The sequence below is a fragment of the Andrographis paniculata genome, unplaced genomic scaffold (assembly GCF_009805555.1).
Source record: "Andrographis paniculata isolate CXL003 unplaced genomic scaffold, ASM980555v1 Contig80END, whole genome shotgun sequence".
NCBI classification, from domain to species: domain Eukaryota; kingdom Viridiplantae; phylum Streptophyta; class Magnoliopsida; order Lamiales; family Acanthaceae; genus Andrographis; species Andrographis paniculata.
This window is the reverse complement of record NW_026137618.1, coordinates 2,112,535-2,184,623: the sequence shown is the minus strand read 5'-3', so window position 1 is coordinate 2,184,623 and position 72,089 is coordinate 2,112,535. Positions and strand designations below refer to the sequence as shown.

Sequence of the window (72,089 nt, the reverse complement as noted above, 5' to 3'; positions counted from 1 at the left end):
AATCTGTCCATCGCAGGGGCCGGCAATCCCAGAAGCACGTTGATGCTCTTCCTTTCCTTCCCATGAGAAAGAAACAGCACCACCTCCTTCTCCGGCAAGGCCACCGGCCCCGACAGCGTCGGCTCTCCCCAACCAAAATCCGTCGTGTGGAAAGACAGCCTCGACCACGTCGTGATGAGCAGCGTCGCCGTCAGAGACGGCCTCGCGCGAGTCGCCTCGAAGTAATCGATAGCCGACCTCATATATCCGTCGTCCACCATTCCCACCGCCTCCTGAACAAGTTTCACGGCGAACGACAGCTCATTCTCCGTCAACTCGCCCGCGGCGCAGAGCGAGTTGGTCAGCACAATCGCATTGCCGAAGTACTTGTCGGGGATCGGGGGATTGAATCGGGACCGTCCGTCGACGGCGAAGAGGAGTTTGGTCTGCTGATCGGGCTTCAGGTTTAATGCTTGCGTGCGAGCGCGCCACACGAATGCCGAGAGGGCTTCGAAGGTTGTGCACTTTTGGAGACGATGATCGTCTTTGAGGGCTGTTTTTCGGAGGCGGTCGAGCTTGTTGGGGTCGAAGCAGAAGGACTTGAAAAGCATGTCTTCGTCTTTGTAGAGCTGCCAAGTATTCGAAATGTCGTCAATCTCGGCGAACTCGTGGTGAGGGTATTCCAACTTTGGCGGATTTCTCGCTTTGAGGATGCTTCTGTCCATAAACGGCGGCACCTTCGGGGGAATTCCCCGCGCCGTTTGGCCCCAAGAATTGACGAATTCCATCGCGCCAATCCCGTCGAACATACAGTGATTCATGCACAATCCGAGAACAAAGCCTCCACATTTGAACTTGGTCACCTATGACAAAGAATGTATCATTAATTACATGTTATACAGGTTTGCAACTTGTTAAATAATCGTATCATCTTAAAGCTTAAACTTAAAAGGATACTCATCATTAGTTATTATATATAGTTACAACTCATTAGACGTTTCTCAATTCATCATCGTTCATGTGCAAGATTTGTATGTAGCGTAAATTTATATTGCACATAAGAGGAGTTACGTGTTTCGAGTCTCACCAAGCACCATTAGTCATCGTCCGTGAAACTATATGATAATTCACGAGGCGTATCCACTAAAGTTTAAACGTTTTAGGTAGATGAAAAAGTAATGATAGATTGAAGTGTTACTTGGGCGATGAGAGGAGGGATGTCGAGTATAGTTTGTGCGCCGGGGACGTCGTAAACGAGCTTGCCGAGAGTGACGGGGTCAGGCTTGGTGATGTCGCCGAGTTGCTGGAGCTCGCACTCGGCCTCGGCCTCGACAAACACGGCCCCTTCTCCGGTGCAGTCGACAATGAGCTTCATTTCAGGGCTGATGGTGAGGCGTCCGGCGAGGGGATAGTAGGGGACAAGAACCTTCGACAGGGCATCCTTGATCACCCCGACGGCATCTTCGTTGCCTCTCTCGTCGGACTTGAAGCAGTAAATGGTGCGAACTGTGACGGCGATGTTCTGGTCGAGGTTCGATAGGAAGTAGTGTTCTTTGGCCGTCTCCGCCGCCGGCGCCACCAGCACGGGCTGCCCTTGTTTAACGGTCAGCTGGACCTCGTTCTTGCTCTTGCTCTTGCTCTTGCTGCTGCCATTTTCCATTTCTCTTTTACAATAGATGATGATAAGATATATATATATATAGATAGATGATACGTATCCTTCAAATATCTATCTGCACTGCACGCACCACAAGAAGAAGAAGAAGAAGAAGACATGAATGAATGAATTGACGATAAAATTGGTATCATATTAAGCAATTAAGGAAGGTCAGTAAAACTGTACCTGCTGCCGCAGCTGGAGTGAGTGAATGGTGTCTGAATCTGAAGGATGATGGGATTGGGGTGGGGCAGAATATATAGGGGAAAGAAACATGATGGTGCAAGAAAGAATTGGGGAAGAAGAAGAAGGAAGAAAAAAATTGTGGAAAAAAATGATGAAAACGAAGTTGGTGAGCCTGAAGAGGAATTGGAGTAGAAGAAGAAGAAGAAGGAAGGAAGGAAAAAAAAATTGCCGAAAAAAAGAAAAAGATAGAATGTGGTTTCCCCTGAAGAAGAATTGCTCAAGAAAAAGAAAGAAGAGAAAGAAATTGGGGAAAGAAAAAAGAAAAGAATGAACCTGGTTCGCCTGAAGAATAATTGGAGAAGAAGAAGGTGAGAGTGAATGCCTCGGAGAAAAATGAAGAAGAAGATGAAAGTGGATGCCTGTGGGAGAACAAGAAAGAAAGAAGATCAGAAGAGAGAGAAATAAATTAGAAAAAATATAAATAAGGGCATAACGGTCAAATGTAATAAAATTTAATGTTTGTTAGTAGAATTTAGAGGGGAGGAGCGAATATGCAATATTTTGGAAACCACAAGTGGGTTTTTCGGAATTTTATAACTACGAGGAGTTTTTAGCGAATTCGGAAAACCATAGAGGGAATTTTTTTATTGCTAAATTCTTTTGTTACAAAATCTTATTTTTATAGAACAAGGGTTTTAACTACAAAATAATATTTTCATAACTAAAACCATTTAGCTAATAATATCATGCATATTTTGTGTTTTTTAAAAAAAAAACTATGAAATTTTATCTTTATAACAAAAGAGCTTTAGCTACGACATTATATTTTCGTAGCTATATCTTATTTCCATACTTCAATCGCAAAGAATATATCTTTCGTTACAAACGTCAAATTTGTTGCTAAAGACATTTTACCAACGCATATACGCGACAAAACTCATTTCGTTGCAAAAGTAAGCATAATCTAACCCCAAAAGTAAGCATAAACTAACAAGTTCATTAAATTCTCACTTTATTTTTTCCAAGTGACCGTTTAGATCATATGTCTATCCAAGTAAGCATAATCTAACCCCAAAAATTGTAATATTTAAAACTAATCACAAATCCTTTCCTAAAAATCATAACTAGATTAGGGCACAATTAGGGTTTCTAATCCATTTCACAAATCATTCACTTTTTTACTTAAATTACCGTAAAAAATTTACCTATAAACTCAAAATATCATTCTAATAAACTTCCTAAAGAGAAGATGGGAAAATCCAAGGTTTTAGAACAAACCCATTTAAAAGTAATTTCAAAGAAACTACCAAGAATCAACAAATAGGTTTAGCAACGATAACATGTCAATTATCTAAGATTAATTTCCCTTACCTTATGAGAAGAAACCAAAAGAAAGATTTTTGGAGAAGAAAACTTCCAAGGAAGAAGGGGAAGATGGCTGGCGGCGGCTGGAATGAGAGAACGCTATTCTCTCTTCTAAATAAAATAGACATGGGTCTATACCTAATTAATTTTTTTATTCCTTTTGGGCCCAACTTTGGCCCAAACACCTTAACACCCTTAATTTAATCAAATTATAATATTTCTCACATCAAAAGTCGAAACAACTTAAGCCCCAAATAATATTGTCCGACTCCGGCAAGCTCCGCCGAACTTCCATCAATTATTTTTACGGGTATTACATCCTCAAAATTGATATGAATGCCCGGACCTACCTCAAACAACTCTGCGAATTTAAGCTTCAAAAGATTAGCAGGAAATTCTATGTTTTCAACCATAAGATAGACACTCCTACGAAAAGACAATTACAAGGCACTAGTTCTCTTGAAGGTAGCGCAATCCCTACCAAACCCTTTGTTCAAAATCTAATTCTAGGTTCTTAGCACATCTACTCGATATGAAAGAAAGGGATGCACCAGAATTAAACAGACTAACTACATCCAAAGAATTCACCAAGAACATACAAATAAGAATGTCTCTCTGGTTCTCCACAACTTGACCTCTCATCATGACATTGATATGACGTCTCTGGCCACTCTTTTATCCCCCTCTCGCACGCTGAGGTGCCACTGGCGGCATACTACCTTGCTGCTGTGGAACTGGAGCCTTCTCAATCGCATTCAAAACTCCACTAAATTGGGACAAAACCTCTTGACATGGCCCGGCTCGTGGTAGTAATAGCAAGTGGCGGAATGGCCATCACAACGAACTCCCGGATGAGACTTTCCACATCGGCTACAAACAATCAGACCACCATGATTGCCACTAGAATTCCCAGAAGTGAATTTAGAGCGAGATGCATAAGGCGTACCCGGGAACCTCTCCGATTGATCCTCTTGCTGATGGTTCTTTAACCCATCATTCACCGTCCATTTTCCTCTATCTGCCCTGTGGATTCCATCCCTTTCGCTCATCATGCGATATCCGATTTTCCCGAGAGATGTTAGCCGCCTTCTCGTATGTCCCATGGAGTGTAGTCACACTGAAGCTGGCCAAGAACCGTTAAAGGTCTCGGTTTAGCCAGCCAACAAATCTCGTCAACTTGCATCGATCATTTACCTCCAAATCTAGAGCATAGGCAGCCAACTCGTTAAAACGCGTGAAGTACTCCTCCACCGTCATATTACCTTGCACCAAGGCTCTAAACTCATCCTCTTTTGCTCTCTGAAGGTGTGGGGGATAAAATTGTGCCTTAAAGGCCTCCTACGATAATCCAAATAAATTGCTCCTGGAATCTTTTTCATTATTCCACCACTTCTTGGGCAATCATTCCAAGTAATACGCAGCTATCACAGTCTTCTTTCCATCTGGGCATCTCACCACCTCAAATATCAACTCCAAATGATCCATCCATTCTCTCAAAAGAGTAGGATCCGACTGACCAGTGAAAGTCAGAGGACTATAACATAACACTGCATCCATAGCACTCCAGGGCTTCTGAGCGAACTGTCCCATAAACTGATGAAAGATCTTCAATATCGGGTCTGAAAGTCAAACAAGATTCTGAACTTAAGGCTCAAGGTTTTGTAATTGCCTACTATCAACCTCTTCATCGGACTCAGGTGCCACAGGAGGCTGACGAGCACGCCTAAGGGGCATTTGCTAATCAAGACTAGACCTAATAACCTCTAACTAATCAAATAGCATAACCAATGCACATAAACACACGGAATAAACATAAAATACAATGGATGCCACGAATACACCCAAACCCGACTAAACCCATTATCTAATTAGTTTTAGAATTTCCGAAATCTTTAAGTTTTATTAACCAAGCTGATACCAATTGTAACTCCCCGGTCGGCTCAAGCCGGAATGTCACCGCCACGCCACACCAGAAGACTCATTCATCAACCAACAAGCTCTACGTTGTGGCACTAAGGCTAAAATAACCATTATAAGCAACTAATTAGAGATTTAAAATTAAAGCACATTGGCTTATCATTTAAATAAATAAAGCTCGATTCAAAAGCATAAGTCGGAAATTAGTCCAAAAGACATTAGTTCTTAAACATTAATCATAGATTTCAAAAGTATTCTAGAATATAAAGTAATTATAATTTCCCCCGATGGATCATATGACGTGGATGCATCATTTAGATATAACTGAAGCACCATCACCTATAAAACGTTTGTAGAAAGAGGGTCGACACAATGATTGAGTAAGCGTAATTAACCAAATATATATTAAAGTGGTATAAATCATGATTCACGTGTCAATGCCACAAAATCATTTGAATAAAATGTCACATATCACATAAGGATAACTCACACACACAAGTCTTTTAGCGCATCCCTTATATCTTTGTTTTATTCTCAAATAAATATGATGAACACATCACGAAGAAAACTCTACTAGGCTTTAATTAGGGCCGGCTCAACCCGGTTTTCCAACCTTATTACTTCATATGATACGTCACATAATTACACATAACAAACATAAGCTCACAACCGTTAAGAAAAACTCCATAATATGTACCTAAGGGTTCGAAGACCGAAGTACACGTAGGTCAATTTATTTATTAGTTTGTGAGGAGCGTCAAACGGCCCAGAACCCTCTAGTCTCCAATATAACATACCAAGAGGAGATTGTACGCAATTCATCCCTCCATCATGGATGATGGTCCAAAGGCCTTTTTTATCGTGAATGACGGGCACCTCGGAATCACCCAAAAAGGGAACCAGCCATCTCGATCCTCGATCTAGCCCATTCGGGTTCTAGTTCAAGGTTAGCTAGTTATCCTAAAATACCGGTATACCCTCATGTGTTTGCAAGGCATAGAGGTGGAAGGCTATGCCTTACCATCCAAACAATCGACGAGGTGATTGGACTCGACGGGTAGTTTCCATTACCAATTTGACCCAACTCATCATGTTATTAGGCAACTTTTTTTAAAAAAAAAAAAACATTAAACTCCAAATATTCCAATTGCCAACATTTTGCCAAATAAACATTTGGACAATATGTTCATTCAAACAAGCATAATCTAACCCCAAGAATAGCAATATTTAAAATAATCGCAAATCCTTTCCTAAAAATCATAACTAGGTTAGAGCAAAATTAGGGTTTCTAACCTGTTTCACAACTCATTCACTTTCCTACTAAAATTACCGTAAATATTCCCTTATAAACCCTAACCATCATTCTAATAAACTTCCTAAAGGGAAGATGGGAAAATCCAAGGTTTTGGAAGAAACTCATTCAAAAATAATTTCAAAGAAACCGCCAAGAATCAACAAAAGGTTTAAAAATGATAATATATCAATTATCTAATATTAATCGCACTTACCTTCTGAGAAGAGACCAAAAGAAATAGTTTTAGAGAAGAAAACCTCCAAGGAAGAAGAGGAAGATGGCTAGCGGCGGCTGGTAGGAGAGAACGTTGTTCTCTCAATCTCTATATTCTCTCTTCTAAATAAAATAGATATAGGTCTGTACCTAATTAATTTTTTATTCCTTTTTTAGACCCAACTTTTTTCCAAACACCAAAACACCCTTAATTTTAATCAAATTATAATATTTCTCACACCAAAAGTCCAAACAACTTAAGCCCCAAATAATATTGTCCGAATCCGGCATCAGACCCCGACAAGCTCCGGCGAACTATCGGCGATTATTTTTATGGGGTATTTTAGCGAGGCAGTTTTCAACAGTTGAAACACCACTTGGAGCATGCTCAACATCGCATGTTGCAGACAGCCAACACTCATCGCCATAAGCTCACCTTGCAGGTTGGTGATTTGGTATTCTTGAAGGTCAGACCCTATCGCCAAGGCAGCTTGCACCAGGGTGCCCATCACAAGCTCATGCCCAAATCTTATAGACCATTCCGCGTCCTTCACCGTGTGGGAAACGTCGCATATAAGCTGGATTTGCCAGCTACTACCCGTATCCATCTTGTGTTTCATGTATCTCAACTTCGTTGAGTGTGGGGCGATCACCCAGTCGAGCCTCATTTACCCGACAACCTAGAGGTCAAGCAGCTGCCTATTTACGATCCTGAAGTTGTTTTGGACAGACGACTGATCAAACGTGTCGGAAGTATGGTTCCTCAAGTCTTTGTTCAGTGGCGCAGTCTTCATTTAGATGATGCGACTAGGATCGACGAGGAACAATTTTGTGCTCAGTTCCCAACCTCCTGCCTTGAGGACAAGGTAGTTCTTAAGGGAGATGCAGTTGATATACGGTGGGCATAGCCAAAAGTTTATTCAAGAAGAGGGAGGAAAGAGCAAGTGCGCTTTGTATTAAGTGTGGCAATGGCCTAAAGCCATAAGTTTATTATTAAGTACCTTAGTTCTTTATTTTCTTATTTGATTATTTTAAATAAATTGTTAGGTTAGTCGGGCCTAAGCCCATAGTAGGTTTGCCATAGTATTTAAGTATTATTTTGAGACATTATTAGCATTCTGATTTTCTTTATTCACATCTTCGGATTGGTTGGGGAAAATAGTTCTTCCTTGGTTATCAATAAAGTTTAGTCTTTTGGTTCTCTTAAGTTTTCGTGTTATCACACAACTTTAAACAATATTTTCTTAAGTTTTTAGGCATGTCTCAAGGAAATTATGGCACGCAACGGTGGTAACAACTACAAAATTCCCCACATTGGTTAAGGCTGCTATGTTAAGAAATAATAACCTACCCACTAATTTGGAGATTGATCGAGAGTTGATCAAATCAAGAAATGACACATGAATGAAAGCAAACGAGGCAGGAGGTATGGAAGATCTTATTACTTCCATTGAGGAGATGAATTGAGGCCAAAAAAGTTTATTATAATTGTACATGTTGTACCTTTTTGTAAATAGCAGTGACCCTTTTGAAAGTTAGTTTACTTATGTAGAAAAATGCAAGTGAGTTTTATTACAACTAAGTAAGTTTAGACATTTAGTTTGATTCAGCTCTTGATAGAATCGGATCATTCACTCTCAGAGTTTAATCTCATCAGAGAATGCAGGCATAGGGACATTTGTGATACTCCTGGAGTTGGGCCATTGCTTGGTCAACTCTCCTGTATGGATGAGTCGGTATTAGGCTATCCAAGAGTGAATAGAGACTAAGTGGATTAAATAGACTACTAATGTCAACAATGTGTACATTTCTTTTCAAAAGCCCTACTGAAAAAACTATAGATTTAAGTCTTACCCTAGAGTAATTTAAGGATGGGTAACCCTTTGTGAAGTCTCCTAGGGTGCGCAGAGTGAGGACAGAAGCGCGCTGGAGGACTCGTGTAAACCTGGGGCCAGTCTACTATCCCCACATGCTCGGTTTTGCGTGGCTTGCAGGCCGGGGTGTCACAGTTGCTATCAGAGCCGACCTTCAATAGCCCACAGTCGTTGACTTGACTGTTGAGGAGCCTTGTTGTTGATGATCCTTAGGGTGCACCGTGAACGTTGCATTCTAAAGTGAGGGAGGATGTGATACCCTCCGGAGTTGGGCCATTGCTTGGCCAACTTTTGTGTGTGGATAAGCCGGTATTAGGTCATCCAAATTTGATTATAGGTTAAATGGATTGAATAGATTACTCATGTCAACAATGAGCATATTCTTTTCGGAGACCTACTGAAAAAACTCTAGAGTTAAGTGTGCTTCCTCTAGACTAATTTGAGGATGGGTGACTGCTTCAGAAGTTTCCCAGGTGCGCGTGACTAAGGATAGAAGGGCCTTGTGTTTACCTATTGGCCTAGTCTACAATCCTGATACGCTTGGGTTTGTGTGGCTTGCGGGCCGAGGTGAGATCCTTGGGGTGTAACATGAACTTTGCATTCTAAAGTGGGGGTGGATGTGATACCCCCCGGAGTTGGGCCATTGTTTGGCCAACTACGGGGTGTGGATGAGATGGTATTAGGCCATCCAAGAGTGAATAGATATTAAATGGATTGAATAGACTACGCATGTCAACAATGTACACATTTCTTTTCGGAAGTCGTACTGAAAGAACTCTAGAGTTAAGTGTGCTTACCATAGAGTAATTTGAAGATGGGTGTGCTCCTAGGAAGTCTCCCAGGGTGCACGTGAGTGAGGACGGAAGCGCGCTGGAAGGACTCTTGTTGACCTATAGGGCCAGTCTACAAATCCGACAAGCCCGGCTTTGCGTGGCTTGCGGGCCAAGGTGTCACAACAATGCACACATAATGCAAGCTAATGACATTATACGGTGTATAAGTCTAAAAAAGTCACATTCATGTAACACATAATGAGGAATTGAATCATCATCACAGACTACTCAATCCAACTATCAAGATTGTTTGCCGCAAAAACATTTCCACACCTTTGAAATCATGTTCAATCAATTCAGCCCACACAAAGAATCAAAAATATACCTCAAAAAATTTTGTTCAATCAACAAAGCATACTTGCGAGTTCCAAAAATAAAGGAAACTTGAGTAGTGAAATACGTAATGAAATCTGAATGAATAAATGTGACACCCCGGCCCGCAAGAGACACAAAGTCGCGCATGTCGGGATTGTAGACTGGCCTCACAGGTTAACAGAAGTCCTTCCAACGCCACTTCTGTCCTTACTCATGCGCACCCTAAGAGACTTCACAAGAGGTCACCCACCCTCAAATTACTCTAAAGCAAACACACTTAACTCTAGAGTTCTTTCAATAGGGCTCCCTAAAAGGAATTTGCACATTGCTAACATAAGTAGTCTATTCAATCCATTTAATCTCTATTTACTCTTGAAATTTCGAGCACCGACTCATCCACACAGGGGAGTTGGCCAAACAACGGCCCAACTCAGGGGGTATCACATCCTCCCCCAGTTTAGAATGTAACGTCCATATTGCACTCCAAGTATGGGTTGTCACAGGTCGGCTCTGATACCTACTCTAATACCCTGACCTGCAAGCCACAAAAAGCCAAGCATGTCGGGATTGTAGACTAGCCCTACAGGTCAATACGAGTCATTTCAACTTGCTTTTGTCCCTCACTCACGCGCACCCTTAGAGATTTTCCAGGAGGTCACTCATCCTCAAATTACTCTAGGGCAAGTACGCTTAATTCTAGAGTTCTTTCAGTAGGCTCCCGAAAAGGAATGTGCACATTGTTGACATGAGTAGTCTATTCAATCAATTTAACCTCTAATCGACTTTGGATTGCCTAATATCGGCTCATCCACACACGAGAGTTGGCCAAGAAATGGCCCAACTCCGTAGGGTATCACAATAAATTTAACTTAAACAACCAAATCTAAACCAAATAAGTTACCCTTAGAACACATACCTCTCTTAAAGTTTGTTGGTGGTTTAATGGCCAATGGACAATATATTCGAATGAAATCTAACACAACATCCATAGTAGAAGAGCACTTCAGACGAGCCACTTCAGTTCCACCGTGTGTTGTTGAAGATCTCACCCGGAAAAGAGAACGACAACCATGGAAAACCATCGAACATGCTCTGTCGACCAGCTCCAGATCCGGTTCTGAATCTAGAATGATCTCACAAGTAGCAACCAAAATAGACTCCGGCAAAGTAGATTTGGCCTCGTCATTGTCTGGTTTGACGGAGTTGAGCTTCGAATCAATTAATAGGTCGAGGCGACGACTGGAGGGAGTGAAATCCCGTCGTAGGGACAGATAATAACCTTCCGTCGAAGCCGGAGTCGGAGGGTCGAGGGCCATCGATTGCGTAGATGGCCGGAATCACCCCTGAAATTCACAAAGCGAATGAAGGAGACGGCAATCGAAAAGAAAAATAGGGTGTGAAAACTCTAAAGCGTGAATAAGAATGGATCGATTGGGGGTGGGATTGGGCATAATAGATTAGGTAAGTAATGGTCAGTGTGTTAATTTTGGTATTCATTGTATTTTCATTATTGATATTTCGTTAAATTAGTATGGTGGCATTTTTGTAATATTAGTAGCAGTATAGGGTTATTTATTATAATAGATAGGTAGTAGGGTTTTTTAATTGGGTAATAGATATTTTGTTATGGGACGAAAAATATAGTAAAATGGATATTTTTTAAGGGATAGAGAGAGTATTATGGAATAAATTTTATTCATATTTTGTATATTGATTATGATTGAAAAAACTGTAAAAAAAAATAAATGTCGATAAAGATAAATATCAATATAATATAATATAATATAATATAATATAAAATATATATATATGTTAATTTGTTCATAACTCTCATGTGGTTTCGAAGTTCAGCGTAAAATCTCCCTGTACTTTAAAAGTTGCATGACGCCCCCTTATACTTTAGAAAACATTGCATTAAACCCCACCACCATGAAATCTTCCTTGTGTGATGAGAAGATGATTTCCTATCTATATTTTTTGCATGGCGAGGGGTTACATACAACACTTTTTAAAGTATAAGAGAGCGCCATGCAATTTTTAAAATAATGTGGGGATTTACCCGGAGTTTCAAAACCACAAAGAAGTTTCATACAATATTTTTAAAAGTATAAAGGGATGTCACTCAATTTTTAAAGTAAATGGGAGATTTACGTTGAGTTTCGTAACCACAAGGAAGTTATGGACAATTTTGTCATATATATAAAGATAATGATGGCGGCGGATGAGGATGTTGATAATAATAATAATAATAATAATAATATATATATATGTAAAACAAAACAAACCCTTATATTTCAAACCAAAGCAGAGGAAGAACGTTGTGGGAGAAAATGAGAAGAAGAAATGAGGAAGGAAAAAAGAAAGAAAAAAATTTAGCCGTCTCATTTTAATTTTGACTTGGGTATTGTATTTCTTACTATACGTAGAGTTTAATTCTAAATTTTAAAATATTAATTTGGATATTGGGATATTAAATTATAAATTCATCGGAAAATTCATAATTGGCTATTTAATCGACGAATTTATTTAGTTAATAACCTTATTGTAATCCTAGGATCATATTATGGGAATTTCGTATTGATTCAAGCTGAATTAAAAGGGCAGTGTATTGCACCTGCATGTTTGTTCATATCTTTAAGGATTTTTATTTAATAATTGCGCGATATAAATATTAGGAGATGTAAAGATTTTCTAGCTAGAATATCGTATTCTACTAAATATAAAAATTTAAAGCTCAACAAAGATCGCGGGTGACTCAATATGACAAGAAAATGTAACACAACCAAATCAATAAGAAATTCAACATATTAAGCCAAGTCAACCTCACAGGATAAAGTGTATGCGCTCTTGCTCTCTGAAAGAAATAAGTGTATAGTTGGCTAACACTCAAATAGTGCTACAAAAGACTATCCCATAGGCTTCACTAAAATCAAATCTCTCTCGCTTAAGATATTCGAATCAAACATAAAGAATCAAAGGGGCTTTTATAAAGGTTGTAACGAAGCTGATGGTAAAATGTAGGAAAAAGGATAAACAAATGCTAAAATATATCAGAAAAGAATACGGTAAAAGTACGATGCTAGCACATGAAAAGTAGTTCGGCATAAACAATGAAACTCTTACTATATTCTCTACCCAAACTTCAATATCATAATTATATCAATAATGCTTCATTAAGATAATCATTTTTTTTTTCTTATTTTTTGGACCTTTTTTTTTACTTTTTTTTTGACCTTTTTTTTTGGTTTTTTTTTTACTTCTTTTTCTTTTTTTTTTTTGCCCTTTATTTTGGGTTTTTTTGTTTTTTTCCTATATATATATATATATATATGTATACCTTCACTATCCATTTTCATTGCAACAATCACTCCTGAAGGCATTATTTATTTATGCCCAAACTTCATTTCTAACTGATGTCGAACAAATAAAGTGTATCACAACATGAACTTAAAATAATTCTTTCTAACATAAGATTCAAATCGGAGAAGACTTAATATTTAAAAAGGGGTATGAGGCTAAAAGATAGTTTAATATAGAAGAAAATTAGGCTAAAAGAGCTTAAAGGGTTAACCAGGGGAATATATTGTGTTGAGTGATAAAGAAAAGCTTAATGGGGTTACCTAGTGCCCTTATCATTTTCAAAACGCAAGAATCGATAATTTCAAGTTCAACATGCATAATCACTCAAGTTCTATGTCATCTAATTGAGCACTACAAATCACACAATAAAGAATTTCCAAAAACTTGATAATATATAGCTTATTTTCTAATGTAAACTTTTTGGAATATAAACTCAATTTCTCACAGGGTTCAAATGTCAATTTGGCTTGACATATTTCAAATCAAATATCATCAATCATGTCAAACTCACCTATCACACAAATTACCTTTGGCTAACTTTAGATTAATCTAAAAAATATGCAAAACAACAACAAATCAAGCATAAAAGTGTAGAACTCCAATCGGAAAAAAATATGGCCCAAAATATTGCATAACTCTCTCCTCAAACCTAAATCATGCATTGTCCCTAATGTAATATGAAAATAATAAGAAAAGGATTATAAGATGCTTTCCCTGGAATCCATAGGATTTGTGCAATTGCATATTTTTGCTTTGGTTTGCCAACTTTTTTCAATTTGACTGTGCATCTCTTTTAACTGGAGCTTGAAGGTTTTTATGAAAGCTGTAAAAACAAACTAGCCAAAGCAACAGACTCTGCCAAGAAAAAATGATTTGTGATCTAAGTAGTCAAATGCCTCAATTTGCAATCAATCACCAACAAAAGTGTAGTCCCACCAAAGAACTACACAAAATTCACAACAAACATTAGAGGCCCTAAAGCGAAAAAATCCAACTTATCCACAAAAGAAACTGATAAACAAAGATATTTCAATTCACAACCCAACTATGCCTAGAGTTCCAAACCAAAACAAATATTTCTCCAAAATTGGTGCAATTGAATTATGGTTGAAACAAGCAAATGCCTAACGAAAGAGTGTCACATAACAATGATCACCTAGAACACCTCCAGTATATAGGTTCAACGAATTAAGTTCAAATCCAAGTCATTAGACGCCGAACACTTCAATATGGCTATCAAAGAAGATCGACACAAAATTCACTCAAAATTCCTACCCACCCGAGAGCAACAAATTCGAAGTCACTCTCTCTAGAATATCAATTCAATGAGCCAAGATAATTTATCCATTTCGATGATTTTAATTTGCACTACCAAAATCAATTGCAATAATTCAATGCAAACTATCCCAATATATCAATTGAAAGAATTAGGAATAAGGGATGAGAAGAATATCCAATACCAAAATCCATGGCTCACGGCAGCGGGATCAGCTGAGCAGGGAGGAAGAAGGAGAAGGCGGTTCGGCGGTTGGAGTCGTCACTGTGGAGGCGCGCAAAGGAGGAAAGAGGTTGGTCTGGGTGCAGAGCTGGAGCGGCGTGGCCATAGCGGCGGACTTCTGGGCAGAGGGCAGAGAAGAATGCGGACTAGGCATCGGCGATCAGCGGCTGGAGTAGGACTCGGCAGAGCAGCAGCGCAGGTGGACGGTGGTCGTCGGCTGGAAGAGAAGAAGAAGAAGACGAAGACGAGGGGCAGGGAAGCAGCATGGCGGCTTGGCAGTACGATGCCAATGGTCGCTGGACGGCGTCGGACCGGCGGAAGAGTGGCTGTGTCGGGCAAAAACAGCGGCGAGGCAGCGTCTGGGCAGTGGTTGAACGCGGAGGTTGGACGGTGGTGTGCTGGCGATGGGTTGCGGCTGGTAGGGGTGGGCACTGTTCGATTATTTGCAAATATGCAAGTATTTGATAGTCGTACCGAACCGAACAAATACTCGAAATCACTAACCGTATCCCAACCGAAAATTTCGGTTAATCGAAAATTCGGTTAACCGAAAATATTTGTCGTATTTGCAAATAACTCGAACCGAACTAAAATTAAGAAAAAATATAAAAAAAATAATTAAAATTCTAATTAAATAAAAAATATTTGCAAATATTTCAAATATTCGAACCGAAACCGAACCGAAACTGAACCAAATATAATTATTAATATAAATTTTAAAATATAATAATATCAATATATTAATATATTCGGTTTGGTTAACCGAACTGAAAAAAATATGAAAAATCGAAACCGAACCGAACCGAACAAATATCAAATATGCAGTATTTGCATTCGAACCGAATTTGCTCGGTCAACTGAAAATTTGATTCGGTTCAGCGGTTTTACGGTTCGATTCGATTTTTTTGCCCACCCCTACCGGTTGGGAGGAGGAAGAAGAGGCGGCGCAGAGGAGGAAAAAGAAATTGAACCGGTTTTGGGTCTAGGAATGATTTATTTTAGGGTTTAAATTAAAATTGGGTTTTAAGGAAGGAATGGGATAGTGTGATAGGGTGTCTTAGTCATGGGCATGACTAAATGACACCTTTTAATTTGGATTTTTTTTTTCTTTTTTTTCCAAAATTCTTCAAGAACTTTTCTTTAAAAAAAACAAATCACACATAAGCGATGATTAAAAGTAAAACAAAAATTTTAAAAATAAAGTTAGAAAACATGGGTTGCCTCTCAAGAAGTGTATTTGACTAGACGTAGTTTCCATGTTAGCCAGTGAGTGGCACCTCGGACCGTCTTACCCACCCCAGTTTTCATCTTTTCCTTTCATGTTTAAAATGATAATTTCTCACAAAAAAAATTTATGCTTGACTCATATCATCATTAAATTGACGAGGCTCCAACTGATTCGGAGGGGGCTTCGATTTTATGTCTAAAATAGATTTATCGTTCAATCTCAAATCTCCCATCATATTTTTGTCGATAACATTCACACTACACAAAGTCCTAGATTTTTCAAGGTATTTCATAAAATTGGAAATACTTTCTCACCATCAAATTCCATAGAATGTATATCTAGTTTCACATCAATTTTAGTTTTTGCGGTGCACATAAATGGCCTACCAAGTGAAATCGGTGCAGGGTTTGGAGAATTATCATCATGCATATCAAGTACATAAAAATCAACTGGAAAAATTAATTTGTTAACTCACACTAGGACATCTTCGATCATTCCTTCAGGATAAGCATTTTCTCTTATCGGCTAATTGTATAATAATTTCAGTTTCTTTTAAAGGTCCAATATTTAAAGACTTATAAATAGACTTAAGCATCACATTAATTAGAGCACCTAGATCTAACATTGTTCGCTTAATCTCCACTTACCTATCTTACAATGGACCGAGAACATACCTGGATCACAACATTTAGGAGGAAGCTTACGTTGTAAAACAACAGATACACTCTCTCCAACGATTATGCATTCATCTCCTCGTAATCTCTTCTTGTTCGCACAACTATCCTTAAAAAAATTCTCATACTTTGGCACTTGCTTGATCGCATCCAATAGGGGTATGTTCAATTCCACGTTTCGAAACATCTTCATCATCTCCTTATTTTTGTCATTCTTCTTTGGTTTTGCTACCCTGCAAAGAAACGGTGTAACATTAGTTTTAGTATGAGTAAGTGTATTGAAAGTTACCTTATCCGATGTTTCATTGGCGACTTTTTCTGTTTCTTTCTCAATATCATCCTCCTTCTTGTCTTTTGAAACTTCAACTTTGATGCTTCTAAATCTTCGTCACTCTGTATAACACTCAAGCTCACATTCCTCGGATTAGCATCGGGTTGTGAGGGCAATTTACCTTTTTCTCTTGACTTCATCTCGCGCATCTCATTCGCTATTTGACTTACTTGTTCTTCCAAGCTCCTTATTCTATTCCGAGTTTCCTGTTGAAATTTCAACATGTTTGATGCCATAGTTCTCATCATATTCTCTAAAGAATTACTCAAAGCCGTTTGAGAGGGCTGTGGAGGGTGGTGAGGTGATAGAAATCCTTGTGAATGATCTCCAAAGTTGGCTTGTTGATTTCCATACTTCAAGTTCGAGTGATCTCTCCATCCTGGATTGTAAGTGTTCGAGTAGGGGTTGTATGTTCTCGGAATGAATCTTGTAGCATTGATATCTACTTCCTGAGTCAAGGTAGGACAGATATTAGCCGGATGTTCTTGACTTTTGCAGATTCCACAGTCAAGATATGTCCGTTAGTTGTTTCCCTAATTAGACTAGAACCCTAGTGACGGAACAAAAAATTTAATAGCCTAACCGCACTGCAAACTAGAAGAACCTAATTCAATTTAACAATCACTACAAAAAAAATCATAAATTGCGATGGAATATTACTACGGAATACAATCTATTGTAAAAGTCCAATGGAATTTGCTAAGCAAATAGGAGATAGTCCCAATTGAGACGTATTGTGAACAAATATTGCAAGAGAATAGATTTGTCACAAAACTTATAGGAATTATACTGAATATTAAATTCCATTGCAAAATTGCTACTGAAATAACAACAGACTATTTGTGTTGCAGATATTCAAAAATTATTTATAAAATTATGACGAAAATAATAACATATTAAATCAGTTGCAGAGTTCAAAAAATTTTAAGAGGAATCTTTTAGTCTGTTGCAAAATTGGAAGAAAATAGCAAATATTAAATCGGTTGTAAATTTTTCTAAATTTAATAATATTATTAATTAATTAATCATTATTAATGTTATTATTAATTAATTACTCACCCGCACAAACACTTCAAACGCATACAGCTACTTCCAAGATCCAACCATTTCCAATTCCCCAAATGAAACTGGCGAAGCTCGTCGATCATCTCCCTGCCATCGCAGCTTCGAGACAGTACAAAAACGACCGGAAGTAGCAAACCTCACCTGCACGATTCGATTTCCACTTGAGCGCAGTAGTCCTGGAAAATAGCCACGTTCTTTTCTTGCGCGGCAGAGGTACATGGGTACAGCTACATGGGTAAGCTAATGGTATCATCACTATGGGGGTGGGGGTTATACAAGAATCATTCCTAAATTACTATAACTGATTTTTGCTATTTTTCAATGCATATGGAATGTGGAATAGTTTCGTATGGGCAACTAATAATAGGAGAATTTTTATATATTTTTATTTTGACCTAGAATGTGAACATAATTCCACAATTGAATTAGTATAAAACATGCAAAATATTTAAGACCAGACAACATTAACAAAGCTATCTTTTAACACTTGGTTTTTCATTGATGTAATTTTTGGTCACCATTTGTCTTCAATATATGTATATGTAATGCAAACAACATGATTTGTGCAAGGATTATTGAGTGAAGGTAGTGATAAATTCTCCCAAAGTTATGTGCTGAACTTATGCCCTCTCATTTTAATAGTTAATTGGCAACTATGTGATGCATTTCAGGGCTTTGAGGTCTTGAGAAGGGTAAGGTACTGCAAACACTGCCAGAAGCATGTTGCAAGCTTCAACCACCATTGCCTTGCTTTTGAGAATTGTATAGGTAATGACTTTGTTGTGTGTATTTTATTCCTTATTGAATATGGTGATGTTGCTAAACTTTTGTTGTTGTCCTGTTTTTCCAGTTAAATGTTGTGATTGGAATTTTATTCTCGGTTTAATAATTTTTTGTTTTTCTTTTTTCTACTGCATCTCATCAGTTGAGGTGTCTAAAATCTTTATTGTTGCTACCAAAGTAAGGTCAGTGCAATGACATTAATTTGAAGAAGTGTAAATATTACTTCTCACAATCAATCTTGAACAGATATTTGATGATCCGGTAGGGAGGTAAGATACTAAATGGTGACATGTGACTATCAATTAAAAATTGATTGAGTTTGTTTTGACCTTTGAGCAGTTTTAGTTTTTTTTTTTCTGTTTTTACAATCATGATTGTGATGCATGCTTACTGTGAAAACTCTCTTTTGTCTCAACATGATTACTACATGACTTTGCCTTGGTGCTAAGTATAATGTATTATGAACATAGGAGTTGAAATGGCCACATTTGATAATGACTTTTCTGGGTTTTCAATATTGCTATATAGAGTTGGATGTGCATAATATGACAAGGTTTTGCTACCCTGTTGCACTTTCAGTGATCATGTTTTTTTTTTTTTTTTTCTAAAGAGAGTAACTTTGAAATTGAGCTCTCCATATTCTGAAGCCTATAACATAATTACAGTTCTTTTTTGTTAGCTTCAAGTTTTGTTGAACTCTCTAGTATTTGTCTGGTAATTCATGGCAATTCGAAACTTTTGTTCAAATAAGTAAAACATGATACCTTCATGTTTCCATTCTTAGCTATATGCAATTGATATAGAATAATTTTGAGGTGTATATTCTTTGTACATGCAAATAATATAGTCTATATAATGTCAGAATTGAGAATCGACTGTAAGGTTCACATATATATACATATATTTGTGTGGAATTCCTTTGAACAGTTAACATATGTATCTTTCTCCCCTTAAATAAATGCATATACACATACATCTAAAGAAAATATATATTCATATTTAAATCCTAAAAATGGTATCTCACACACCACATTTTAAAAATGTATGCGTATATATATCAATACTACATACTATTAAGAAACATTCAACCCTTAAGGATACACGTCTTTTAAACTAAGCAAAATTCAGCTATGTATGTTTATGATTTCTTTTATTTATAAAGTATATTCAAGCCATTTATACATCCATATGCTCAATGTTGCTTGTTATAAATAAAAGTTACATTCTTCTAGTGTAATGAAAACTTTATAAATTAATCATTTTTTATATGTTTTATATCATATATTTTTTGAACCTTTTACAAATGTTAATTCTGAGTAAATTTTTATATTATACTCACACTATAGTCTTTCTGGATGACCTTGCAGCCTTGAAAATGCCGGTGAAGTTTCCATTTTGCCTATGCTCAAATCCAACAGATTAACTATGAAATTGTTTTATTTAAGAAGAATGAATCAAACTTCTTTTTGCACTGGAATAACTATTGAGGTATTTTTGCATACCTTATTTTACAAAATTATGTCTATATATTTTTTATGCATTAAACTTAATGTAAGTTTATTCTTTTTTCATAAAAAACAATAAATTGAAACAAAAATATGAAAAAGAATATTATAATATGACATAAATTATGAGTTTTTCCTTTATTTTTTGTTTTTTTTTTTTTGTTTTTTTTTTTTTTTAGGAGGGATTGTGCTTTTACCTTGAAATATTTCTTATATGGGACCTTGAATTAAAAATTAAGTTTCTTGTATAATATTTTGTATGCAATATTAATATATTTTTACTTTTTACTATATATATTTTTATAATGACAACTTTTAATGATGCAGCAGTGTCTTACAAATACGAAGAACCAACAACGAGGTATATACTATTTGAACTAGACAATTATTGAGCAATTACGGCATATGGGGGCACCATCCATTAGGCCTGACCCCGATTCATATGATAGTAGTGCTCCAGTATTATAGTGTTTTATTATTATATATTTTTCTAATTAAGACTTTAGTTGTTTTTGTATAATATTATGGCAACTCGAAGTAATTTATACATTTTTTTATATTTGCTACTTGTGGTACTAATAGTAAATACATTGTATTTGTGGTATATCAGACATTGTTTAGGTTTGAAAAAATTCTATATGATTTTAGTGATATTGGTTTTGGAAAATTGGATTGGTCGTGGAAGAGTGAATTAATATTTATTATATAGATTTTGGAAAAATGAAAAAAAAAAAAGCAAAAATAAAGTGAATAACTACAAAAATTGCAACAGAATTAGCAATAGTCAGATTTCCTTGCAAAAATTGCAATGGAATTAACAATATTTATATTCTCTCGCAAAAATTGCAACAGAATTAGCAATAGTCATATTTCCTCGCAAAAATTGCAACGGAATTAACAATATTTATATTCTCTCGCAAAAATTGCAAAGGAATTAACAACAATTCATTTCTCTTGCAATGCACTAGTATTACATTTCTGTAGTAAAATTCTGTAGCAAAACATTGCGACGAAAGCGACAATCACTAATTCTATTGCAATGTTCTGCGACGGAAAAATCTTAGTTGTCACTCCGGATTACTACAATAATATTTACTACAATTTTCATTTGGATGCAAATTCCGTTGCAATTAGAAGTTGTGACGGAATTTTTGTCAGTTGTGATAGAAATTTTTCCGTAGTAATTTGTAATTTTTCTTGTAGTGAATTACCTGTGTGAATTGTTTAAAATTGATTTTATGATTTTCTAGTGGTGCATGTGGTGCATGCCCCTAGTTGCTACTTGAACCAAATTAAAATGCAATTACGAATGTCTAATTAAGTTTAGTAATTAATCTTTAATCTAATTGAAATACCTGGCCACAAAACCCCTAGTTGCTACTTGAACCAAATTAAAACGCAATTACGGACACCTAATTTAGTTTAGCAATTAATCTTTAATCTAATTGAAATACCTGGCCACAAAACCCCTGGTTGCTACTTGAACCAAATTAAAACGCAATTACGGACATCTAATTTAGTTTAGCAATTAATATTTAATCTAATTGAAATACCTGACCATAATACCTAACTAAATCAAAGATTATTAAACATTAGAATTAGAAATCACATAAATACTCAGGACCAAGAACTAATATCAATAAAAACAAAGTCTAATCTCACAAATCTATACCAAAGAGGAATAACAAAGATAACAAAAATAAACATCGCCTGAGAATAATCGAATTGACTTGGAAGAACTCGAAATCTCCTTGAAAGAATCTTCTCCTTCTTTCCGTTGCACGATTTCCTCCTGTGACTGTTTTGGATTGTGCTCTCTCCTTGCCAGCATGTCAAGTGGCACCTAGCCTCCTTCTTTCTTTTTATGTTTGCTCTTATTTGGTAACAATTGGGCTTTTGGCCTTTTAATCAATTATTCAGGTCATTGTACATTTTTGTACTCTTTTCCTTCCAAATCTACCATTTTATTATATAAATAAACAATATATGCACAAACCAGATAGAATCCAATCTAAATATAGCAAATAATATTAATATTTAACGCATGTGATTTCTGACTATCAATAATCTTGGGAAAGATAGAAAACACAATTAAGAAATTATATTCATGAATAAGAGCATATTGAATTGGTGTGATTAATATGAATTTTAATTTTTGAATCTTGGTTGCCGAATTTTTTTTAATATTTCTAATTTGTACTAAATTCCTACATATGTTTTATTTTACTTTGGATAGAACGATGATTTGATCGGTTGATGTAATTCATAAATTTTAATGGTTTTATTCTCAAGTAAAATGAACTTTTATTTATGGTTTAGCTAGTACCATTTATAGGATGCGAATTTATACTGTTTGACTTAATTGCTTTCATGTCGGAAGATTGAAATGCATAAATCATATTAAATTTAAAGTTTCATGATGACATTAAAATTTGTTGAAGAAATCTGAACCATTAAAAAATTAAATTTTAGATTTCATTTTATTTGAGCAAGTTATGCAATCTTCAATTTTATTTTTATTTTTAAATTTATGTACTTTTATTAAATTTTTGTAATTTAGGAATTAGAATTGTCAAATGAACATTTATCCATTTTAACAAAAAAAAATGAATTAATCTTTAAATGACATAAAATTTTCATAATGTAAATGAATAAATTAAATTCCCTGTGGATTCGATTCGGAATACTTACCGATTTATTGCTTAATGCGATATTGTACACTTTCTATAAATTACTATAAAATATTTAAGTATCAAAACATTAGTTTACTACCTACCTTTGCTTTTTATTCTAAGTCCTTTTGGAACATTTTAACTAGATTAGGTTAGGTGATTAATATTTGCATTGTAGCCAAAGTTTACGCAAGGTACTTTTGCAAAACAATTATCTTATTCATATGCCATCCATGTGTGTTGCCGGGATGGAGAATAATGATATTTCATTTATCACCGAGAATTGAAGTTCACAATTACACTATGAAAGCGGTAAAATTATATAAGTGTAGAAAATAAATGAGATGGGTGGCGAGCACGTGACTCCTGTCATGAGTGCTATCAACCACCCACGCTAGACGTCTTAAAGCTCTTACAGGTTAAGCTCCTCTAAAGCAATCACATTTTGCAAAAAGTGGAATTGCTACAATAATACAAATCGACCCCTATTTATTGATGCTGGCAGAGCTTCTAGAAGGTTGATGGTTACAATTTGCCAGCTGGAAAAATGATTCTCAGCCGCTCATTCTAGCATATGCAAATATGGATTTTCTCTCTTCCTCAATCGCGGAATAGTGGAAATTACCTTCTACGATTTCACTATACTCAAACATGTGCTGGTTTTGAATTTTCAGACTGTTATGGATCGTCTACAATGGTGAATGATCGCATCAGGTAGAAATTTTTAAGAGAAGAAATATCAAAACTTGTCTCGGACTCTCGTACAGAAATATTCTCACGGTTATTCATGATGGGAAGAGCTTATCTTGTTTTTTGAAGTCTCAAGCTTGTTGGCCAACACACAATCCGAAGGATGAATTCTTAGCATATATTCATCCTTATCTCCAACTATGATGATTATTGTCGCTTGAGGTCTAAAAGAGTTTGGTATCTTAAAGGCTTCCCAATGCATGTATTCAAATGGTAAGGCTAAAACTTGTGATTTTGTTACCTCAGGTCCAATTTCATTGAAAGACAATGGGAAATGTACAGGTGATTCCAGAGCATGAGAAAGATTCGGGGAGAAGTAAAGAGCCAGAAGATCTTCGCCATTTTATTAATGCAAAGAAAAATACCAACCACCTTCATTATTCAAAGCCTTGGACGTCATCATCTCCTCCCTCTCTTCTCATCATCACCCTACTGTGAGGTTTCGCAGACAGAAACATCCTGTTATTTTGGAATGCTCAAATGTGGAATCGGAGAACTCAGAATCTGAGTCTTCTTCTCAGGAAAATCACTCGGACTCATATTATTTGGGATATTCAAATCTTTTTCCAATTCAATTCTTGATGAAAGTTGTCTTCCCTTTCTGATGGCTCCCTCGGTCTCAAAGCCTCTTCCTTCAACTCGGAACTGCTGTATTGCATTCAATAGATTGGATGAGGTTATTATGGTTATTATGCCTATTATGGCTCATGGTACTCCGTTCAGAAGAGTCTGGATGAGTATTTAGCTTATCTTTCGGATTCAGCCACTTCCATTGACTCGGGACATTTTATTTCTGATTCTAAAGTTATTAAGAGCACTAAATGTAAGAAAGATAAACACGTTGGCAAAGATGCCGATGAAAGCCAATTAGACCATCACTGAATTCTTGAAATATTGCAGACTTATTAATTCGCTGAAGATAGAGTTGATTTACTCCCTCAAGTAGATCTCCCATCTTGATCTTCCCAGCTTCCTCCTGGGAATCCAAACCTTAATTGAATGCGATTGGGATCGAACAACTTTGAACATCACCCCATACCTAATCCAAAATAACTTCTACCCATTTCCAATCAAAATAAATATTATATGTTCTACCCAAAGATCAACTTAATCTCTCTCTTCTGAAGCAATGTTCTGTTAATACTGTCCGGAATAAAACTCTCTTATCGTGTAGTTCCCTTTACACGCTTTCTACTCCTTGTTCTCCTAGCTCTGTTTCAACTCCTCCAAATCAAAAACCTCATTTTTCTAAAAAAAAAAAGTTAAAATTAAAATTAAATAAAATAAAAACTCATATAAAGCCTTCTTTACGCATTACACTTTCAATTATTCGGTACTTTTTATTTTTCAAAAAAATATTACATCAAATACACTTTTTCTGTCACAAAACATCAAATCAATACTAATTTTTTTTTCTTTTCCAAATTTTTAAAATTCCAAAAACCTCTATCTAAACAAAGCTCTGGGCCCGTATACTTTATCCATACTTTATCTAAACTATCTCGCCAGGTTTTATTCCAGTCTTTTTTTTATTTTATTATTTTTGGCTGTGGGTTCTGATCTTTTATTATCCTGGCTATGTTGGAGTTGTTTTGATTGGTTACGGTGTGATATTGTTAAGGGGTGATGTTTAACTTTTCTTCTCCTTCAGGTTGTGCTCTATCTTTCGGTTTTTCGAGGTGTTGGTTCTTGACAGTGGCTGTGAGTAACGGGAATTTTGTTGAATCAGGAGTTGTCTGCTATAGATATATTTGGTGAATTATAGAAGTGAGCAGAATTTTAAGCCCTTTGATGTTCTCTCTGGAGGATGCAGTCTGTTTTGGTGAGCGTAGATGGAGGATAGGTTTGAGTTATTGATTGATTTGAATTGATTCCATGGTCTATGTGATTTTCGATCGGTTAGGTGGTTGTTGTGCTTGTGTTGCAGTTTCCCTGGTTATGGCTGATCGGTGTTTTTGCTGCTCACTACGTGGATGGTGATGGTGATGGTGATGGTGATGGTGACGGTGACGGGATCAGTCCAGCCTTGTCTATGGTTTTCATGCACATATTGGATTGACTTTATTTTGGGCTGCTAGGAGCTGAAATCTTGTTTGCCTAAGGAGCACTTTTGGGCTTTTCCTTCTGGATTTGGGCCTACAACATGGGCCTCCTATCCTCTCTTGATTTTAATTTATTCGGTTGTGTTTGGTTTGTAAGGTTAAGGGTGTAATTTACATAATCTCTCTTTTATGATATATAATTAAAATTTTTATTAAAAACCAAAAAAAAAAACGATCGGAGGAAAATCCAGGTCAGTATTGTTATATTTTGTACAAACGCGGTCACAATTATCACAACTTTGACAATGCTACCCCAAAGCTCGATTTTATCAGACTTTCCCATGCAAGCTCAATTCTTCATAGCACATGATTGAATATACTTAAATATACAAAGACATAATAAATTAATCAAAAAATGAGTAAAAACATATTTACTTAGTAGTTTGGCTCAGTTAAGCATAAATGTAGTAAAAAATTATCACTTATAAAAATTATTAGGTGTATATGATCAAATTCAATATCATCATATACTTTACAATGAGAAAATATGTATTATATTTTCGTTATCACATAGATGGATTAATATTCTCACACAATCTTCTATCATTTATGTCAATAGGAATGTAGTTATAGACATTATTATCTACAAATTATCAAATCCACAAACATGTCGAAATAGAAAACTCAAACTTTCATCATCCATAAATTTCAACTTTTAAGTAGAAAAGACTAGAAAATGCATATTTATCCCAAATAATAGATCTCTCATCTATCTTTTCAATAAATAACAATTACTTCAATTAAGACCAATGACCCTCTTTATATTATCATCGATCATTCAAGCAAGTCAATAGACCAATAATTTAAACCAAACTCCAATTCCACTCCCATAGGATTACGCAATCATATTTTGCCAAATTCTGAACAAAGGACTAATAATGAATTGAATGGGAAATTAGACAATGCAAGAGATAATATTTTTACCATCGAAAATCCTTCAAGAACAAAGGAAAAAACTTAGATGGTCTAACCAAAAGAGAACAGCTTCCAAACAAGACACAAGAGAATTTCAAGAAATCAGACAATAATACTGCAACAGCCGCTCAATCACCAAAACAAATTTGCAATCGAGAAAATGAAATATGAAATCCCCACCCCCTCCCACCACAAATAAAAAGGAAAAGTAAAAAACATGTTTAGTCTATCTCGAACTATATGACCCTCATGGCTTCAAATAGATGAGAATCTTCGGTTTTTCACCAAAATTTATGCATTATTATCCACATAGAAAGGGAGCTCAACTCAATCAATATACTAAAATTTCTTCGGGTGCGTGCAGTGTTTTTTATGCTCACAGCTAGCTGGCTGGTGATTTTTCCCCGCTTTCGCTTACCAAACTTTACCCCCACATTCTCAACACAGTCTTTAGGTGCAAAAATTCCGAATAAATACCCCAACCAATCAATCACCAAAGCAAATAACACTCAATTGGAAAAAAAAAAAATGAAGTATGATAATCCCTCCCAAAAGATATAAGAGATGGATCTTGTTAATAAAACTAAAATTTTTTTGCAACGTGGAGACCAAAAGTATAAGTTTTTTCGTACTATGAATGGGTGGAAATAAGCATAAAAACTAAGAACATATAATGACTGGTTTGGAGACCAAAGGTTCTTTTATATAAAAGAAAATATAATAGAATATGATTATGTTAGATCAATACATGACCGTGTATAAACACGGCTGAAAATTAAATAAACAAATGCGGCCATGTTTACATATAAAAACACGACCGTGTCAAATAGTAACACAATCGTGTTACAAAACGAAAATTGGCCATATATTCAACAAACCACAGTCAAGTTTCAAGAAACATACCCATGTTTCGTGCAATATGGCCGTGCTTAACATAACACTCCCGTGTTTTAATATGGCCAACTATTAAACGTGTTAATTTTTTACCCATACCGCCGTGTATTTATGAGAAGACGGCCATGTGGGAACACATAATGTGTTGTAATATGAACACGGTCATGTTTTTTTTTGTAATATTTCGATTCTAACTGCTTATACACCGTTGCATCTGGTTGAACACGACCATATTTGATTCAAATCAGTTGCCATGTCACAATTTTTTATGTCCTCGGAAACATTTACCGTTAGGTTTTTAACAATGAGACAAAAAATATTGAAAATTATTCGTAGCGAAACTAAAATGAATGGATTTTGGTCTCAATTGAACCATTTCTTATTTTTTCCATAAATTCAAATATATTGTAGCAAGCATACGATGTAGTCATTGGTAACTGATGTCATAATATCGAACGTACGAAGTGACTGCATTATCTGTATTAATTCAGCTGAACAGAATGAGGTACCGCCACTGGCATTAAACACCAACATCAAGACGAGCAGTAATAGCGACCAACAAAAACAGTAAACCCACAGAAAAACAAACAAACAAAGAACAAATCACAAATATGAGAATTGGAAATAAATAGACAATAATTAATGCAAGAAAAGGCTCATTTTATTCATGGCTATATGGTGTCGACGAGCTGTTCAAATCTGTCCATCGCAGGGGCCGGCAATCCCAGAAGCACGTTGATGCTCTTCCTTTCCTTCCCATGAGAAAGAAACAGCACCACCTCCTTCTCCGGCAAGGCCACCGGCCCCGACAGCGTCGGCTCTCCCCAACCAAAATCCGTCGTGTGGAAAGACAGCCTCGACCACGTCGTGATGAGCAGCGTCGCCGTCAGAGACGGCCTCGCGCGAGTCGCCTCGAAGTAATCGATAGCCGACCTCATATATCCGTCGTCCACCATTCCCACCGCCTCCTGAACAAGTTTCACGGCGAACGACAGCTCATTCTCCGTCAACTCGCCCGCGGCGCAGAGCGAGTTGGTCAGCACAATCGCATTGCCGAAGTACTTGTCGGGGATCGGGGGATTGAATCGGGACCGTCCGTCGACGGCGAAGAGGAGTTTGGTCTGCTGATCGGGCTTCAGGTTTAATGCTTGCGTGCGAGCGCGCCACACGAATGCCGAGAGGGCTTCGAAGGTTGTGCACTTTTGGAGACGATGATCGTCTTTGAGGGCTGCTTTTCGGAGGCGGTCGAGCTTGTCGGGGTCGAAGCAGAAGGACTTGAAAAGCATGTCTTCGTCTTTGTAGAGCTGCCAAGTATTCGAAATGTCGTCAATCTCGGCGAACTCGTGGTGAGGGTATTCCAACTTTGGCGGATTTCTGGCTTTGAGGATGCTTCGGTCCATAAACGGCGGCACCTTCGGGGGAATTCCCCTCGCCGTTTGGCCCCAAGAATTGACGAATTCCATTGCTCCAATCCCGTCGAACATACAGTGATTCATGCACAATCCGAGAACAAAGCCTCCACATTTGAACTTGGTCACCTATGACAAAGAATGTATCATCAATTACATGTTATACAGGTTTGCAACTTGTTAAATAATCGATCATCTTAAAGCTTAAACTTAAAAGGATACTCATCATTAGTTATTATATATAGTTACAACTCATTAGACGTTTCTCAATTCATCATCGTTCATGTGCAAGATTTGTATATAGCGTAAATTTATATTGCACATAAGAGGAGTTACGTGTTTCGAGTCTCACCAAGCACCATTAGTCATCGTCCGTGAAACTATATGATAATTCACGAGGCGCATCCACTAAAGTTTAAACCTTTTAGGTAGATGAAAAAGTAATGATAGATTGAAGTGTTACTTGGGCGATGAGAGGAGGGATGTCGAGTATAGTTTGTGCGCCGGGGACGTCGTAAACGAGCTTGCCGAGAGTGACGGGGTCAGGCTTGGTGATGTCGCCAAGTTGCTGGAGCTCGCACTCGGCCTCGGCCTCGACAAACACGGCCCCTTCTCCGGTGCAGTCGACAATGAGCTTCATTTCAGGGCTGATGGTGAGGCGTCCGGCGAGGGGATAGTAGGGGACAAGAACCTTCGACAGGGCATCCTTGATCACCCCGACGGCATCTTCGTTGCCTCTCTCGTCGGACTTGAAGCAGTAAATGGTGCGAACTGTGACGGCGATGTTCTGGTCGAGGTTCGATAGGAAGTAGTGTTCTTTGGCCGTCTCCGCCGCCGGCGCCACCAGCACGGGCTGCCCTTGTTTAACGGTCAGCTGGACCTCGTTCTTGCTCTTGCTCTTGCTCTTGCTGCTGCCATTTTCCATTTCTCTTTTACAATAGATGATGATAAGATATATATATATAGATGATACGTATCCTTCAAATATCTATCTGCACTGCACGCACCACAAGAAGAAGAAGAAGAAGAAGAAGACATGAATGAATGAATTGACGATAAAATTGGTATCATATTAAGCAATTAAGGAAGGTCAGTAAAACTGTACCTGCTGCCGCAGCTGGAGTGAGTGAATGGTGTCTGAATCTGAAGGATGATGGGATTGGGGTGGGGCAGAATATATAGGGGAAAGAAACATGATGGTGCAAGAAACTATGAAAGATTTTATGGGTTTTGGTTAATGTTGAAAGGGACTGCTGCTGCTGCAAATAATTGATTTGAATTGATTGTGTGGATACGCAAAGCGACGCTAATGGAGGATCCGAGACAAGAAATTCAAAGGGGGATAGGGATGGAGTCTGATTTGATTTGATTTGATCGGAATTGGTGGTGGTGGTGGTGGTGGTGCTATGGCTGCTGCAGCTTTGGTTTGGTGGAAGATTCTGCAAATGTAATACGGTTGGGGTAGGCTACTTGCCACAGAACCAAAATATTACCAGTAATCGACGATGGCGTGTGAGTATTGTAATTGTAATAGAGAGAGAGAGAGAGAGAAACAAAGACTTGCTTTGGTTGTTTGGTGGGGTGGGCATCCTAATCACACTTGCTTCCATAATTAATAATATTATCATTTTCATTTTCATTTTCTTTGTATTAGCTCAGGGTGCTTGCTAATTACTTTCGATCATCATTTCATGAAAATATGAAACACACCACCTTATTTTGTATAGCTTGTTGATATGTGTAGTGTTATTATATTTGTGGGATATTAATATAGTCCCTCCCTCCATCCCATAACAAAGTATATTTTTTTATTTTACTCTGTCCCATAACAAAGTATCAATTTTCTATCTACCTAAAATTATAAATACTCTTACAACTTACAATATATTAAACAAATGTCATTACATTTCTATCATACATATTTACTTATATCATTTCTTCTTTATTTTAATCATTATTTTAAATATTTCTTCTTTATTCATACTGTATCACAATATAATATTAATATTTTTAAAACTAGCTTGAAAAAGGCAAATGAATATTTACTTATGAGACGGAGGGAGTATTTTATTTGTTGTGATTGATTATAATATGCATTTTATAGAGTGTTATTATATACACAAGTTTAATTTATATATTTTATTTGTATTATATAAACATGATCATGTACTGTGAATATTGTGCTACTTGATAATATTTTAAGTATATATGTGTATTTCCTCAATTTCAATAATTTTTTTGATTTTATTTTTATTTTTTATATAATATAATATTATTAGATTTTGTATTATTTTTCATTTAAATAAATTTTAAATGATATAAAAAAAAATTATATGTAAAATATTTGTTTTAAGAAAAAAAATCAAAGTTTCGTTTCAATTTTGTTATTATTCAATTATTGTTATTTCATATAAAAATATATACTTTCTATGAAAAATATCATAGATTTGTTTATTTAGTGCCCATTATTTCCATTATTTAAGTATTTTTATTATTAAATATAAAATTTTTTGATAGTATTAGTGTATGTTTAATTGTTGACTTTTATTATATATAGATACATGTATATTTATCGATTTTTATTTAAGAGAACATATTTGTGAGGTTATTTTTTTGGAGAACCGTGACGTTTGTTTTTTGCTTGAATGAATAGAGAGTTGTACATTAAAATTATTGTTCAAACCCAAAAACTTTAAAACAAAAAAAAAAAAGAAACTAACCAAGACTTCACAATATAAAAATAATAACAAATAGGGTATATTATATAACAATGTGTTAATAAAAATACATAAAATACTCTATATTTTATTTATTAAGTGAAATCCCTTATACTAATGTAAAGTTTGTACAAAACACTCTTTTTGTCCAAAACTAATGTTTTGATTCTAAATAAATACTTAAATTATGCAAGTTTTATACAAATAAAAAACGTAAAATGTCTTAAATAATTTTTTTGAATAAAATAAATAAATAAATAATTGATCAATCGTTTATTTTTATAGTTTTTGTAAAAATTAGATGACAAATTGTCTAAAAGACTATAATTTACATTTTGTATTTGTATAAAACTTGTGTAATTTAGGTCTTTATTTAAAATCAAACATCAATTATGGACAAGAATGGTGTTTCGTGCAAATTTACATTAACACAAAGGGATTTCATGCCAAAAAAATAAAACACAGGGTGTTTTGTGCACTTTTATTATAAGACAATGAGGTGTTATATAATTTACCCAACAAAATATTTAAAAGATATGAAATGTAATATCGTTTTATATGAAGATATTTTCATTTCACTATTAAAAATGTTTTTGTGACGGAGGGAGCATTTTAAGTAGTGTTGTCGTAAAAAATCGTCACCGACGGCTTAACTGGAAAAAGCCTCTCGGAATTGATTTGTTCAAAGAGTTCCCCGGCCTACTCAAGAAAAAATCCAGGTTATCTCGTGCATTAACGTGAAAAGAAGGTAAAATAAGACTAATATAATAAGAACGAAAGTTGAAAATCGAAGAAAGAAGCTCTGAATTAATTTAAAGAAACGCCGTAAAAAGAAAAGAAATAAAAGGACTGCTCTTGAATGAAAAAATTACATAAAAAATAATGCAGAGAAAATTAATTAGGAAGAAGACGGTTGAATGTGATGAATGTCGTTGTTTTCCTCTTAGATCTTGATTTTATTGTTAATTTTTAAAAATTTGTTTGGATAAGATCTTATCTTTATTTTTTCTTCAAAAAATTCAACCATCTTTCTAATTACTTGTTTGACCTTTCTACATCCGTTGGGCTGTTTTTTGAGTTGAGCTGGACCTCCTTGAACGATGGGCCAAACGGGTTAGCAGGTCCGTCTACTACTTTGGGCCGTATGTTGGGCCGCGAATGTCTTTTGGTTACACCTATGTTGGGTCAGCCCCAATTAATTATTTGGATGTGTACAAATGTCCCCCACAAAATTACTTGGACAAAAGTTAACATGTAGTCCCGATAATTTTGTTAAAAATCCCTTATGTTTGAATCAATTGGTGCGCGCATGTTTTGGACCTCTCATCATAGCCAACTCATCCGCGTCAGATCGTACCCCGCATCAAGGTCATTTTCACCTCTAAGATCTTCTTCTACCTGCTAAGTCCACCTTCTGGTTACTCGTTGGTAGACAACATCCAAGATCAGTGTTCGGGAAGGTCAATTTATGCTTATTCAACCTGTCCAACAGTGTTTTCGCCTTCCGTAAGGTCGTAGCCAACCACAACATGATTGTGCCTTTCTTGTAGCTTCAAAAGAGATGGATAGAACCTTTAAGATGTTTTTCATTAATAAACGTCTTCAACTTCTCCTATTCGGGCTCCATCAACCTATATACGTCATTGGATGACTTGACCGATAATATATGGTTCTTCCTATATAGGGGACCATTTCCCCAGCTTTGCATCTTTGGGACTTTCGGGAGGATAGCCTTCCAAACCATGTCACCTTCTTAGAAGGTCTGGGACCTCACGTGCTTCCGGAAGTTCAATTAGGCCTTTTTCTTTTGATGTCGAATGCGTTCAAGAGCCTACAGTCTCTCTTTGGGCAAGGCGTCAAGCTCCTGGAGTAGAGCTTCGTCCTACTCTCCTATCAGCAGTTGGTTCATCTTCAAAGTTCAGAGAGAGGGCACTGTAATCTCCAATGGAAGTACAACATCATGGCCGTAACTCAACCTGTAATGAGTGCTGCCGGTTATAGGATTTGGCGTTCTGATACGCCCATAAAGTCTCCTCCAAAGTGTCATTCCAACCTTTCGGATTGTCTTCCAATGCCTTCTTAATAATGAAAATCAAGATTTTGTTCATTTCCTCGGCTTTCCGGTTAGCCTGAGGGTAATATGGAGAGGAATGTAGCAGTTGGATTCCGTATAGGGCTACAAAGACGTTGACCTTCGCGCTCATAAATATGGTCCCTTGGTCGGTGAATATTGTCTTGGGAATGGAAAACCTGTGAATGATGTTATTCTTAATAAAACATATGACATAATTATGTTGTACCTTGGCCAATGAAACAACTTCCGCCCACTTCGTGAAGTAGTCCGTAGTTACAAGAATAAAGAAATACCCCTTAATAAATGAATGATGAATCTTGCCGATGATGTCCATTGTCCATCCATGGAAAGTCCAATGTTTGATAATCGAATGAAATCTTCCACAGGGACTCGCCGAAGTGGTCCATGGCGCTGACATACTAGGCATCCCCGACCATAATCTATGCAATCCTGCGAGATTCGTGGCCAAAAATAGCCGTATCAAAGGATCGTCCACTTCATAGATGGTCCAGCGCTATGGACACCTCCAACACCTTCGTGGACCTCGGCCATGACCTTCATAGCATCCTCGCAACCCAGACAACATGCTAAAGACCCATTGGATTTCCGTCGATACAACACTCCATCGATTTGAGTGTATTTTAGAAGTTGATGGCACACTACTTTTGAAGCGACATTCCTAGGGTCTGTTAGACCTTCCAGCAATGGGGTTCACCAATTTGGGTCCTGGTCAGCTTGTAGACATTCCTATCCTGGCCATATTTTCTTTTTTTTTTTTAAATTCGGAAGCCCATTGTGCCAAGTCATTTGCCTCTAAATTTTCCCAAGGTATGTCCTCCAACGTAACCTTCATGAGCTGATGAAAAAGGTCGTGGGTTTATTGAAGAAGGTCCTGAAGTCGTGGTTCTTTACACTTGAATTCGTTCAGGGCCTGTCAAATAACCAGCTGAGAATCCCCTCAAATAACGACCTTCTTGACATCCTTTGCGACCAAGAATCGCAGCGCCAACAGCAACGCCATGTATTCGGCTTGGTTGTTCATGACACCTTGCGGAAGTTGGTGGGTGAAGCGTCATACTTCTCCTCCTGGACTGGAGATCACCACGCCTGCTCCGGCTGCTCCCAAGGAGCTGGACCAGTCAAAAGTCACCAGCCAATGTTCCAATCCTGCGTAGTCCACAGGAACGGCCTGAATCATCTCAGGATGTTCGGCCAAGAAATTTGCAATGGCCTGTCCTTTCAAGGCCTTAAGAGGCTAGTATGTTAATTCAAATGATGCCAACTTTAACGTCCATTCAATTAATTGTTCTCGGGGGACTGACCTGTTTAATAAATAGCGTAGAAGGTCGACTTTGCATATGACTTTAGTTTCAACCGGCATCAAATAATACTCTAATTTTGTGCATGCATTATATAATGATAAACACATTTTTTTCAATACACAAATAATGAGTTTCAGCATCACTGAGAGTCTTACTAAGATAATAAATAGCTCGCTCTTGACCTTTATCGTCGTCCTGGGCAAAGAGGCAGCCTGTTGTGTCATCAGTCGCACCTATGTATAGCTTCAACTCACTTCCACTAATTGACGGCATTAACACCGAAGAAGATGATAATGTCTGCTTAATTTGGGACAGGGCTTCTTGTTGGGCTATTCCCTCTCGAATATGTCTTTATTCTCACATAGCAGCACCGAGAAGGTCTTCATTTTGCCGGCAGCGTTGGCGATGAATCTCCTCAGAAAATTGATTTTCACCATCAAGCTTTGCAAATTCTTTAACATTATGTGGGGGCCCAAAATCCTGGACAACCTTGGCATTATTTTTTTCGACTTCGATGCCCCTTTGATGAACCGAAAAATCCAAGAAATTCTCCGCTTGTACTCCGAAAGCGCACTTTGTCGGGTTTATCTTGAGGTCATCTAGCCTCATCTGAATAAAGGTCTTCCGAAGGTCCAAGAGGTGGTGATCGAATGCTCGGGACTTCACTACCACTTCATCTATGTATACCTCAATACAAGCACCTATCAGATCGTGAAATATCGCATTCATTGTCCCCTAGTAGGTCGCTCTGGCATTCTTGAGGCTGAAGGGCATAACTATCCATTCAAAAATTCCGATTGCTCCGGGGGAGCGGAAAGTTGTTTTATGGGCGTTGGTTAAGTATTTCTGATTGTATCCAGAGTAGCTGTCCATAAAATAAAGCATCTCATACCCAACCGTAGAATCCACGACCATATCGGCGATAGACATCACGTATTCGTCCTTCGGCATTGTCAAATTGAGGTTCCGGAAGTCAATGCAAATTTAGATCATTCCATTCTTCTTCCTCACTAGTATAATGTTGGAAATCCACTTCGGGTACCTGGATGTTTGAATAAAGTTATCTCTAAGTTGTTTCTCGACCTCCTCCTTCACTTTCGGCAACAATTCTAGGTTGAAACACCTAAGGGGATGTTTGCGTGACCAAAATGATGCTTTGGTGGGTAGTCGGTGTTCCACCAAGTCCCTTGACAACCTTGGCATCTCATGGTAATCTTATGCGAAGCAATCCTTGAACTCTTAGATCAAGACGATTATTTGCTCATTCTTCTCGATATCTAACAGGGCACTAATCCGCATCATTCGAGGAGTTGTTTCATCCTAAGGTTAACCTCCTCCAGTGGATCTTGCACTTTGAAATGTGGAGGAGCTCTTCGGATTAGAGAGTAGACCTCCTCTTCACCTTGATCCTAAATAGGCGGTTGGGAGGATGTCCTTGCCTTCTCGTCAAAAAGGTAAGCAGCATGATTTTTGGCATATATGAATGGGCAGCCGGATCTGCCCATTCGAGCTTCCCAATCTTGGAAGGATCATGTTGTCATTCATGATGAATTGACGAGCTGTTGGGCTGTATGTTAGGCTCAGTTTTGAGGCAAAAATCTTATCACCTGGACCTTGAAGTCATCATCGAAATATAAAGTTCGTTCAAGGTCTTGATTGGTGGAAATTATGTCCAAATTTGCTTATGATATCTCATCGAAATTTAGTGTTTCGATCATCGATCCATCTTCCAAAAATTGGATCTTGTTGGATACTGTATGAGTCTGCTAGTCAAGAGAAAATTCGCTCACCTGAAGGACACGCTTCGGCCTCCATTCCCGTTGGGCGTGAAGCTGATGGCGCAAATCTTTCGGATCCAATTTCGACCTTCTAATGGCTACTGCATCCTGATTGTCTGGCTGCCGTTTCCGACCTTCCCGGTCTAATTTCGGCCTTCTAGTGGGCACTACATCCTGATCGTATGGTTGCGCTTCCTTGCCTGACCTTCCTGGTCTAATCTCGGTCTTCTAGTGACCACTCCATCATGATAATTTGAATGTCGCTTTCTTGTCTAACCTTCCCAATTTAATTTCAAAATTCCCGCGGCAGTTCCTTCTTGGTCCTTGGCCTGTCCCCCAACCTGACCCTCCTGGTGGAGGCAAGCGGCCAAGCTTATCACTGGATTCTCCTCTTTTGGGTCCTGGTAGGAGATCGCGATCTCTACTCCTTTTGGTTCACGGTCCAGCTTCCATCGTCAGGAGCTCTTTTGGAAAGACGGGTTGGATGTGGTGTAATCACTATTTAATCTACCGAGGTCATTCGCCAGACTTCCCCACCCTTTTCGAAGCGTACTTTAGTAACTGTATTAGTGGGAGAAAGTCTATTGTACACGGAGCTCCTTCTCGGGGGTTTAATCGATCTTCCGAGTCCTTCAAACACTAATTTTTTAGTTTCTGTCTTCATGTTGATTTTTCAGATCCTGATGCCGAATTTTTAGGCCTTTTCGGACATATTCTGATGAAATTTATTGGTGGGGAGAATGGTTCGGTATCAACCTTTATTTCCGGTTTCTCGGGCAGCCCAAGGTGGCCTTCTTTGATGGCCTTCCCCTGGGACTCAGCCAAGAATATCTCATTTGGTTCATCTTCAGCATCAACATCTTCTCCTTGGGATTGAGTAGGGTGGTTTCCGCTCCGGAACTTCTTATTTCGAGTTGTTTGAGCCTCTTTCAAGGGCTATTCGGCCTTCACAGCTTTGGTCATCGGCTGCCAAAATTTGGGACACTCCTTGAGAGCCAGTCTGTCATGCAACTGGTGCGTTATGTTATTTATCGCCAGATTCACAACCTGGCCCTCTGGTATACGAACCTGGCATTTAAATTATGCCTTCCCGAATTGTTCCAAGAACTGCTCGACCGACTCCTTGCTTTGTCGATCGCCATACATCCCATGAATCGCATCTTCAATTACATGTGGATTTATGATGGAATGTGGTAGCAGCGTCATCTCTGCCTACCCCCTCAGGCTGTTCGGAAACTACCTGAACGAAAGTCGGATTATGTAACGCCGGCTACGGGAAGACTTGATGAGTAGGTTCCCATTGTGGGAAACAAACTCGGGGGCCTTCCGTAGGTTCTCTAAGGTCTGGAGCATGTTGTAATGGTGTATTTTCGGGGGCTGATTGGGCAGGATATTTGTAGGTTTGTTACAGCAAGGATCTAGCAGCAAATCGACATTCCCTACCAACTATTTGTTCCCCAGTGTATCGGGGTGGTGTTGGGACTGGTCCCCCTGGTTCCCAAGTCATTCTAGAAGGCTTTGGGACAAAGGAAGTTACTGGAATCGTTGTCGGCCTTGTCCCCATGCATTGGAAGCCTCTTGTCTGGCCGTTGGGTTTCCTCGAAGGCCCGAATAAGGGACTTGAGTGCTGAAAGTAGTTCCAGCAAATAAAGGATTATTTTTCCCATATGGTGTTGATGGGACTGACCCAAAGGTCATCCCAAATCCATCGGTTAAAGGCGGCCCAAAGAAAGCCTACCCGGCCGATGCCCGAGATTCTCCGACCTTCTAGGTAGTGATAGGAGGTCCTTCAGATTCAGCACCCTTACCGAACAGAATAACATGGCCATACTTAAGTGCCTGAGAGCTCGGATCTGTTGCAAAGCTGATTGTAGGCCTCTGGGAGGCCAAATCCCTAGCTGGCTAGAATTGACCTTTCGGGCCTTGCCTTTTCAAGTTTCTTTCTCCAGAAATAGCGCAAACTCGTTCTGAATGGCGGGTTTTAGAACGTTGGTAATGTACCGAGATAGGTCCAACGTGGATCCGTGAAGGGATGACCGAATGTCCTAACAAATTTGCTCTTTAAGTAAGCTGGCAGGAAGGTTGATAATCCGGTCCAACCTTACAGCAGATGTGGACGCCTCATCATATGGAAAAATTTCAAGTGTAGAGCGAGATGACGAATTGTTGACGATTTCTTTATTTTTGAGCATTTCTGCAGTTATTGGCGGCATCAATTCTCTTCCAAGTTGCATGCAAAAGTCACGAGACGTTGGTGTCCCATCAAACGTACCAATTCTATTGTCGTTAAAAAATCGCCACCGACGGCTTAACCAGAAAAAGCCTATCGGAATTGATTTGTTCGAAGTGTTTCCCGGCCTCCTCAAGAAATGATCTAGGCTATCTCGCGATATGCAAATATTTAACATGAAAAGAAAACAAAATAAGACTAATATATTAAGAACGAAGGCTGAAAATCGAAATAAGCTTTAAATTAATATAAAGAAAAATTGTAAAAAGAAAAGGAATAGAAGGACTGTTCTTGAATGAAAAAAGTTACAGGAAAAATATTGCATTAGGAAGAGATGATTGAATGTGAAAAATTTCTTTGTTTTATTGGTTTTGTTCTGCTTCTTGGATCTTGATTTTATTGTTAATTTTTTTTATAGTTTGTTTGGAAAAGATCTTATCCTTTTTTTTTCTTCAACAAATTCAACCACATTTTTAACCACTTCTTTGACCTTCCTAAACCTACAAGCCAAACTAGTTTAGTTTTATCGAAACATAACAACACCTAATGTGATCAATTTTTACAAGAGTAACTTTCCATTTTGTCATTTTAGTTTGTCCAAACAAAATTTCTAATTTCTTTTACTAGAAAAAAGTAATTATAAACTAAATAGGAAAATATCCTCACTTTTTATTGTTTCACATTATTTTTATTTTGATGTCAAGGAAAAAATAGATATTACACTATTTTATTATACTGCATATTTATAAAATACTAATTTACGTTAATTCAGGTATAAAAGTCAAATGATAAACTTACCAATAGACGGAGGGAGTATATATATACTCATTTTGTTAAAATTATATAAATTTAGTTCAATACTGAGGGTGAAGGGGGGACAGAACCTGGGAAGCAACATCCCACCCACCTTTAGGAACTTTGCAAACATTGCTTCCTAATAGATAACAGTCAATAGTTGGTACCCCCCTTGGTTGCTAGAACATGAGTTTATTTTGTGAAATAGTTTAAAATTTTTTTTATATAAAATATAAAAAATTGTGTTAATAATATAAATATAATAAATATATCTAATGTATTAATTTTTTGAGGAGAAACGTGCGTATTTTTTTCAAAAACGAACACACCCTTATAAATTTGTAATTAGATCAAATTCATATGTATTATATCTTAGTTATATTATTTATTTTTTATGGGTTCGGCCAAAATCAAAATTAGGCTCTTCAATATAATTATTTTTGTTTGCAAAGAAAACATAAATAATCAAATAAAATAATTTATTCTATATTTTTATATGCAAAATCACTCAAATTGTATCAATATTAATTTTTTTTATCATTTTTTTTAATAGTCAATATAGGTAATCATTTAAACGTTCGTAAGACATCCGCGATCTTAAATAAATTAATAACTTTATTTTTGAAAAATCTTTTTCTGCGATTGCTACTATTATCAATACAATTAATAAAAAAATAATCAAATAAAATAATTTATTCTATATTTTTAGATGCAAACTCACTAATAATTGTATCAATATTAATTTTTTTCATCATTTTTTTTCAATGGTCAACATAGGTAATCATTTAAATGTCCGTAAGACATCTGCCTTTGCTACTATTACCAATACAATTAATAAAAAAAAAACGATAAGCTATTCAAACGTTTGGATAACGAGCATCTATTTTAATAAATTCAAAATTTTCTATTACTAATATCAAATTATCAGGTAAAATCATTTCTAAAATTTTTTAATTCTGCAATAATCTATACTAAGTTAATATCAAATATATTATTATGAGAAAATATATATAATAGAAAAAAATAGTACAACATTATTTTAATTTTTATCATTTAAAAATTTTATTTTTTGTAAATTAACCCAAAAGAAAAAAAAAAATCCAAATACAATATTAAACATTTTAAATTGAATAAATTCTTCATTTAATGAAGTAATTGTCATATCTACTAAAACTAAAAAAATAACTAACTTAAAAAAATTCTTCTTTCGATTGTACTTTTTCAATTTAATTATTATCATAAAAAAAAAATTTCTAAAAATACGATGTTTAATGGAAAATACACATCCAATATTCATTTTAAAAGCAATTTATTTTGTAACATGCGTACTATTATAAAATCTTTCATTTCTATATTTACGCATGAGAATGTGTGTCTTCCACCTTCCATCAGAAATTGATGTTTTGGAATGCTGATGAGAACCAGGAAGTCGAGGCAAAAAGGAACCTATTCTCGACAAAGGTCGCGGCAGAATATCCAACTTTCTACAATCCAAAGATGACGTCATTATCTGAGGTAATGATAGAGATTCTTCAAGGATATGTCTATGAGTACACCTTTTATTTTTCAAAAATTCAATATACCAAAAAATCGGTATGATAAATGTATATATTGATAATGTACCAAAATTTTGATACAATATCGATATGTACCATTTCATATCCAAATATTTCATATCCAAATACTAAAATTTAAAATATTAATGTTGGTATCAATATGTTACATTATTTATATATACAAATATACTGAAAATATCAAATTATATATTATTATCGTACTAAAAAATTTAATATGATATTAGATCACACTAAAAATTTTAATATTTGTACTAAAATTTCAATATATTTTAAAATAAAATTTTTTGGTTAAATTTTTTTTATATATATCAAAATTTTTAATTTTTTTAGTGTATATAATTTTAAAATTATTAAATTAAAATAAAATAAAAAATAAAGGATGGGTGGGGCAAGGGGTTTTTAGTGTATATAATTTTAAAATTATTAAATTAAAATAAAAAAGAAATAAATGGTGAAACCCCTCGCCCCCAATCCAGTTACGCCACTGCTCGGAGACGACCATATCAGGGTCCTTTTGCCTGTTGGAATAACTGACTCCTAAAATTTAGAGAGTGGGCTAAATTTGAATTTTCAGTGAGTAAACAAAAAAAAAAAAAAAAGAAAAAAAGGACACAACACAGTACACATCTTATTCAAAACAGAAATTTATTCTTTTATTTTCTTTATAGTTTATCCGTAGGTTTAGTCATTCTATCCAGTTATGTCGATTTTCAATTAATTTATTTTGCTTCTTGCCAATTTTAGGGTGTGTTTCTCCGGAGGTTTGGATTTTGAGTCTGGATTTAAATAATAAAAATTTTAAATTTGAATAGTTGTACGATGTGATATAAATAGGCGTTGATGTGATGTTTTGAATGTAAAATTGATTTTCAGTATAATATAAAAAATGAAAAATAGGTATTTGATTTAATGTTTTTTGGGGGAAAAAAATGAAATGAATAGTAGAAATCTAATCTAATCCCCCAAACAAACACATACGCTTTCTATTAGAGTTTAGATAGTATTTCATAGATTCAACCGCTAACAGGGACGGATCGACCTTTTGTGGAATGGTAGCACGTGTCATTAGTGATTTTATTTATCAAAAAAAATATTTTATGATTTAATAAATCTATTACCACTAAAAAATTGTAGTGCCCCTATTTAAAATTTAAAATTGCATTATTATTTTTTTAAAAAAGGTGAATTATTTAAAATTTAAAATATCAAACACCTAAATAATTAAAATTCAATCCAATTAAAATAATTAATTTATATTCTAAAACATAAATATACAAAATAATATTACATTATTATTATTTTTTAATAAATCAAATTATATAATTTATTTTATTTTTAAGTTTATATATTGTTGAACCAATAAAAAATTTTATCCACAGCTGACGACTAAGATCTAGGATCACCTAGAGGCTTGACTGGTAAAGAGGTCCGAAGTGTTGGACTTTGTAGAAGGCTTGGATGGAGCCTCGCAGAAAATTAAATTTCGATTCCAACAAATATTTTAAATATAAAATTATTCTTAATGTAATATAAAAGATAATAAAAAAAAAATTAATGTATTATTTTTCTTTAAAAGAAATCATAAATTGTATTAAAAAAAATAAAAAAATAAAAAACAAGCAAAAACAACCTTTCTATGACACGCGAAAATTCACGAAATTTTAATAGGATGTATCCATTACACCACTGATATATTCAATTTTTATTTTATACTCTAAATTTTGAGATTTTAGATGTAAAAATAGGTGAAAGAGATGAGGATTTAAATAAAAAAGCGATTTAGTAAATGTAAAATTTAATATAAATATAAAATTACACAGTAAACTAAATTGCATATATTAAAATATTAATATGAAATAAAATAATATAAGTCCAGTTAAATACAGAATCTATGGAAAAATCTCCATAGCAGGTAGCTTGCACTCTTTTAAAGAAATGAAATGATAAAGGAATTTTAAAGTGTTACTTACTAATTAAATATATATTTTAAAGTTCTCTCTCTTCTAATTTTTTTTTAATGACTTGGAAATTCGCAGTCGTTATTCGAAAGTGCAGGTAAATTTTTGATCGAATCTAATACCTGCAAATTAGGCTTGACAAGGCAAATCAAGCTAGACCAAAAATGTGTGGCAAGTGACCTGAGACGTCGGGGGTTTGAACTCATGACCTCTGATACTATTTGTAACGTGCCGGAAGCTGACACGCCCGGTGCCCAGGCCCAAAGGCCCAAGCCAGCCGTCCCTTGTGCGCAAGAAGCCTGGGTATACAGTATAATGTGCGGGATAAATAAAACGGAACATGTAGCTTCACCAAGACATATGTCGTTGATTAATTGTACAGGACCGGGGCTCGTACACATGAGACGGACTATGGCCGAGAACTTGGGCAGAAATGTCAGTTCGTGACACTTTCCCCCACTTCAAGTCGCAAACGCCCTCGTACGACGCCATTTGAGTGCACCGACGTTGTTTCTTGCACGTTGGGCTTGCCTCCAGATGTCACTCCATTGACCCTTTCGCGCGTACCTTTTGTGCTCACGAACCGCTAGCGAGGTTTGCCATAGCCGACCCACAACTCGCCTACTCCGCCGCTCGTCTCCAACACCATCCGGGGCACCCATGTTGCGACTTCTCCATTCTTCACCTGAGAATCGTCCTCGACGTGGTTCCGCTCTCACGAACAAAGCTCGCCCACCTTGGGGCAGGTTATTCCTTACACGACAAATTCTTTTAATAATATATATTCTCTACATTCATTAGTAAATTTTTTATTTGATTTTATACGATGATTAAGGTAAATTAGTATTTTATAAATATATATTCTAATAAAGCTATATAATATATATTTTATCCTTGAAAAGTAGTGTGAAAAGTAAAACTTAAGAGTATTTTTTATATAATTAGTTGAGAGTTACTATTTTTTCAATAAAAAATAAAAAAATTATAATTTGAACAATCTAAAATAAAAGATTTAATCGTGGATGAAATAAATATTTTTTATTTTAAAAATACTAACACCTTCACTTATATAAAAATTAATAAAATAATATTTTGTCATAAAAAGAATAAAATAATATTATAATCACTATAATTAACCTATTAAATTACACTATCTACACTATTTTATGAGAGATGGGGAAGTATTATTTATTCACATTAAAATATGTGCCAACTTTTGGATGAAAATGGAAATATAAAATAGTACTAAGGGGGCATGGGATTTCCTGTTCGATATTCGCCCATGTCCTTCCTGTCTATCCAATGAAAGTTGTACACGTGGATATGTTATTTATTTATTTTTTTAAATTAAAATCTAAAGTTGCAGAAAAATTGCAAAAAGATTCCTGGATGGTTGGATGTCTCCTCGTCATTTCCATCTTCCCCAGAGCCTGCCGCGTTAATCGAAATTTTTTTTTCTCAGCTTCAACCTTCGTCGGCCACCTTCCAGAGCTGCCGCCGCCAACCAAGAAGCAATTTTTCTTGTCATCGTCTTCATCGAGTCATTGTCAACCTCCGCACTAGCACCTCAGGTATCTATCCAATTAAGGCTAATTTAGGAGTTTTCTTTAAAAAAAAAAAAACAATAAATTTTGGGAAGCTTTTGTTGGTTTGTGTTGTAATTTGAATTTTTATTTTGTAAATTTTGTATGATTAAATTTTGGACTTGAGTTTAGTAATTAGAATTGTGTAAGATTTACAATAGAGGTAGTGTCATGATTCCAAATGCGAAGTTGCTGCAGTGCCTAAAAATGATGGAGGTGGTGGGGCATGATTTTGAAGCTATTATTAGTTTTATTCTGTAATTTTTGTAACCAACATAGTAGTATTTTATAGAATCGGATTTATTTGCTTATTTGTTGTGGCATTTGTCTGCTCAAGCTTCTTCTGTTGCTTCACCAATAGAAACACAACCAACATTTAGCCCTAAATCGTCTGATAGACAATGATGAGACAAAATTGTTTCTTGGTAAATGGTGGCAGTTCTAGAAGGTGGCCGACGAAAGTTGAAGCCGAGGAAGAAAGACGATGAATGCGGGCTCTGCTGCTTTAGGGGAAGATGAAAATGATGTTGGGGAGGGCTCCACGGACCGATTTGCAATTTCTCTTCAACTTCAAATTTCAATTTTCAAAAAGAATAAAAAGAAACATAATAAACCATGTGTGGTCTCTTCATTGGATGGACAGGAAGGACAGAGAGTGGATGTTGGACAGGTGATCCCAATTTCATCAAATTTTACTCTTTTGGACTATATGTTTTTCGAAAAAATACATTTTTTTTTTCACAAAATATTTTATCAAGTATTATTTTAATATCAAACTCAACCAAAAGAAACAAACCCTTGGTATCTTGATATCTATTTTGCTATTTCTTTTACAATTCAAACAATAAGTATATTTATTTAAGTAAATAATGGATTTTACTGTATATTTTGTCCGTCTCAATTCAAAGTACTCTTTTTACCATTGTTATTCGTTCTACAATTAAGTTTGGATTTAACTTATAGACTCTTTTTACCATTGTCATTGAGTTTGGATTGAATTTGAATTTTAAAATGAATTTGAAATTTTTGTTTCTTTAAGTCTATATGTTTGGTTTGAGTTTTGAGTGTTTTAATGTATATTGATTTGATAGGTAATGATTATATTGGTTTAATAATACTCCCTCTGACTCATTGGAAGGGTAGCATTTGTTTTTTACACGTAGATTTTTTAATATTAGTATTATATTAGATTGTAGTAAAAAAGATAAAAATACCCCTATTAGTATAGTGTAATATAAAAGTAATGACATTTGTATAATACAATGTAAGTTGAAAGGATATTTATTATGTTAGGTAGGTAGTAAAATTACTAAATTAGGAAATTATAACTTTGTTTTGAGACGGACGAAAATAGAAAATGGTAGTCTTTCAATGAGGCGGAGAGAGTATAATCTAATAATGATTTTTTTAAAATAAAATTATGGAAAAAATAAATAAAATAATTTGGAGTTTATGATGTCTTTAAAAAACTATTGTATTTTTTTACAAAAAAACATTATAAATAAATTATTAAAAAAAAAAGAAAAAAAATACACTACAAACCAAAACCCTTCTACAGCCACTATTACCTAGGTATGTCAACGGGACGGGTTCGAGACGAGTTTTGTAGGCCCCGAGACTCACCCTGCTAGAAAATATTAGGATTTAAGACCCGCCTTGCCCCATCTCAACCTGGCCCAAGGACCCGTCCTGTCCCCAATCCTCCGAGTTCGCGGCCAATCCCAAAAATCTGCATTATTAAAGAAAAGAATAATATAAACTTTTTTAAAAATAATTTAATACTTAAAAAAAAGTATGCAATAAAGTTGTTGATTATAGTTTATTCCATCCATTTTGTTGTGTGATGATCATTACGGGAGATGATGATCATGGTATTTCTGATCTACAAGCATATCTTAACCAGCAGTTTGAGATGAAGAGCTTGGGTCCCCTTCGTTACTTTTTGGGGCTTGAAGTCTCTGATTCTCCCGATGGTTTGTTTCTGTCCCAGGCTAAGTATGCCTCCGATCTTCTTGCTCGAGCTGGTCTCACAGACTGTTAGGTAGCATCTACACCACTTGCGTACGACGTTCGACTTACTCCTCATGATGGCTCTCTTCTTGATGATCCTACTCTTTATCGTCAACTTGTTGGAAGTTTGATCTATTTGACTGTCACTCGACCAGATATCGCTCATGCAGTCCATATTGTGAGTCAGTTCATGGCAGCTCCGAGGACCTCTCACCACTCTGCCGTCTTACATATTCTTCGTTATGTGAAAGGTACTCTTCTGCATGGCTTACAGTTCTCCTCTAACTCCTCTTTGACTCTCAGCGGTTACTCTGATGCTGATTGGGCTGGTGATCCCACCGATCGACGCTCGACCACTGGTTTCTGCTTCTTCGTGGATGATTCTCTCATTTATTGGCGCAGCAAGAAGCAAACTTTAGTTTCTCGCTCAAGTGCCGAGTCAGAGTATCGTGCTCTTGCTGACTCTACTTCAGAACTTTTATGGCTTCGACGGCTACTCACTGACCTTGGTGCCCCTCAGCCATCTTCTACGGCTCTTCACTGTGATAGTCAGAGTGCTATGAAGATGACCCATAATGATACCTTCCACGAGCGCACCAAGCATATTGAGCTTGAATGTCACTTTATTCGACAACATGTTGTCAATGGAGTAGCTCATCTCATTCCAGTATCTTCTGAAGATCAGACAGCAGATATCTTTACCAAATCTCTTCTTCCAGGCCGTTTCCGATTACTCTTGGACAAACTCAAGTTGGTCTCTACTGCACTATCTTGAGTTTGAGGGGGGATGTTGAGATATTATAAATATTCGATTTTAAATTTAGTAGATTTATATCTAGATTTGATCGTATCCATAGATTAGATTACTTAGATTTGAGTTTATTTTGTATTGCCTATATATAGGCTTCTTATTTTGATAATCATGATGACCATCTCATTATTTTCCCTCAAAATTTCTAACAAAAGTACCAAAAAATTATAGTTTTAAAAATAAGGACAATCAAATATTGACAATAGTCCGCAGAGAATTGTAAAAAAAATAAATGTGAACACAAATTTAATTTAGATTTAAAGTTCTATTTTATGTTTAAAATTTTTAAATAAATAAATAATATAATTTATATTGTATAAAAATATAAATAAATTATAATAATTATTAAAGTATTCGGATTATAGTCCAAAGAAGAGCGAATTTTTAATAAAACCTATAACCCATCCTGAACCCGGCCGAATCTAAAACTCAAAATCCGCAATCCGCAGCAAACTAAATTTTTTAGACTCAACCCACCTTATTAAAATCGAGTCCAGGGCTAACCCGCCTCATTTGACATCCGTGCTATCACCGCACCCTCCTCCTCTTCCACAGTGTCTGTCTTCTTCTTTTCCCGTCTTTTTCGATTCTTCTTTTTTTTCTTTTTCTTTTTTTTTTTCTTTTGTTTTATCATTTGTGTTTTATTATCTCTTCATCTCCGACACATAGAAGACACTCCGATCTTCAACGAAGCAGATGAATTACTGCACCGGTGAAACATTCCAGAAAAAGCACAGTCGATTTTTACATTTTCCCAACAAATTCAATAATAATAATAATAATAATAATAATAATAATAATAAATTAAATAGTAAAAAAAAAGCAATACTGCTTTTTCAAACAGTCATAATCTACAAAATAAGCAGCTTGATTAGTCTGTTATGATTATAGATTATGATTAAAGTATTTAAATAATATAATTAAAATTATAAAATTAAAATATAATTAAAATTGTTGGGGACTCCCGTCTGTAGATATATAATTAATGGTTGCATTTTTTTTTTTTAATAGTTTGAGTTTTTAGGTCAGACAGTCATTCAGCATCCGACATGGTATCAGAGAACTTAGACTAGGGTCTCGAGTCCCGTCTGTCCGCATCTGCGGTCTGTGAATGAGAGGTGATTTTATTTTGATTTGATATTTAAATTTTAATTTAAAGAATATTTTGATGTACTTTTGTTTGTTATAATTATATTATTTTTGTTGTCAGATTATATTTATGCATAATTTATTCATATTAAATAATTTATTTACCTATAATTTTATTACTTTTTTATTCTAATAAATAATTAATTAATTTGTCACTAATATTACCATTTATTATATTAATTTTTTTATCAAGTATTTAATAATTTTTTATACTTCTATTTTTATTTTTTATATATTTTACTTTTATATTAAAATATGATTTATTTTTATTCATCGTACCCAAAAAAAAAAAAAAAATTGACATAATTAGCTTAATAATATTTTACGAAAAATGATGATGTATTTTTATTAAAATAAATAATATTATTTTACCTTTAGTTCTTAGAAATGGTCAAAACAATATATCCATGTGAGATGGAGAAAGCGACATGCTTTTTGTCTTCAAAGTTTTATTTATGTTTGTATTTAATACTGGAATTTTTAATGAAATAGGCTCTGACTTGCACGTTCTTAGACTTGTTGAGCTGCTTCCTTGTCTCTATTTGGTATTTCTTTATTTTTCTTTAAATAAAAATATATATTTCTAATCGCGGGCCTTAATATTGTTTGGTCTCAAGATATTTCCAGATTTTTTCTTTTTTTTTTTACTAAAGAATTTTATTTTGAATTTTATATTTTAATAATATTTAATTTGATAGTTTAGAAAAAATATATATTTAAAAATAAAATCCAAATATTAATTTTTTTAAAATATCTTTCAAAAAATTACCCAAAATTTGGCGACAGATTTACTATAATGTTGCAAAATAGAAATAATTATTACTCCCTCGAAATTGGTCTGTTTCTTTTGGACACAGTTCAAAAAATATCGATATAAATACTTAATTAGTTAATTAATCGATGTAATATTTTAAAGTAAATTATTTTCATATTTTTTAGATAAAAAAATAAAATAAAAACCATTCAGAACCGGCACCAGCCTGCCCAAAACCGGGATACTCATTTAGAATATGACTCTCATCAACTAAGCAGCAATCAACTCCTAAAGTACAAGTTCATTCAAAAAGAAATTCAATAAGAGAAGAAAGAATTTAATGTAATTAAAACAATATCATAAATTTATATTCCATAAAAATATTAATCAAACCAAAACCTCAAAAAAATTCCCACCAAAAGATTTCCCCAAAAAAAAAAATTCATCAAAAACTGTCCATTTAATTTCCTTTACAAAAATCAATCGCAATTCCTAAACAAAATTAAAACACAACAGCTAAAAGTGAGTGAATCCATATGCCATTTTCAAAATACAACATTCATCCACAGCAATCCACATGCTATATTTTAAAATTTAATTGCTTAGCCAAAACACAATTCAGACATTACCCTACATTTACAAAAAATAGCTCCCATCATTTACAAAAATAACATACAAATACCCTTCATAAGTTGTTGCATACTACTACTTTCAAAATGCACATTCATCCCTGAACTTGTTGCACAACAAGCATTATACTCAAAACCAACACCCATCCATACTAGCAGGTACAAACAGATATAAACAAACGTCTTAGGAAGCATCAGTGTTTTTTCTATACACAAAGGTAAATAGGGTCTTAATTTGGATAACATACCTCATACCACAATTCACTTACAATCTTTGTTGTTATCTAGGTCTGTATCTTGTTGCATGAGATCAAAATCAACCTGTGAATGGGAACCAAGAAAGACATTAGTGTGTAAAAAATAAATGATTATGCAATTCCTACTACATCATTGTATAAATTGAAAACCTAAACAGGGTGCAATTTATGAGGCAGCAAAACGATATTCAATATATTCTCGAGCGGTGAATCGTTTATGGACAGAAGCAAAGAAACAACAAAGCACATGCGAGGCAATAGCATTGGTGAAATGGAAATATAAACCAAGAGCTAAAAAACAGCTTGATCCTGTCTTAGTTGAAAGCATTGTGCCACGTAAACGTGGCATGATACGAAAGTTTGCCAAACAAATCAATTGCTCAAAGTTAATGGTTTGGCGATGGATTCAATGTGGTGCAATTAGACCACATACTAGTGCTATAAAGCCTACCTTGACAGCTCCCAATAGACAACTCCGACTTTCATTTGCTCTTGAATCAATTATTTGGGAAGCTAGACGAAAAGTATTGGAGTTTAAAACAATGAGCAACACAATTCATATTGAAGAGAAGCGATTTTACCTTACTCAGAGCACAAAAATGTTTTATTTAACACCAAGTAAGGTTGACCCAGATTGATCTTGCCAGAGTAAAATGTTTATCAGGAAAGTGATGGTCATGTGTGTTGTTAGTCGGCCTATCTTGCTCCAGATGGTACTACTCTTTTTTATGGAAAGATAGACATTTTTCCATTCACACGTATAATTCCGGCAAAGAGGTCAAGCAAAAATAGGCCAATTGGAGCTTTGGAGACTAAGGCGGTTGATTCTATCATAAGAGATGTAGTAAAAACTTGCCTAATTAATCAGGTATATATATAATTAGAAGCCAAATAATGATGTTTAATGATTGTGTTAATTTATCAGTACTTTTTTTAATTTAATGTTTGATGTTTATCGTGTTTTATAAAATTTCAGGTGATTCCAGCTATAAAGGAGAAATGACCGTCTTGCTTAAGTAAAACAATTTACATTGAACCGAAACCGCATATTCGCAATGATGATGTTGATTTCCAAAAAACAGCTAGTAGTGATGGATTCAATATTCACTTGATTAATCAACTACCAAATTCACTTGATCGTAACGTAAATAACTTGGTATGGTTTCGTGCAATCCAAATTATCCAAATAGAGTTGGATTGCTAACGGTGGATGATTTGGTTATTGTTGTACGTTTGTCATTTGATGGTTTCACGGTGCAAAACTTAAACAATGTGTTTCTTAGTCTACAAAGTTATTTTGTTGAGATAATGAAGGCTAGATGACACAACAATTACAAGATTCCGCACATAAACAAGCATGGATTAATTCGAATGAACGAGTTGCCTATTAATTTGGGTGTATTTATTGCTTAAATGAATTAGGCAATCAAGATCACATTGGATTGTTGATAAACTTTGTTTGTATTTAGAAGCACTTAATGCTTAATATGTTTGTGCTTTGTTTTTTACGACCTACCATAGGGTTGTTTTTGATAAATAGATACATATATTTTTGTATATGTTATTTTTTAAAATTTTATGTTTATATTTTGTAGAAGCTGATGTATAAACTAAAGCATAGACAATGATTCAACCCTATTTATATGATGCATATTGATATGAAAAGTTACTCGGTTCTAATATGGATGATGCCCATTTACAACATATTTTTCGGTTACAAAGCCATTTTCCTGCATGTATGTAAGTGATTATTAATAGCTTTATCATTTTAAATAATTGGATAAAGTTTACAAAGAACACTCACCTGTGCAATTATTTATGGTTGTTCGTGCTTCCTATATGTATGTGGAAATAAAAAAAAATATTAGACAAACTAAAAGAATAACCAAAGAAGAATAAAAAATAATCCAAAAAAACAGAATACAAGATTATTACATCTTGATTTTGGAAGGAAACATAACCAAACACGATTGATTTACCATATCCAACTTAACTTTTGCAGACCTATCTATTATTTTATTAAAAAAACACCCCAACTTTATTATGAAAAAAAATAATGTTGAAAATAAAAGTGGATGAAGAATTAAGTAGTTGCAAAACATACCAGGAAGATGAGAAAACCGAAAAAAAAAAATCAAGCAACAAACCATCAGTGACATCGGAACTCAAATCAAAACTACTATGGTGAAGTGGTGTACATAAAATCTAACATCAATTACACATATATATATATATATAAACAAACTAAACTATAGAAATATTTTCTAATAACACTTACTTATAGTACCCTTTGATGTCTTGTTTGTTCTATCAATTTCCATTGGGATTGATCAAACTTCGTTCCTATATTTGTTGTGCTCCTGTGCAAAAGAGGGTAGCTATGTTTAAAGAAAAATATGACACTATCATATTTCCTAAGGTTTTACATGTGAATCCGACAAAGAAATAGTAAAATAGTAAAGATTTAACCAGTTAGTATTGTTGTTCTTAAATAAGCAAGGAAAATAAATCCTTTGCATGAGCACTACTGCACTATTGTCGCAATGTTAGAATCATCAGCCCAATTTGGATCCATTTTCCGATTTCCAGTCGCCATCCTATTGACCTTCTGATCTATTGCTACCGGTCATTCAAAGCCCTCACCCGCATAGTTTGATGTTTCCTCAAACATATAAAAAATATGTGATTTGAATTTGGGAGAGTCAGGACTCAATGAGTCAGGTACCACGTCGTAACATTCTAATATGCTATTAGTTCCCTCGGGTGAACATAATCGGCTTAAACCTAACATAGACGTCGGTTCTTTACCTTGAGAATACATTGGCTATAATGCAAACCTAAAAAAACTAGTGGATACACATAAAGTTGAATGTTAAAGGGAAGACATAATTTTTAAATAAATAAGAATAATTAATTACAAAAATATTTTTGAAAATTAATGAGGATAATTGTAAAAATATTTTGCAAACAAACTGACGAACTGATTTTTTCTAGAAATGCAAATAACTAGCCTTCACTTCCAAAAATAACGATCGATAATAACTTCCCACTGTATTGTTTATGCAAAGTTTTCAGATTATAAACACCACAACAAAAGTGTTGACTATATTTTCACTCATTCTAAATCAAAATTTACCCCTATGATAGATTTCTAACAAAATTCATGTAGTCTCGAGTGATTTCATACGAAGCGCATATCGTCACAGGAAAGTTCATCTTATCGTAATTGATTTCCAATTAAATCATTTTAAGCTAAAAAAAATAAAGAAGATTATTAAAATTTTCAAAAAATTTAAAACCCAAGAAAACCCCAAAAACTCAAGAAAATCAAAACCACTAAAGATGTACAAGTGCAGAAAATAGAACGGAAAGAACTTAATGAAGTAGAAAGCCTATTTCAAGCGATGCCGAGTAAATCATGACTAAATAAGTTGAAATCGCAACTAATATACATCAAAATAGAAACAATAATGAAAAAAATCAAAATAGAAAAACTTCATCGAAAGGAACCACCGAATCAATAAATCGGAACTACTCCAAATAAGAACATAACATAAAATTGCTTAGATATTGAAGTAGTACTTGATTTCCGCTAGCATCGACAATGGGCGCAATAAAATTTTTGATTTCAACCCGTGTAGCATAAATGACAAAGAAGCGACCAAGAAGCCGATCGAACGAAGAAGGGTTTGGAAGGTCGAAATGGGTGTTTCATTTGCTCTGTACTATTTTTATTTTTTTTATTAAAAATAGAATTTTAGATTATTTTTATTAATTTAGTTGGTTAGAGTAATTAGGGTAATTATTTTTTTGATTTAATTTTATATTTGTTAATTATTACCAAATAAGGAAGTTGAGTAATTTGGTGGGACAACTAAAAATGGAAAGATAGACTAATTTTGTGGGACGGTAATCAACTCAAATTTTGGGTTTTCAACGGCCAGAATGATTAGGTCCATCGGAAGAATGGGATAAGAGGGTTTTCGGTCGACTCATTTGTTGGTTATTTGGAAAAAATTGAATTTTGTATATTATTTCCACAAACACAGTAAACACTACTTATATGTAAATAAGGTAGTTAGGTAATATTCATATATATAATAATATATACTAACATTCCCCCAAACTCAAGGTGGTGCTACAGACATCAACTTGACTTTGCATAAAAGAAGATAAAAATGACTCGTGAGAAGAGATTTGGTGAAGAAATCCGTCGATCGATCATCGGTGAAGATCGAACGCAACAAATAATCTTGGAAACCATGTGTTTCCTCACACAGTGACAATCGATCTCAATGTGCTTTGTGCACTCATGAAAGACATCATTATGCATAATCGGTATGACACTCTGATAGTCGTAATGAAGAGTAGTAGGCAAGGACTAAGGGCACCAAGAAGAGATAGTAACCAACGAAACAACAGAAGTTCAGCTGTAGAATCAATAAGAGCGTGTACTCGGACTCAATACTAGACTTAGAGACGATTTTATGCTTCTTGCTGCGCCAGAGACCCGAGAGTCACCAAGGAAGAACCAAAACCAATAGTAGATCTACGATCGGTGGGATTTCTTAACCAAATTGCATTAGAGTAGCCCGAAAGAACGAAGGATGAGTGAGCCGAAAAGTAGAGACCATAAAAAAATGTACCCTTAACATAGCGAAGAATATAGATCATTGCAGAATAATATGCAATCTGCCAAGCAACCATAAACTGACTAACAATATGGACGGCATGGGCTATGTCAGGACGAGAGACAGTGAATAAATCAAAGATCCAACCAGCTAACAATAAAAAGTCAAATTTGTCAAGCAGAACACCATCCCGAGAGGTAAGGTGATTGTTCACCTCAAGAGGTGGGCATGTGATCTTGTTATGATTCAGGCCATCACACGAGATAAGGTAAGATGCATACTTTGCCTGAGACAAGAAGAAGTCGTCCAAAGTGTTAGAAATTTCAAGTCCCAAAAAATAGCAAAGATTACCAAGACACTTCATTTTGGAGTGCTAACGAAGGTAGGCCTACAAATTAGAAATACTAGAGATGATGTCTCCAGTGATAATCATATAGTCAACAAACAACAATAGAATAATAATCCCAAATGAGCTCCGACGAATAAAGAGAGCTGAGTCATGAGTACTATAAGAGAAAAATCATACTAGGTAAGAGCTGAGCTGAACTTGGAAAATCAAACCTAAGGAGCCTGTTACATACCATAGAGAATCCGACGCAAGTTTCCTACCTTGTCAGATGTCTCAATACTTGGCGGAGGACTAATGTAGACATCCTCGATCAAATCACCAAGCAAGAAGAGATTTTTTACATTCAATTGATGCAGTGACCACCAACGAACAGCAGCAATTGCAAGTAAGCACCGAATAGTAGAAAGATGAGCAACCGGAGAAAAAATTTCTTTGTAGTCAATACCATACTCCTGATAATACCTTTTTTCTACAAGACGAGCTTTGTAGCACTCAATTGAATCATCGGAGTGAGTTTTAATCTTATAGACCCACTTGCACCCAATAGGGTGTTTGCCCGGCGATAGAGGGACAAGATCCCAAGTGCCTATTTTCTTAAGAGCCTATAGTTCCTCTAGCATAGCTTGCCGCCACAAAGGATCAGTTTTCGCCTCCCAAAAGGACCTAAGTTCTACGGTGAGGTAATATGACAAAATAGCAATGATAATCGAGAAGGTGAGTGAGGGGGGTGGGGGGCTGACTTACACGAGTAGAATGGCAGATAATGGCAGTAGGGACATCGGGAGAGGGCTCGGACACAGGTTCATGAGACATAGGCGGGTCCGCTGGAGAAGACAAAGACGAGGAGACTGTGTCAGAAGAATAAGATGTAAGCTTAGTACCTGTAGAAGTAGGAAAGAGTAGACAGAGATCTTAGGTGAGAAACAGTGAGGTAGAGCGATATGAGACATTGAATTTGGACACCGATGAGAAATATGATACTCTCCGAATGTGACGTGATGATAGATACAAAGACATTTAGACACGGGATTCCAACATCGATAATCCTTATATTGTATCACATAACCCAAGAAGCAACAAAAAACGAGCCCACGGTTCAAGCACTATGCGTTCGTGAGGTAGGAGGAGAATAAAACAAACACAGCCAAACAGACAAAAATTAGAGTAATCGGGGGACTAACCAAAGAGCTTGTAAAAAAAAATGGCACCGTGAAGAACAGATGAAGATAACATATCTTTGGTGTAGATAGAAGCAAGAGCAACTTCTTCCCAGAAGCAATCATGACATGAGGAGGAAAAGAGAAGCGTACGGACTGTATCCAGGATGTGACTTGCGCTCCGCACGACAATTTTGTTGAAATGTGTATGGACAAGATCACTGAGCAGAAGTACCCTGAGCAAAAAAAAAAAAAAAAAGCTGAGAAACACAGAATCATTATAATCTAGAGTATTATTAATATGTAATGTGTGGATAGTACGGGAGAACTGAGTAGGTATTATTTTGGCAAAGAAAATATAAATAGATGTATATTCAGATCATTGGTGAAGGCCTTCAAATATCTAAATGAACTAAAGAAATAGTTTATCAGCAATGGAGAAATTTTGAGAAAAATGAAGAGCATATTGTTTTCCAAACATATAGTGCATACAATCAAAAGATTCAAGATGTACAAAACCTAAGACATTGTAGGTTTTGTTTGGACGCATGACCTAATCGAAGATGCCATTGATAATCAGAAAGAAAAAGAGGAAACTGCAGCTAAAAGGGACGAAGGAGGTGGAGTCTAAAGGCGACTGAATTCAAATAATCTATCCGTCTTGCGCTCCATTCCAAGAAGCTGACCCATTTGTTAATCCTGAATCTGCACACATAGAAAAAGATAACATTAAAACCTTGCTAAACTATTTTAACGATTTAAAAATATTTTCAACCTCATTAAATTCAAATATTTATTTTTTCTTATAAGAAACTGTTCAATAAAAGTTATCTAAACACAATTAAATTTGCTTATATTTTTGCTTCTTCTGCTTCTATTATTTTATTTATGTATTTATTAAGTTAATATAAAGATTTCAAGATTAAATTTATTAAAAAATAATTTCATGTTATTGTATATATTTTTAAAATATATTAGTTGTGTTCTTTTAGTGTTTTAAAAATGATTGAATTTTTCATATTTAGTGTGAATTATAAATGTGTTTTAGGAATCCAACCGGTGTGATAAAATAATGTTTAGTAATTTTGAAACATTTGATAAAAATAATATTATATTTTTATTAAAAATATTTGTATATTTATATATGTTTGATTGTGATTTGATATTAATTAGAAATGTAGCATTATTTGAGTTTTTATTTAAATAATATTTTAATTTGATATTTATAAGAAAAAATAATATATTTTTATTAGAAATTGATTAATAATAGTGATTTCAAATTGAAATCACAAAATTTATACATTTCTTTTTTAGCTACAAATCCTGTGTTGATTGGATCAAATCAGTATAGTGTTGATTTGATCCAATTAATATATATAATAAATTTATACTAACATATATTAAATAAGTATAACATATTTATAACACATATTATATTGTATTAGGTAAAAATATATATTGCATAATTTTATTATATAGGTTGATTAAGCATCATGCTAATTTAACCCGATCAACACTAAATATACGCCCATTTTATGTATGAAAATAGTGTTTTAAATATGAATATATATATTCACACACAATTACAATGGTCTTTATCTAACTTTGCTCCTTACCTCATAAAAGTTCAATAATAATGGTGAGAAGTTCACTAAATCACAACAAATTTGGGGTGTGTTTGTTTGGGATTTGGATTTTGAATTGGGATTTGAATAGTAAAGATTTTGAATTTGAATAGTTGTATGATGTGATATAAATAGATGTTGATGTGATCTTTTGAATGTAAAATTAATTTTTAACATAATATAAAAAATAAAAAATAAGTGTTTGATTTAATTTTTTTTTTTTTGAAAAAATAATGGGATGAATCCCAAACAAACACACCTTGGTATAAATTACCATTTCAACAATGGGTCATCCCAGATAATTCAAATAGGCCCAAATCAAAGTCGTGTTTAAGCGACTACATTTTGAAATGAAAGCAAAAACTCAAAAAATTCCGTTGCCGGGACTCGAACCCGGGTCTCTCGGGTGAGAGCCGAGTATCCTAACCAACTAGACTACAACGGACTTGCTATTTTAGTTTTGAAAATATTATATATTCTTTAAATATAGAGTTTTTCAAATTTATAGAAACTACCTCATTTTGTTTTAAAAAATATTTGTTGCTGAGACTTGTAGAGTTTGTTTCTTTTTCAAAAATATATATTTTAAAAAAAATTAATATACTACATATTTATTACGGTTATATTATTTACATAATTTTTTATAACTACATAAAAAAATTTTCTTCAAATTAAAACACAACAAACACACCTGTAGTTTAGTTTAATTATTGTATTATATTTAAAAATAATAAGAAATAATTAATTATACTTAATCTCCACCTCACACTTCATCTCCATCGTATCACCTAATTTCTAAATTATCCTACTTAATATTACCCACCTAAAAACCCGTGCGAAAAGCAAATGTTGCACCTTGTTTGGAATGGAGAGAGTAGTATTTTATTAATTAATAGAAATATATTTAAGATAGTTTTAATATTTTTTATGTTTTTGTACTTTATATATAAATTAAATTTTTTTATATAATTATATTTATAATTTATAAATATTATTTAGTATAATTATTTTTAAAATGGGTGTCTTTGTTTGGGGGATTTGTCCCCAAATTCACTTTTCATCCAATTTTTTTCTCCAAAAACATCAAATCAAACACCTATTATTTACTTTTTAAATTATACTAAAAATTAATTTTACATTCAAAACATCACATCACTACCTATTTATATCACATTATACAACTATTCAAATTCAAAATTTTTACTGTTCAAATTCCAACTCAAAATCCAAACCCTTAGGAACAATCAATATTTGGTTCAAATCATTTTTTTTTTTTCATTTTTGGTCATATTTAAAAATAATTATCAAAATAAATTTTATATAAAAAATAAATAGTCAATTTTGTTATCATCATTGAAATTTTAACGAAATGAACCGACGTGACCATAACGAAAGTAAAGGTAATAAGTGATTTGGATCAAATACGATCATGTTAACCATAACACAAGAGTGTTGCTTCAATTTAATAATATACCTCTGTTCATACCAACATAGGCGTGTTCAATATTGGATACGTTTCAAATTGAACATTAGTTTAAAAATTCAATTCGGCGATAGGTCATAATAACGAGTGCAGGTCTCACACTCATTATATATTTAATACTTAAACTATAAGGTTTATTTTTTTAATTAGTATGTCTAATTAAATATAAATTAATTTTATGATTTAGTAATATTTTAAGACAAAATTGTCTATAACTCTATTGTAATTTCGAAAAATCCTCTCTTTATTTTAAAAATTGCATAGAGTAACCTTATACTTTAAAAAACGTTGCATAAAACCCCTTTGTGGTTTCGAAACTCAGTGTAAATTTCCAATCTACTTAAAAAAATTTCATTACGTTCCCTTATACTTTTAAAAAATATTGCATGAAACGCTCCGCCATGGAAAATATGTGGATAAGAAATTATGTTCCCATCACACAACGGAGGTTTTATGGGGGTGGTGTTTTATCCAACGTTTTTCAAAATATAGGGGAGTACCATGCAATTTTAAATTACAGAGAAATTTTAAGCAGAATTTCGAAACCGCAGGACAGTTATGAGCAATTTTACTATATTTTAAAATTAAATTTTATTTTTTTATCTGTCAAAATTATATTACTTTTATTTTTATATTTTTTGTCTGAAAAATTTATAATTTTTATTTGTAATAAAATATTTTGGTTTTATTTACATTTTTTTTTAATTGTATAATTTTTCATAAATATTATTTAAAAAATATAATAAATACACATATTAACATATTATATGAATAATAGTGGATAATAAAAAGTACTAGTGAACAAAAGATTTGTTCTCTAAAAATTTTCGGATAAATTTTTTTTTTTTTTTATGTTAAATATAGAAGATTATGTTAATGAAATAAATATATATATATATATATACTTTATATTGAAAAATTGATTTTTTGTAAATAAATAAAGGGTAAATTATATAACATTTTTTTATATTTTAATAAAAATGCATAAAATATTATGTGTTTTACTTGTTGCGTGAAGTTTTTTTGTATTAATGTAAAATTTGCACGAAATATCATATTTGTCCAAAATCGATATTGAATTTTAAATAAAAACTTAAATTATGCAAGTTTAATACAAATTAAAAAATACAAAATATCTTAAATAATTTTTTTAAAAAAAATAAATAAATAATTTATTAATCTTTTATTTTATAGTTTTTGAAAACAAATTTTTATTTGATTTTTATAAAAAGTATAAAAATAAATGATTGAAAGAGTTACTTTTTCTCTATCGTCACTTCTCTCCTCAAACATTCCAAGATTCACCTTACCTATTTGAGACATAATGTCGTAGAGTTGATTTTTGGACATGCGGATGAGACTCAATGGCACTCCATCGCCGGCGTCTTGCTTTTACGTCATACATTTGTCGTCATTTCAAAGTTAAATAGATGAACACTTCCAAATATCGAGCACAGTAGGGATATTAGTATTAAAATATTTTTCATATAAATTTGATATTAGTATTAAAATATTTTATATGAAATTTTTGGGGTATTTGTGAAAATAATTTTTAATAAATGATTTGTTTTGATGATTTTTTATTTTTTATTTTTCTATTTTAGGAAGTATATATTACTATTAAAATAATATTATTTTACGTTAACTAATCTTGTATACTTATCTGATTGTGGTTTATATGTTTCGACAATCACTATGTGCAGATAGTTAATATCACAATCACTAATGGGAACAAAAAATTCAAATGTAGTAATATCCGGATTGTTCTCATTGGAGGAAGAAGAAGGAGATCGTGAAGGAGCTCGAGGAAATAAGGGCTAAGCTGAAGGAGATGAAATGAAGAAATATATATATATATATATATATAGATCGGTAAACTGTTTTTTTAATCCCGTAAGTGGACCCCCTTATCATTTTAGTCCCGTAAGTGGAGTCTGTCGCAAACTAGTTCCATAAGTGAAAACTTTTCGCTGTTTTAGTCATCCGGCGCCGGAGACGCCCGGGTGGCTCGCCGGAGGTGACGGGTCCTATCCGCCAGGTCAGCGACACCTGGCGGACACGTGGAATTTTTTATTTTTCATTTTTTTTAAAAATTTTTTTAAAAACTTAATTTTAATTTTATTTGCATCTTTTTATTTTTTTATTTAGTCCAATTTAAAAAAAATTAAAAAATGAAAAAAAAAAAAAATTCACGTGTCCGCCAGGTGTCGCTGACCTGGCGGACACGTCACCTCCGGCGAGCCACTCGGACATCTCCGGTGTCGGAGGACTAAAACAACAAAAATTTTCCACTTATGAGACTAATTTGCGATAGACTCCACTTACGGGACTAAAATGATAAGGGGGTCCAGTTACGGGACTAAAAGAACAGTTTACCTTTTATAAAGACTCAGAAAGTATAGAGTGCGAAAACCTCCAAAATTTGTGTATAAAAACAACAAAATGCTCTCTTTATATTTAAGATTTTTCAATTTCAATTTTATTACTAAATATATCTTCATGTTAAATACAAACATGTACTACATAGAACATCGAGGACCAAATTCTCTACTCCAAAATTTCCTATTCCATCTATTCCCTTCAATAAATATTTTATTTGTTAATTATAAATTAAATATTCTATTTTTTAGAATTTTCAATTTATAAGAAATAAAATATTATATATAATTATATTTAATCTAATCTTTTATTTATTTTTTTATTGTATTATTTTAAAATTCTTAAAATACATAAATCTAATTAAATAGTATAAATATTTTTTTCTTTTGCAAATAAAATAATTATATGGGTGAATAGAAAAAAATAACCATATTATTTAATCAGATTTAAGTATATTTAAAAATTTCTATTATTTAGTCATTTTTTTTAAAAATAATTTTACATTTAGTGTTATTTTTATTGTGTTTTTTTTTCTAATTTTTTTTATCAAGTTATTTTACTATTTCTATAGTTTTTTTTTTCTTAAATTATGGTTTTAAATTGATTTTAAAGTGACGGTGTTTATTTAAATAATATTTTGATTTAATATTTATAAAAAAATAATAGTATATTATTATTGAGAACCGTGCTAAGTGAATATTAGTAGTTTTAAATTGAAATTGCAAGAAATAAACTCATTAAAAAAAACAAATTTCATTTTCTAAAATTATATATATTTAGTTTTTTATTCTATGTTTACTTATAAGATTCTGATTTTTGAATGTAATAAATATGTATTGACGTGATATTTTGAATGTAAAATTAGATTTTAGTGTAATAAAATAAATAAAAAATAAATGTTTGATTTAATATTTTTTTTAGGGAATAGAAAGTTATAATACTTAAACGAGGAATAAAATCCCACAAGTAAACACTTTGTTTTATGTTTTGATATTTTTTATGTGATGTATGTGGAATTGTGTAGATAATATAAAAATAAATAAAAATTCAAATTAATTATAAGTATATATATTATTTTATTTTTACAATTAAAAATGTTAAAATAGGATATTTAAGTCATAACTAATATTTTATATTTTCTCCTCCACCACTTCAACACAAGTTTTTTATCGAAAGGAACAAATTTGCAGGAATAGAGGGATTAGAGAATTTTGGTACAAAGGATTTGATCTCACGACATTGGATCATGTCTTTATAGACATGATGTATGCATGACGTGTGGATGTTTTTTTATCGGTTAACAAAGTTTATAATATATACATGTAATCGAGTTTGATGAAATGACACCACATTGTTTTCAAAAGGCCAATCACCCACCTTGAAGTTCTTATTGTTCTCTCTTATGTCACGTGTCAAGTCAGTTTTTCTTTCTTTTGGACTACTGTTAGTTTTAAAAAATCGCTACTGACGGTTTAATCGGAATAATCTATCAAAATTGATTTGTTCAAAGAGTTTTCCAACCTTCTCAATAAAGAATCCAGACTATCTTGCGAGAATCTTGTGAATAACACGATGTAAAGAAAAAAATTCGAATTGAGAATGTAAGATAAATGCTAGAAATTGAAGAAAGAAGACTGAAATTTCATTAAAAATTGCAGAAATATTGAAAGACAGTCGTAAAGTGTTGAAAAGACTAAAAGTAAATTAATGCTAAAAGAAAAATAATGCGTGAAAATGATGATGAATCTCGTTCCTATCTTTGGAAGGTCGTTTTTATTCCCCTAGATGTCTCGATCCACTATTTGGATAAGACATTTCGTCTTTGGATACATATTCTATTCATTTGATTTTTCCCAAAAATCTCAACCTCTCCAATTGAACTAGCGGGCCAAGGAGCTGTCGGGCTTTGGATTGCTTGCTTTGGGTTGCTTTACATTGGGTCTTTTTTCTTCTCTTTGAATCTTCTCCACAAGTATTTGACATTCCTTCTACAAAATAACTCCACACGTCACCTTCCTAATCGAGTCTCCACCTGGTCTTGCTTTTATGGGCGGCTGTAAGGCTGAGCCAACCCGAAAGGTGAAAAGACTTGCTTTTTTCTTTAGACTTTCTCCACAAGTATTTGACCTTTCTCATACAAAACAGCTCCCCATATCACTTTTCTGATTGACTCCATACCTAGACCTGCTCTTATGGACTGTTGTAAGGCTGGATTGGCCCGAGAAGGTGAAAAGATGTGCTCACTTTGGGCCTTTGGTAGCACAATTTCGTTGGGTTAGCTGGTGATTTAGGTCTTTTGTTTTTGATGGATTATAGCTACAAAGAATTTCAGTTATATTTTTCACATTCATATCAAAGAACATCTAAAATATCTATGTTTTTCACCTTATTAAATACCCATTTCGTTCTAATTCAAAATATTTTTTTACTATTTTTGTTTGTCCAACTTCAAAGTATCTATTTCTTATTTTAGAAAAAGTAATCATACACTAATACATATTCTTAACTTTTACTTAAATTACAAAAATATCATTACAAATACAATTACTTTATATATAAATTCAAAGAAAAAAAATGTCAAAAATTATTATACACTTCCACTAACTAATAAAATATTATTATTTATTAATCTACTACGAAATTTCAAAAGACCCATTTGATTTGGGACAGAGGGAGTAGTTCATATATTTAGAAAGTAAAATTATACTTTTTCATCATATTGTATTCTTATAATATTTAAGTTCCATTTGAATTGATTTAAAAATAAGTAAAGCCAAAAGTATAAGTAGAAACCGAAGCCAAAAGCAAAATCCCTTCAATTTTATGTTTGAATTAATTATTATAAAAATAAGTTTTTATAAAAATAATTATTTGGATGTTATAGAGTTGAAGGTGTTTTTTAAACTGTTAAAATTACTCAAAAGGATATGTTAATTGTTATTTTCTATAAAAAAAAAATTAATTTATTTTTAAATTTTATTAATTATATTTAAAGATTTTAAATTTAAATATAAAAAAATATATTTTTAAAATTTGGGTATTATTTTAAAATTTTAATCTAAGAATAATATATAAATTAAAAATAAAATTACAATCTAATATGAAATTATTTTTATTTTACAATTTATTTTAAAATTTTATAAATTTTATTTAATAATTTTAGTATAATTAAAAATTTTATATACTCCTATTTAAATTTGGTATCTCAATTATAATTTTAAAATTTAATTCTAGTATATATAACATATAAATTAAAAACAATAATATAATTATTTTTTTAATTGTTATTAAATTATAATATATATTAATTATTATTGTGATTGGGTGACACTACTATTATGTATTTCCATGCTCAAGAGAAAATAAGTAGGCTGACCACTGATAGTCAGTGAATTTATGTGAAATTCTGTGTGGCAATTGTGCTACTTTTGTGTTGATATTTGACATTATGACAACGGTATCAATTACACATTCTGACGGAAAAATTGACTTTTTAATTTGACAACAAAAGATGAAAAATATCATAGTAACACAAAAAATTGTCAAAACTATTGATGGCGACTTTAATCATTTATTGACTGAAAATAGAAAGCTTGAGCTAGATGAGCATGCATATTCGTTGATTGAACTTATTTGACTATGTGATTAGAAAAATAGTAAAACATAATTTTGCAAAAGAACTTTGGAAAAGATTAGAAGAAATTTATATGGAAAGCTCTTTGTCGAATAAATTGTTTATACTTGAAAAGTTCTTCAGATTAAACTTGATTTAACTAAGTCAATAGATAAAATCTTGATGTTTTTACTAAACGTGTTCAAGATATTAAACAAACAGAAGACAAGAATATTGATGAATATATCCCTATTGTGCTTTTGAATGTCATTTCTCAATATTTTATGATGTCGATTCTGCTATCAAGTATGATAGAAATAGTATAACTCTTGATACAGTCATGAGTGAATTAAAGAGTAAAGCATTAAAATTACAGGTCAATGGGAAAGAAAAAAATAAGTAGTTGATGAGGTATTGTTAGCTAGGGGTAAGTCACATAATTTATAAAATTTTGAAAATCAAAAGAATATGGACAAATGGAAATATAGGTCTAAGTATAAAAAAATGAATTGTTTATGGGAACAAGAATTATTTTATACATCAATGTTCACATCCTAAAGAAAACTTTAGAAATCAACAACGTGAAGAAAAATAATGTGATTATAGAGAATGAGATCGTAGATAACGTGTTTATGGTAAAACATATTTTTTCTTGTATTGCTCCAATGTGGGAAATTGAGTGGTTAACTGATATTTTCCTTGAAAAATTTGTTTTTGATTTGTAACTCCATACCACATGCTTTTGTTGGTATTGATTATGCTAACGTTGAATTATTTGGTTATATGTTAACTTTTGAAATAAAGGATGTACACAACTTGGTGTTCTTTATTGTGTTTACATATATATTTGCTATATGTTTTCCATATATTTTGTATGCAATAAGGTAAGTTGCATGTATAAAAGCTATGATGTTAGCATGTTTCCTGTAACATTCTGGTCGGCTCAAATTGAAATATTACCGCCACATCGAACTAAAAGGTCGGTTTTACCGAGTCAGCCCGCCTAGTACGATCATAAAGCTTATATAATATAAATATAAAATCCAGCATGCTAAATAAATATATATATTTTTTATAAGTGCATTAAAATGAAACACATGCCCGTATTTCTGTTTGCAATTAAAATAATTAGACCATTATAAGTAAAATAATAATAAATAATTACTCAATTAGGTGCTCTCAACCCCGTATAAATTCCATCGTGATGCATAGGGCGAGTCTTTCTCACCCAGATTCCCTACAAAATATAGATTAACATCAGCGAATTGCTGAGTAAGTAGAACAAAATTACAGAAGTAAATACAGTTTAAATCATACACATTTATAAATTTGATGTTACATGTACGATGATTACCTCTTTGTTTATATTTATTTTGTTTAAAGATATGAGGAGCCATGAAAGAAAAACTCCATCATACAACAAGTAAGATTCGATTCCATATATATTTTTGATGTTGTGCGTTTGCATAAAATCCTTCTTATTTTTTCAATTTAAATAATCTATTATTTAATATTGACGGCGAGTAAAGCCACCCGCAAAATTGACATTATCTGGAAATGCACATGAATATTATCAATAGCACGAAACAAGCCAAATCAATCAATAGGAATATCTTTCAAGAAATATTATAGAAAGCCTGATACAATCAGATAGAAAACTAACCCTAACATCAAAGCCATAACCAACAAGAATAGGAGTATGCCAATCAATCATATGGATAATCGACATGAACCACAGAACTATACATCGCTCGTGGTAATGAAGATAGACCTATTCAGAGATTTACCCCGTGTATAGTAGTAGGATTCGTGCACCCAAGGAATCATCCAAAGGGAACCCGAAATCTCTACTCCTCCTCACGCGCCCATTCGGGATCACGTTTGGAGTTGATCAATGATCCTGACTACCGGTAAACCCCACTGGTGGTTAATCTAATGAGTGGACCAAAACTTGCACGGTAATGATTAGATAGGGCTAAAAATAACCAAATATAATCTCCAAAAGACCCTGCGACACAGGTCAATCGGTTGTCCGACTAACTAGTGTTATTGGAAAATGTAACGGTACATCAATATAGTACGTAAGATGGTGCCTGACAAAGAGACATAATGTGTTTCGTATTTGATATTGAATCACAACGATACAATTATTAAGTTATCGAAATTATACTTCAAACACGACAATTAAGTTGTGGTTAAATGAATATTATTCCAATATATTTACTTATCAATTTCGGTAATTAGATTAAGCTAACGAGCTCAATCAATATGATACTACCAGTATATTTTTGCGACCGACAACTAACAACCTTTGGAAGCAAAACACATATCTTATTTTTTTCCCGAGTTAGATTAATGGTTTCATTATCATGTTGTATCAGCTATAAATTTTTCAATATATTCACTTTTATGCAATTTAAATAAAATCAGATCAAGTTATGAGCTTACAAATATAGTTTGTTAACATACAGGATGAACTACCTGGTTATTCAAAGGAGCTACTAGCTTGCTCAAACGGTGAATGTTTAAAATTAATCCGTTGATTTTCAATTTCCGCCAGATTTTAAAATAAAAACATTTAAGTTATGAATAAATAGGCTGGTCTAAGACACTGTCGAAATAACTTGAATTCAGATTAAAGTGAAATTCTTCAAATATAAATTTGGAGTTATATCTAACAAAATAACTTAAAAATTATCGATATTTGATAGTTAAATATTCAATTATCAATTTTTAAAGAATTTTTGTAAAATATATGATTTATAAAATAAATAATCTAAATCGTATTTAAAAGTAGTTAAATTCTACTTATTTTAGGAATAAATTAACAAAATTAGATTGAAATCAGACTGCCAAATTTTCCTTTTCCTTTTCCTTCTTCTTTTCTTCCTCGTTGGTTTCTTTCTTCTCCTTCGGTTTCCTTAGTTACGGGTTTTTGTTTTTTGTTTATTTACTATTATATATTATATTATATTATTATTATTATTATTATATACTTATCCAAAATTATATAATAATAATAATATTACTAAATACTAATATTAATAAATATTTAAATAAATATTCTTATCGATTTTTTATTTATAATTTTTTTCAATTATAATTAATATATAAAATAGGAATATAACTTATTCTATGATATTAATTTATTGTTTTCATTAATATTATCAAAGTATTTATTGATATATTAATATTTTCTACACTTCAAAATCGAGAGCATTACAATTCACTCCCTTAAAAAGATTTTGTCCTCGAAATCTATATTCAAGCGTACAACAACTCTACCTAACTATACCGCCGAGGTTATGCTTTATATATCTCATCTTTTACTTTCCACGTGCATTCTTCCGCCCCATGTCGGGGCTATACTATTTTTACAATATAATTATTTCTGATAGTAATAGTACGAACTTTTATGTCCATATCCAAATAAGTCTTTCTTCGTAAGAAAGATATTCATTCATCTCTAGCTTATCTTTAACATCATATGAAAAAAGAATCGATGTACCTCCGATGTTGTGATACAAAGAACACATTATATATACATTCTATGAAATCCGGAAGTACCCAAGAATAAGTTTAGTCACCAAATCGTTCAACTATTTCATAAAGTATGACCTGTCACGCGGTCAATTTAATATTTCACATATTCCGTGATCACAATTTGATGTAATACAGAGAAATGGATCGTCTCCACATGGATTGTGTGATTCACTCTTTCGTATTCTAATGCAGTAAATAATTCACTACAAGAAAATATCATTTTTGTAACGATATTTTTTTCGTCATTAAATTCACTTTTTCCGTTACTAATTATATTAGAGACGGAATTAATGATGGAATTATGTTAGCTACGTGATCTTTAGTGACGGAATTTCGTTACAAATATACTATTTTTTTTGTAGTGATTGGGAAGAATTTTCTTTTATTATCTAATGAAAATAAAACAAGAAAACAATGAAATTAAGGGAGAACTAGCTATTAAGGGGATGTCTGGCTCAAGGGATGATGCAGTTATGACACTTGTGTTTTATCATTGATTCAATAAAGTTAGTTCTTATTAAAGTATCAATAAATTGATTATAGTTATCAACGAGCTTTGACAACCAAATTTTCCTTATAATGTAGGCAATTAAGGTACGACCGTTAACTACCCCTAATTAAGCTAAAAACACCTAGGTACGCCAATAGGAATTATTGTCTAATCGAATTCTAATCTAAAAAAACCCAATTCAAAACAATTACTACGTAAGAGGAGCAATAAAGTTTGACTGTCTAATCCCCGGGAAAAAACTATTCAACCCGGTTGTCACCTATTCAAGTACGAATACAATTGTGGATATCTTACCTGAATTAACTTTAGATTATCAAACTAATTCAAATATCGGTACCAAAATATTCAATCAATCTAACAATCACAAACGTTATTCTCAAAATTAGACAAATGTTGATAATCAAAAAGAACTTTTAGAAAGAAAATTAAGAATCTCCAAAACACAAGAACAAAAATATTATCATCCCTCAAACCAGAAAAATATCTACTTCATAATTAAATAACAAAGAACAATAGAGAAAGATAAAGTTATAGCGGGAGGGGAAATCTTCTTTGTGGATTTGCTCTTGCACGATCTATGATTCTGTCAGTCTCCTGTTCTTGTGCCTATTTGCTCCGGCCGTTCTCTCCGCTTCAAACGTGTAATCCCTCCTCCTTTTATTTAATTTTTGCCCTAATTATTTTGTAGTTGGATTTTGGGCCTTTAATTGAATTATCATGTCAGGAGGGTATAGTTAGTCATGACCATGACTAACTAGGTGGTGCAAATCTGAATTTTTCTTTACTTTTTCTGCCAATTACGCCAAATTCGATGTTTTCCCTCTGCACGCAGCAAATAATAATACGCATATAAATTAGGTAGAATCCAATAAAAATCAATCAAATATCGCATATAATATGAACATTTAACGCATGCGATTTCTAACTATCAAAGTACAACGTAATGCGCACTTAGTTTTTCTTCAATCCAAAACCTTGAAGTTGACTCTTACATCGAGTTTTATCAGGATAACTCTTCTAACGATAATGAGTTTCCTTTATATTCTCCATAATAACTCAAAATTTTATTTTCAATTCTTCGATCCTTTTTGGACATAATATTAATCGATCACATATATCACCCTAACTCAAAAGAGTCCAACATTTTTGGTGATAAAGAGTTTCAAAATTAGTCCTCAATACTCGCTTTATGGCTATTATTATACGAGACTTCCACCAAATCCAAGTGGTCCTCTGGATTCATTAAAAGTCCATCACCCCAGTTCTTAGCATATTTTCTAAATTTCGAATATTTCTTTTTAATTGACCATCATTCGTTGAATGAATGCAATACTCATATGCACTAAGTACCAAAGGCCTCCTGCAACTTTTGCCAAAAATTAAGATTGGAAATATTGATCACAATACGATATGATCACCTTTTGTCAATTTCAACATTATGCAATAAACTTGGCAACATCATTATTCATGCCCTTACACCAAAATATTGACCAAATCATAATACATTTTAATCTATTTGCGATGCAATGAATAAGGCGCATTTTGATTCTCACTCTTTATTTGCTATTTCAAATCAATTAAATCCTTTCATATACACTATCTTGAATAGAATCAAAGACTGTCATATGGGACAATAGTAGCGTTTGGTATCTAGCTATGCTAAAATGTTATAGTCAATTCAATCATTTTATTATTTATCATTTGAGCCGCTCTAATATGATCATAAATTTCAGGCTCAACTTGTATCATTTCAAATATCCCAAGTCATTCCTCGCCCAAGTATCTCAATTTCAGTCCATGCCAAATCTTTGTACAATTCGTCAACAGTAGACGTGAAACTCAGTTTATGCCTTGATTTTCAGTTTAAGACATCAACTACAATGTTTTCCTTGTCTTCATGATATGGAATTTCAATACCATAATTCTTCAGCACTTCCAACCATCTTATTTGTCTTAAATTTAATTCTCTTTGATCGAATATATATTTTAAACTCTGATGATCAATAAACATCTTGCAATGGATGCCATAAAGACAATGCCTCTAATTATTCCAAGCAACCACAACTATTGTCATCGCCAAAACAGGTGTAGAATAATTATTCTCGTAAGATTTCAATTATTGTAATGCATAAGCAATGACTCTTTAATCCTACATTAATAACATCCTAATCTTCATTTTGATACATCACTATAAATTTCATAATCCACACCTTCCATGGTTGAAACTAAAACTGGTACTGAAGTTAGTCGATGTTTCAATTCTACAAAAGCTTACTCACACTTACGATCTCAATTAATTTTTGGATCCTACTTAACAATTAGTCAGAGGCTTTGC

The 72,089-nt window shown here is 33.8% G+C and overlaps 3 protein-coding genes, 1 long non-coding RNA gene and 1 other non-coding gene across 8 annotated transcripts in view; 1 reads left to right on the top strand and 4 right to left on the bottom strand.

Moving 5' to 3' along the window:
- LOC127240830 (omega-hydroxypalmitate O-feruloyl transferase-like) overlaps window positions 1-1,950 on the bottom strand; it is a 2,213-nt gene extending 263 nt beyond the window's left edge. Inside the window, exons 1-3 of one of the 2 annotated variants that reach the window (XM_051259651.1) lie at window positions 1,823-1,950; window positions 1,178-1,717; window positions 1-842 (exon numbers count right to left, since the gene is read on the bottom strand). The exon at window positions 1-842 is cut by the window's left edge and continues 262 nt beyond it. In XM_051259651.1, coding sequence (XP_051115608.1) covers window positions 1-842; window positions 1,178-1,639 — 1,304 coding nt within the window. In that variant the 5' untranslated portion in view covers window positions 1,640-1,717; window positions 1,823-1,950. The remainder of the gene's footprint in view (window positions 843-1,177; window positions 1,718-1,822) is intronic. The other variant, XM_051259652.1, reaches the window with a different exon arrangement.
- A 25,885-nt stretch (window positions 1,951-27,835) lies between these two features.
- On the bottom strand, window positions 27,836-30,275 carry LOC127240859 (omega-hydroxypalmitate O-feruloyl transferase-like). The gene is made up of 3 exons (XM_051259705.1): window positions 29,925-30,275; window positions 29,283-29,816; window positions 27,836-28,948 (listed from the first exon to the last, which is right to left on the bottom strand). Exons 2-3 carry the CDS (start codon window positions 29,742-29,744, stop codon window positions 28,082-28,084), a joined length of 1,329 nt encoding a protein of 442 aa, XP_051115662.1. The 5' UTR covers window positions 29,745-29,816; window positions 29,925-30,275; the 3' UTR covers window positions 27,836-28,081.
- A 16,421-nt stretch (window positions 30,276-46,696) lies between these two features.
- LOC127240955 (uncharacterized mitochondrial protein AtMg00810-like) lies at window positions 46,697-47,638 on the top strand. The gene is made up of 2 exons (XM_051259831.1): window positions 46,697-46,889; window positions 47,019-47,638. Exons 1-2 carry the CDS (start codon window positions 46,697-46,699, stop codon window positions 47,636-47,638), a joined length of 813 nt encoding a protein of 270 aa, XP_051115788.1.
- Window positions 47,639-50,148: 2,510 nt separating this feature from the next.
- On the bottom strand, window positions 50,149-54,173 carry LOC127241035 (uncharacterized). 3 transcript variants are annotated; one of them, XR_007836437.1, is made up of 5 exons: window positions 54,046-54,173; window positions 52,742-52,823; window positions 52,268-52,298; window positions 52,134-52,193; window positions 50,149-50,527 (listed from the first exon to the last, which is right to left on the bottom strand). It is a non-coding gene; the product is annotated as an uncharacterized LOC127241035 (long non-coding RNA). The 3 variants fall into 3 exon arrangements; XR_007836436.1 differs by lacking the exon at window positions 52,134-52,193; XR_007836435.1 differs by lacking the exons at window positions 52,134-52,193; window positions 52,268-52,298.
- Window positions 54,174-58,597: 4,424 nt separating this feature from the next.
- On the bottom strand, window positions 58,598-58,670 carry TRNAE-CUC (transfer RNA glutamic acid (anticodon CUC)). Its single transcript has one exon. It is a non-coding gene; the product is annotated as a tRNA-Glu (tRNA).
- Window positions 58,671-72,089: the final 13,419 nt, after the last annotated feature.

Bases quoted from the DNA above. Each gene is read 5' to 3' on its own strand.
- LOC127240955 (XM_051259831.1), top strand. From the start codon at position 46,697: ATGATCATTACGGGAGATGATGATCATGGTATTTCTGATCTACAAGCA. The intron at 46,890-47,018 runs GTTAGGTAGCAT...TCACTCGACCAG, and splicing joins TCGAGCTGGTCTCACAGACT to ATATCGCTCATGCAGTCCAT.
- LOC127240859 (XM_051259705.1), bottom strand. From the start codon at position 29,744: ATGGAAAATGGCAGCAGCAAGAGCAAGAGCAAGAGCAAGAACGAGGTC. The intron at 28,949-29,282 runs GTAACACTTCAA...TCTTTGTCATAG, and splicing joins TCCCTCCTCTCATCGCCCAA to GTGACCAAGTTCAAATGTGG.